This window comes from Stegodyphus dumicola, chromosome 3 (assembly GCF_044657685.1).
Source record: "Stegodyphus dumicola isolate Sdum_Otavi_A_Nest chromosome 3, ASM4465768v1".
In the NCBI taxonomy this organism is placed as follows: domain Eukaryota; kingdom Metazoa; phylum Arthropoda; class Arachnida; order Araneae; family Eresidae; genus Stegodyphus; species Stegodyphus dumicola.
The window spans coordinates 3,228,577-3,300,665 of record NC_140770.1 but is presented as its reverse complement, the minus strand read 5'-3'; the positions used below and the strand labels follow the sequence as shown (position 1 = coordinate 3,300,665).

At 34.1% G+C, this 72,089-nt stretch overlaps 2 protein-coding genes across 2 annotated transcripts; one reads left to right on the top strand and one right to left on the bottom strand.

Moving 5' to 3' along the window:
* Positions 1-30,676: 30,676 nt before the first annotated feature.
* LOC118204749 (uncharacterized) lies at positions 30,677-38,774 on the bottom strand. Its single transcript, XM_035377043.2, has 2 exons — positions 38,439-38,774; positions 30,677-37,739 (listed from the first exon to the last, which is right to left on the bottom strand). Exon 2 carries the CDS (start codon positions 36,799-36,801, stop codon positions 35,059-35,061), a length of 1,743 nt encoding a protein of 580 aa, XP_035232934.2. The 5' UTR covers positions 36,802-37,739; positions 38,439-38,774; the 3' UTR covers positions 30,677-35,058.
* A 6,452-nt stretch (positions 38,775-45,226) lies between these two features.
* Positions 45,227-47,098, top strand: LOC146997888 (zinc finger BED domain-containing protein 5-like). Its single transcript, XM_085812300.1, has 2 exons — positions 45,227-46,646; positions 46,710-47,098. The coding sequence occupies exons 1-2, from the start codon at positions 45,227-45,229 to the stop codon at positions 47,096-47,098; spliced, it is 1,809 nt and encodes a 602-aa protein (XP_085668426.1).
* Positions 47,099-72,089: the final 24,991 nt, after the last annotated feature.

The following is a 72,089-nucleotide window of genomic DNA, read 5'->3' as shown; positions in this document are numbered from 1 at the left end:
TGCTGTAGTCTTTTAAACATTTCTCGCCGAAGCGCAGCTCCAAAGCGCCGGATAGAGCTTCGAAATCTAGCCTTTGATTTTCGGGAAGCGTCTGCAGGATATCCGCTGCGTCTGCTCTCAGAGAAGCGGCGAGATGACAGGCCTTAGCTTGAGAATCCCATCCATTCGCATCCGCAACGATAGAAAATTGTGTCCTATACACCTGCCAGGAGGTCTTCCCATCATATGTAGATAGTTTCAGAACGGAACGAGCAGGCATCGATAAAAATTTAAAACCTTCAGAATTGTTTCCTACCGTCGCTATGCACTTCTTTAGGCTGTCAACTTCTTTGGTGACGGCAGCAGAAACCCTATCATCAATTTGTTGTTCGACGGCAGAAACTCTCTCTTCTATATGTTCTTTTACAGAAGAAATTCTTTCTTCTACTTGTTCTTTTACCGAAGAAACTCTTTCTTCTATTTGTCCAACTTTAGTTTCAACCGCGTCTATTCTGCCTTCCACAGCCTCAAATTTATTTTCTATTACGCAGGCATTTCTCTTTTCATTTCGTCCTGACCTGCTTTCATCTCGTCTTTAAGGGATTTCATCTCTTCCTTAACGCATTCCTGGCCCAATTTCATTTCTTCCTTAACGGATATTTGACCAGCATCCATTTTCTCTTGTACAGCTTTTATATCTTCCTTAACGGAGTTGACGGCTCCTTCCATCTTTTCTTGGAAAGCAGCAAATGCAGTCATCATTTGCCTGAATTGTTCTTCCATCGCTCTTGTTATTGGCATTCAAATCCCACTTCTGACACCAAAAATTGTTGCGTGCGTACGGGTTCGTTATGAAATGAATGCACAAGTCCGGTGAAAAATGAACAAAAATTTATTATTATCACAACAAAAATGCTTAAATTTTCTCAAATTATCATGCAGTATTACAATATCTCACAGTAGTTATCTTTTAACTACTCAAATGTACAATAGAACGTAATTCAAAACAGCTAAAGAACGCTAATCCGCGAATTCGCTATAATCAACAACGGCAGTTTTCTAAACAACAAACAAACTAAGCAACTGCTACAAACTGAGATGTTTTCCTCCTTTTATAAGATTTTAAAATCACGCGCTAGAATTTTCCAGCACTTTCTCGAAATCAAAAAGAGATATTTATTTAACGCACGCGCTCTTGTATTTTTAATTTTTTTCGGCTTAGCTTTCTTTTAATATTCGTCACGCGCTGCACTGCGCGAGAAATAAAACCATTTAATTTATAATTGAACTAACATTAGCTTTTTAAATACCAAATTCGTAACAATATTTTTGTTTTCCATTTCACTTTTTCGAGTTTTTCAAAGGGAAAACATAACTTGGATATTTTCTTAAAAAACGAAAAATGCCATGAATTTCAAAGTTCATGTTTTATATATATTATATTTGAGAGTTCATATATAAATATTCGAGATTAAAAACAATTACGCTTATAAATAAATTATTAAATTCCCAATTCTAGCGTAAATAAGAAAGTTTCGAATATTATATGTATTATAGTACATCTTGGATATATCAATTTTGTTAAGCACTGTGACGTTTTTTCTGGAACTGCGATATTTTCTTTACAAATGCGATATATTTATAGTTCAGTTTTGTGCAAGTTTATCAGTAGCGTCGCAACAGCGCATCAAAAGGCTAAGAATGAAAACGCGACTTTAATTTTCTTCTGCTTTATTGCATTTATGCATTAAGCACAACACAGAAACGGAGAGATGTTCCGTGGAAGAATTTTTAAAGGAAACTGGCTTATATCCACATCACACATGAGAAACAAAGACAAAGTCTTCAGGTGCGCATGCAAGCCAAACTCAAACCGTCGAAACTCAAACCCGGAACATGACTGACTACCAGCTCCCTTTTTTGTTTGTTTGTTTGTTGAAATGTGATTCATTATAGTTTTTGAAAACTGATATTGATCATTTCCGAAGATTAAAATATGGTTGTGCCAGCCCTTAAGACCTTCGTTCCAGGTGGAATCTGCAGCGAAAAGTAAAGCAAGGATTTTGGAAGCGATGGCTCGATGAATAACTTGTATACCTTGCAGTCTAGATCAAAACGGACAAACGATCAGCCAAATCTAAATTGGCGATATCATTCTATTGAAAGCTGACGCTTCCCCAACTGCATGGAAGAACAGTAAAGGTCTTTTCAAAACAAGATGGACTTATCCGTGTTGTTTAAGTTCAAAACACACAAAATTTATTAAAGCGCTCTGTAAAAATGTTAATTTCTGTAAAAATGTTATTTCTCATTAGGCTTTTTTACACTGTTGCTTCCTATGAATGCTACAACTTACTAATAATACATTCGCTTAAATTTGAATGCTTAAATATGAAAGAATTAATGCTTCCACAAACTTTCAGATGAATTAAATGAAAATGTGAATGTACAATACATTACATACAGGATGCATAGAACTTACAAAACAGGATACATAAAACATTTATCCTGATTTTTCCTTTCCCATTAATGAAATTTCTTCCCCAAAAAGTAGTATTTAATTTACCCATAACCCTCCTTTTGCACATTTCTTTTGAATGTAAAATACTTGTAAAAGGATTATCATAAATTAGATTAATATCAGGAATGCAGCGGGATAGAATCTACAAGATTAAAATCTTGCAATATTGGCGCTATTTTTTTTTTTTTTTTTTTTAAAGTTAATGCGTCATAAAACATTTTTAACGAAATCACACCTTTCCTTTTTTCGGTATACAATATTTGGTATTATCACCGTAAAATCGGATTACTTTCATTAATATATATTACTATCATATTTATAGAGTCATATAATTCAGAGAACATAAGAATTTCGGGTAGAACTTACTTGTGCATGTGCCAGGCACAAAAGAAACGCTATCAATTGCCATATTGCAAAGAGAATTGGCTCCAACGACGCCTTCAAAAAAGGTCGCCAAATTTCTCGCCAAAAATCTCCACGCTGCCATATTATTATCTAAATTTTGTATCTATGTTACCGTGAAAGACCGAAATTGGAGAATGTCGACTTTCACAGGAGAATGTCAACATTCACCAAATACGTGGGCGAAAGATCGAATATTGCATTACATTCTTGTACATTCGGACCCTTACCGGTGTATGTCGACAATCACAGATATGCTCTGGTGTAGGTCGAAAACAGAGGAGTATATGTACACGCTGTCATTGCAAAAGGAAGAGTTCCGCAAATAAATGCAATTGCAAAAGCAAGGGCCCCTTGTGCAATTCAAAGTGTCATAATAGTTTAAGTTATTGCAATAAATAACATTTGAATCACATAATTTAATAAGTTTTAAACTTCTATCATTCTCCTTTCTCATTTTGAATGTACTGTGTGTTTTAAGTTCTAATATTCTGAAGTTCTTATTTTAAGTCAAAAAAGTGCGTTTTTTCGCGATTAAATTACGGAGAAGAAAATATAACATTCTTATATGTTCAATATTCACCATTAGTACATGGTGAATGTCGACATTGACCGGTGTAAGTCAGAAATAAGAGTATTTGGAAAATATTTCGGACATACACCAAGTGACTATGTGAATGTTGACATTCACCGGTGAAAGTCGACATTCTCCAAATTTCGGTGTTTCACCGTAACATCTAGATTTCGAACTTTAAGCCTAAAATGTCTCCAAAAACGCGGTTTTCGCACATGCAAAAACCATGTTTTGAACACACAATTTAAGCTAAAAATTGGAAATAAAAACAAAAAATTTATATAGCAAAAACGTAAAGTTTCTAACCAAAAATATTTGACAAGAATCCATGTACACAGCGATATGATTTAAAAAAAATCTACGAATTGCACAATCTGGACAACGAAACAAAATAGCGAACTACGCACACCACTTTTTAATAAATTAGCATAACAACACTAAATTTCAAAGAATATCATGTACACAGCATCCTGTTATCTAGGTAACGAACGAATCTACGAACACCTCGCTTTAATAAATTAACATAATAATAAACTTCAAGAATACCGTGTACACAGCGTTCTGTTTAAACTTTAAAAAACATCTACGAATTGCACAATCTAGGCATTGCGCACTAATGAACAAAATAAACTAAAATAAATTTCAAACAATTAAAAAACCACAATAACGACAGAAATTCATACTAAAAAAACAATGAACATAACATTCTACTAAAGAAAAACAAGAATAAAACAAAACGCACTTACCATAAATAAATGCTTCTTCGAACAGCAGAAATACCAATTTCAAACATCACCAAAACAATTTCACCACAAGTTTGTTAAAAGCCTCTTCTCTCGTGTCAGAACAACGATGGAAAATACATATAAACCTCCAAATCGCATTTCCTATTTCCTGTCGACAACGTCGCTTTAACCCGCCGGCACGTAATCTATTATGACATCGTAATTTTAATTTATTATTTATATAACAGCCAGACTCACTATCCACAAAGTTCATACTATGTTTCACAAATTAATGTTCAAAACCTTCTTCTAAATACTTGTCGAATTTCCAGCCACCCGAAAAAATAGTTGTACTAAAATTTTGCTAACACATCATAAATCACTTAATTACCATACGAACCAACTACACTTCGCGACAAGCTAACCTGAGAACACATACAAAGCTAGAACGAACTTTTCACAGCTTTTCACCCTGTTCTAAGTTATCCATGCGCAGCAAACTGCCCGCGGATATTCAATTCCTCCAATTTGCTACACATTTGGCGACTTCTTGCCAAATCCAGCGTATTTAGATAATAATCTTTTTATGCAGTGAAGCTGCAGTTGAAATTGATAGTTCATCATAGTACGAAATGTAGGGCGTGTTATTCATTATCTTAATTTATGTGAAATATTTCACTATTATCTAAACGTGACGAATACTAATTTAATGATAATTAAAACTTGAAACCGGAAGAGCTAACAATGTATTCCTTGCAGTTTGGGTCAAATTCCGTCCCCCCAAGACCGTTTGCTTAGTTAAAAGTAAAATATATAAATTAAGAAAATCTGGTAGTAAGTTATTTTCTTTTAATTTTTAAGAGTTTATGCGGCTTTTGCTACCAAAACAGTGAACGAGGGTAAAATTTTTATTTTTATTTTTTAAAGACGTTAATTTGATTTTAATTTGCGATTGTTTAAAAAACTCTGACAATATTTTATAGCAGACATTATGAAAATTATATCCTGTATTAATTGTCTCCTAAGACACACGCATTTCCAGTCAGTCTCAGAAAATCACCTTTCTACAGTACGTTTTATCCTATCTTACTAATTACTGTTTAAAATCAAAATTAAATGAATAAAAAGACTGGAAATTGAGATTTTCAGATTGCTGTCTACTAAAGAGCTTACCGTTAAAAATTTCAAGGCATTAAAAAATTTAATAATTAAATTTTATATGCTTGAAAAATGTTCTGCGTTAATAGATTTACGGAGAAAGCGCATATGTCAAAACTGAAGTTATTTCGAGTTTAGTTTCTTCAATGCTAAATCCTATAAACATTCTTCTCCACGTCTTATAGTTTAAAAAGTTTAAAAGTAGAAAGAACATATTTTACTTCTAAAAATACGGTAGATGAGAATTCGCTAACATCTTTATACATCCGAGGGCACAACTATTAAAGAAAAATCATATTTTAAATGAGACGAGAATTTGCTTGAAATATCACGCATTATTACGAATATTACGAACATAAAACAACAACAACAACAACAAAAAAAAAAAAAAAAAAAAAAAAATGAGGACGCTCTTTTTAGCCCAAGGGAGAATTAGCTCAAAAGGGCTATTAATTTCGTTTTGGAACTTTGCGTTGATTCATTGTAAATGTCCGTATCACTTTTCAAACCGTTGCCACCAACATCCCGGCCGTCACATATTCGTGGCAGTGTCTTGGAACATTTTAAGAACTACACATTTTGCCACAAAATGGCATTGCATGTGCATAGGATTTGAGATACTACATGTAGATTTGACCTTCTACTAAAAATGAGAGAAACATGACTCAGGATGGGAAAGGAAAGCACAATCTAAACAAACACGGGACAGCCTTTCACGTGTCGTCAGAGGTTGAGCTCTCTGTGTTATCGCCCTGTATTATATTTAATCGCTTGCCTGACTATCCCGAGTTATCTCGGGTTCGTATATATTGCAGTTAATTATTATCCCGAGAAAACTCGGGCGAAGCAGAATTTGTTAGTACGATTTCTTTTATCACCGTTTTACTCGGTCTGGAGGAAATGATAGGAAATATTCAGCTTTGATTGGCAGTTTGACAAATTTTGTTGGTTGCGCGGTTCTTTTGGAGGGACTGATCGCGTGTTTCCCTATTGTATAGTATACGTTGGCTTGTGGATTAGTAATGTATAAGGAAGGATGCATGCGTTGGGAAAAAAATAAAATAATGTCGATGATGCAAGATAGCGAAAGCGATGATTTTTCAGATAGTGATTATGAAGAGGTGGGAAAAAAAATCAAATCCAACGAGATAGTGTACTCTGTGCTCCCGTGAAAGAGATTCCAGCGGTAAGCCAGTAAGAAAAGAGACTAGATACCAGTGTAGAAAGTCAGGTATCACTCTGTGTTGTCCCTTGTTTCAAAAACAATCATACAAAGATTAATATTTAATTATTTTCGTTTGACCGAGATAACTCGCGATAGTAAATTTAATAATTTAATTTTAATATTAATATTAAAAATAAATGCTTTTACACCTTCAAAAAATTAAAAATTCAACTTAAAACCTACATATTTTGATTTGTTTCGTTTTGTTGTATTTAATAATAAAATAAAAAAAATGTGATGATTTTTTGCAATTTTTTTCAAAAAAAATTGTAAGGGAAGCGGTTAAAGAAATTAAATAATGAAGAATCTGCATGACTATATGTATGTTTATCGCACTGTTATAAAACAACGATACCTAGAGCCATCCAATTTCGAATAACGTAATCCTCCACTCAATATGGGCATCTGGAAACCAAAATTCGGAATTTGTTTTACTATCGCTTTCATATTTTGTAACAATTTAACGAATTTTTAATTAACAAACTCAACGATTTCAAAGAGAACAATGGCAACACTACAAAAAAAAATTTTTTTTATTCCCAGCTTGCGACACTATGTTTTAGAGATTCTAAAAGATATGCCCATTTTAAAATTATTTTGCGATATTGCTGTTGAATTTAATTTTATGGCTTAAGTGCAAACAATGTGATATTTAATTAATAAAAGTAAGGCACCCCCCCTTTGTACGTAATATAAAATCTGGAAACTTTGAGGTCTTTTTTTTTTCTCTTGAGCATCTGAAAAGTATAATTTCATTTACATCATCCATCTCAGAACGTGTTTAATTTGTTGATCCAATGGATTTTCTTTATCCAACAAAGCGCATATGCATCTGCTGCGTTTTCACATTCGTATAGATTTCATTTTTATGTTACATTGCCATGATTTAGATTTCTTGGTCTGACGGTTTGCTTCATTCAGAACGTAACGTGCTTTGCTTCTAAATTAACGGAAGCATAAATGTATGCTTTCTAATACTACCCGGTAAGCTGTTCTCGACAAAATACTCGTTATCAAATGGATTTCGATTCTAATCGTCTGCGAGATTTTAAAAGCATGGGATGCTTAGCTCTCTGGCGCTGATTGTCACGCATACGTTCCAACAAGCAACGCATTCTTTTCCCGACAGGCACGCTGGCGTGCCAAAGCGTTTTCTTGTTGCCCCCCGTCACATATTCGTGTCATATTCGTCACATTTTCGTGTCATATTCGTCACATATTCGTTCCAGTGTCTTAGAACATTTCAAAAACTACAACTTTTGGCACAAAATGGCTTTGCATGTCCGTAGGGTTTGAGATACATGTAGATTTGACCTTCTTCTAAAAATGAGAGAAACATGACTCAGGATGGGAAAGGAAAGCAAGCAGGGCGTGTCACGTGTCGCCAGAGGTTGAGCTCTCTGAGTGCCTGCCTTCCACTTTCCGTGAAAGATTTTGTTACTTCTGGTAAATAATCTTTCTTATACTGTCTTTTAATTACTTTTTAAGCTTATCAATGTGTTTTGCCAATTAAAACTTTATTTAAATTTAAAATTTCTAAAGTAAGAATCGTTTAATATTTTTCATGTAAATTAAAAAAAAAAAAAAAATTATTAAATGTTAAAGTACATGATAGCCTAAGTAATAATGTAAAATGGTACCAAATATTATGACTTGAACTTTTTTAATTATTTTTTTTTTCCCTAAAGCTTAGCGCTGTAAAATCTCCAGTCCTGTGGAAGCATTCCTTTAGACTCTCGTCCGTCTGGAGAGAACGTCTTAAACACAGGCGCGCCGTCTCGAAAGGTTTAAGAAGTTTGGAGCCGAAATATTTGTGTGTGTGTGTTATCTCAAAATTATGATGGACTTAGACATTCCTAGCACACTTTTAATAAATTATATAAGAAAATTCACTACCTAATAAGCTGTAAGGGAGCTACCACAATGGCTAATCTGCATATTGATCGACAAATACGCAGGAACGGTATTGCAAAAGACTAGTAGTGTTCTTCTAAAAGATTATTTCTCGCTCTGTTCGATAGAACACCGAACGAAATTCTGCTAAACTGATGATTTTCAAAACGGATTATAAAATGGATTTAAAAAGAGATTCTGAAGACTTTTTCGTGACATCGGTACGTACAGAGGCTTCTCGTACATTTTTTACCGTAATTACAGAAATAGTTTACCTAAAATTGTTATGTTTTAAATGATCTATTTGATGTTTCTTTACTGTCTTTCTACACCGTAATTTCCACAACAATAAAGCGCTTACCATTATCGGAAGAACCTGAACATCTTTTCCAAAGTTTAATTAGGTTGTATGTCGACGTTAAGAAAGACCGCTTTTTAACCCCTTGGACTACACGATATCTGCCAATTGCGCGAGCTATAGTAAACAAGAAAATTGGTCGCGTGCCGTGCCATTCAATTGTTCAGCCGTGTACCCGAACTGGCGCAAAATGTATATTTTTCATGACATATACATTTCAGTGTAACGAAAGGAATGGTGAAATAATAAACAATGTTTAAGTACAAATAGTAATTTTAAAACATAATCAATTGTGTGTAATCGTAATCAATTGTACAGTTGAAAAACATAATTGCATGATGGATGTGATGGGTATAAGAGATTTTTAATTCTTTATACGAAATTATATATGAAATGTGTGAACGTAACGAAGCTTTACGGGAACTAAAGTAACAGATCATCCAGTTTCGTCAGAAATAACTGAAAAAAATACTGACGTTACAATCAAAGGGGAAATATTCGATGTAGAATAACTCCAGTCGCTTGTTGGGCCCACCAGCGGCCAAACGGTAAAGTCACTGAACTCTGGTAGTTCGGTCCGAGGTTCGAATCCCACGAACGGGTTGGCTGCATGGGCGTTTTCGTGGTTTTCCCCATGTGTAACGTGTATACGAGCCAATTCCCCTTAAAAAGTCCTCCACAAAGGCATCCTCCCTTAGGCAGATAGCCTTCGTGTGTTTTGCCATAATTAAATGCACCAACACCAACCGCTTGTTCTAATAATACGCGGCATTTTATGCACAAATTCCTCACCACGAGTCAGAACTTGGCTTTTGTTTATGACACAAATTCCTGACGACGAGTCAGACTCATGGCTTTTGTTTATGGCACAAATTCTTTACCACAAGTCCGGCTCGTGGTTATAGGCCAAAGGGTTAAAAGTCCAAAAGATCAAAAACACATTGGTGATAGAACAGGAAATTTAGTAGGGATATGTCCTTGATACTCGTTTTTTGTTCCATTTTTTCCAGGGAAGTAACACTTGATTGCATGGAAAAACGCATACGAAGCAGTTATTCACTTACACGATTTTGTTCCAAAATTCTTGTTAAATTAGAAAACATTCGCGTGCGTCCTGCAGAAGAAAAACAGTATATTTCCGTATATACGGTAAGAATTTTAGGAACTTTTTTTTATAAAGCTAAATTAAGCTGGTCGGCTTATATACCGATTCGCTTGTATCAGGAAGAAATAGATACTATTCTGTTAGCCGGTCACAATTGGTAAATTCTTAAATATAGCCCTTTTTTTTTATTTATCTAGTATGTTTGTTAAAAACTATTAACTCTAAATGAAATATATCATTAGATTTTGGAAAATGAATTATTTAATTTTCGAAAGGGTTTACATTTCTGGTTTGTGTAACTCCATTGTCAAAACAAAAAAATCTGACCTTGGCGAAATTTGTAAACGCCTGACTGAAAACTATCCACCATCCTTTCTGGAATTTGGCATACCCGCCATTTCGAAACATTTTTTCTACACTCTTGAACTTGTTTTTTAGTTAAAGAAACCACAGATCACACATAAGACAAAAAATGAACGGTAAGAATGAGTCAGCTTCATATAAGGTCACCACAATTAAAATTATCGTTTGGCGTTTTAATTTACAGCAAATGAAATCGATAATATTTCAGCCCTCTTTTCCTGGGTAGCAACATTTTTGCCGTTATTCCAACATGATTGAATATTAAATAATTTTTTTTCTTCGTCAAGTTACCACCAGTTCTGTAGATTGAATAATCTATTACAAACCTATATGCACGTAAGCACCGGACTTTACATCTCCCGCAGATTTTAAATCTGCCTAAGAATATTTTCAACGCGTTCCCTTTTATTATTTGCACTATCCTACACAAGCCACATGCCAATGAGCCTATTAATCGTAAACTCTTTCATATCCGCTTTTTGCTTTAGTGTTTGTATTGTGTTAAAAAATTTTAAAAAAACCAAAAAAAGTATAAAATATAAAAGTACAAAAAAAGTATTAAAACCTAAAAACTTATAAAAAAAATTATGATGTTTAAGTTTTTACTTTCGTATTCCTATCCCTAAACTTTCTCGAGCCTGTGGCTCCCTCTGTTGAGTATCAAGTCAATTACTTATGCAAAATTTTTCCTATTTCTGCTCACTTTTAGTAATTCTGATGTGGAGGTAAATGGTTTTGAACCATAGGCACTCCGAAACTTGAAAATCATTGGCATTGGCATCGGACTTTGGATTAAAGCTCACTTATTCTTCGTATTTTCAACTACCTCAGATGAACATTGCGACATCCTAATGGATAATGGCATTGCTCTTTGGTAGCTTTTTATATTTTTTATGTTCAATTTGTTTTCTACTACTTATGATTGACTTTGCGACACCCAAATGGGTAATGGCTTAGCTCATAGGTATCTGCTTTTGTGTACATATTGTGTATATAGAGAAATTCACCACTTCGCGTTTTGAGAATAACAGCTACAGAGTACAAGACTAAAACCACTATCTTATTGGTTCATCAAGTGTTCTCTTGCTGTTTCATTGTGTATACATTTAATTTACTATGCTTTACAAGTATTGTGTGTCTTCAAGTGTGAATTCTTCATTTTCACTTTATTATTTGACTGTGCTTACCTGCAAGTACTGTTTTCTTTTTCCACCGGAGTGTGAACTTTCAAGAAGCATTGGCCGAAGTCAGTTTACGGGAGGGTGACTCCTGTCGTAACTGCCGCCGACCTACGACGTTTCAAGCCACACCCACTGGGTAGAACTCATTGCAATTCAGCCTGGCAAGTGCCATTTGATTTAAATTATGAAATTCAAAGTATTAGTGATTTAATTATGATTGTTCATCACTAGTTTACTACATAACTTAATATATTTTCATATTTTGTTGCCAGCTCTAACAGTTTCCCAGATGCACTTCTAAATTCTAAATTTCATTGTGTACTCATGTACTATTCTAGCTTCGCCTATAGAGGCGCGGCGGTTACCGCCTTATTCTAATTTTTCCAAGCCTTAGGGCAATACCATGACACGCAGTTAAAGCAGTGGGCTGCTAAATGCTGTCTAAATCAGATAACTGAACTGAACTAATACTTTTTTCAAAACGATTTTCCGAGGCGTCCCTCAAGGTTCAATTTTAAGACCGAAATATTTTAATATTTTCATAAATGATATGCCTGTCCCACTACACTCAAGTATTTATAAATATGCTGACGATACAGTTACCTTAACCAGTTCTAGAAATCCACAAAATGCTCTTGACAAACTCCAAATGCAAGCTAATCTCAACAAATACTGTGAAGATTGGAAAATTAAACTTAACGCAGCTAAATGTTGTGTTGTTTTATACCGCAGATACAAGAAAAATTATCCTGTTAACTACAATATAAAAATAGATAATTCACCAGTTCCTGTAGCAAGCTCATATAAATACTTAGGAGTGTACGTTGTACGTCGACAAAGCTTTAAATTTCAAGCATCATATCCAGTATACCATCAATAAAGCTAATGCAACATTCATGTCTCTTTACTCTCTGCTTGGAAGGAAATCTAAATCTAAACATCAAGAGAAAACTTTACATCACCCTCATCAGACCAATTCTACTTTATGCAGTTCCTACATGGGCGACTGCTGGAAAAACTGAACGCCAGAAAATAAACGTCTTACAGAATAAGGTTTTCGAAGCATTACCAAAGCAGCTTGGTTTGTGCGTAACGCGCAAATTCATAAGGATTTAAAGATTCTGCCGATTCACGATCAAGTACTAACTACTGCACATAACTTCTTTGAAAAAATGAAAAACTCGCAATACCCGGCTATTAAAGAACTCACAAATTATGATGCCACAGAGGAACATCTTGTCTTAGGTCTTTAGTCCTCGCTTATTCAATAGGTATACGACCCTGAAGTCTTTACCTATCTATTAAAAGGATTAAAAAAAGGTCTTTAAAAGGATTCCTAAAAGTGAAAAAAAAATTCCAAGTATTGGAATAAACCTGTACACTTGAAGTGTTGAATGACATCCAATGTGGCAGTATGTAACAGTGGCATAACTTTGGTAAAATAGCGATTTAACATCTGAAGCATAACTTTCACATTGTAAAAGAAATTTAACACATCTGTAGCATAAAAACTTTGGCATAACTTTCTCCTCGTAGGTACTACGGCTGAGTGTCCTCCTTCCTCCGTGTCTTGAGCAACAGAATAGCGTGAGCATAATAGTTGAGGCATATAACAGTAGTGGGCGGAGCATAGTTGCTCTGACCAAACGTTGAAGTTTCGTACACTTAAGACAAATCAAAGTCCTGCCTCCGGGGCCGCAAAGTCCATATCGTTTTGCAATAATTAAGTAAATATAAATACGAGTAAACAATGAAAAGTAGAAAAAACATTAAATTCACTATGTACATCGATCACCATAACTCGTTATGGTGTATCGTTCTTGGTCTTTTGCAGCGTTGAATGACTGTATAGTCATAATCTCCTATGCTACGTACAGCTTCATTTTCGTGATTATCACAGTTGGTGTAGAAATTATGTGAAGCAATTAAGATCTCGCTATCTAATGGTTTAATTTTCATTCCACGATGTATTGCAGTGTTTCTTACAAACCACGGTAAGTCTGTGATAGTTCTAAGAAATTTATTTTGCAATCTTTGCAAAATCTGACGATTTGATCTGGCTGTAGCGGCCCATGCTGCTGCTGCGTACAATAAAATCGGTCTTATTGCTTGAAGATAGAGAATTCTCTTAGTACTTAGTTGTAATTTTGAATGTCTCCCTATTAAGGCATAAATAGACTTAAAAAGCTTTGTGAGCTTTTTCACAAGTATACATAATATGCGGCCTGAATGTAAGCTTATCGTCAAGAATTACACTCAAGTATTTAATATTTTTAACTGTAGGTACTGTGGCACCATCTAGTGTTATGTTGTTTACTCCTTTGAGGTTGTATCTAAAAAATACGACTTGAGACTTAGTTGCATTGATTTTATCTTCCAAGCGTAAAACCACTTGGTGAGGATATTAACGGCTTTTTGAAGCTTATCTCTTGCTTTGATGGGGCTAATAGAACTGCACATGATTGCAGTGTCATCCGCATAGCAAGAAAAAGTAGTATCTGGGATATTTGGCATATCGTTGATGTATAGACAAAATAATATTGGCGAAAGTAAACTTCCTTGCGGAAGACCGGCCTGAATAATTTTCTTGCTGGATAAAATATCTTTAATTTTAACCTGAAAAGTTCTATTGTCTAGGTAGCTGAATATTGTCGTAATAAGGTCCGGAGGAAATTGATAATTTATCATTTTGACAAGGAGGCCAGCATGCCAATCAATACCTTGTCAAAAGCCTTTTTGATGTCCAAAAATAGGGCAGCAACAGTCACTTTCTTATTCAGATGTTGTCCGATAATTTCTGTAATTCTTGTGATTTGGTGTACTGTAGAATGGCCTGGTCTGAAGCCAAACTGGTAATTCTTTAGCAAGTTGTGACTTTCAATGAAGTTATTAACTCGAATTACAACAATACGTTCAAATAATTTAGCAAGAGTAGGGAGCAAGCTGATTGGTCTATAACCGCTCGTAGTTGACCCGTCTTTTCCTGGTTTTCTTATGATGATAATGGTAGCGTGTTTCCACATACGAGGGAAATAGTTCAAATTTAAGCAGGCGTTAAAAATTTTTGTAATGAGGATTATCCCTTTCTTGTTCAGGTTCTTGACGGCTTTGTTACCAATCCCGTCATAACCGGATGCTTTCTTTGGGTTCAAAGTATCAAGACAATCTTTTACTTGTTGGGGGGTGATGAGATTTCCTACGCTGCGACTAGTAGCAGCAATGAGGAACATGTAGGAGAATGACCGCGAACTATCCATCATAATGCATTATGGTGGTAGTGTACAGTATATATATTTTATTCTACTTATTTCACGTATTTTAATACTCTTCATTGAATCAAGTTTTGCTTATGTTTTGGACTATGCTCTGACAAAGCTTATGGACTTTGATTTCAACTTAAGTTACTTACTTATTGTACTTATTATTTCTATTTAACCAAGAATTTATTTAGTACTGTGTAGTGTTTTATAGCAAAGACTTTGCTTACAGTGAAAAATTTTAGTTCGCGGTCTTATGACTCCTTCACTCGCTGCTGGCCATCTCGCAACACGTGGTGTTTACTCTGCAACTTTAAAGAAATAAATTTTCTTGCATGATTAATTAATTGTACTGTACCCGAATTGTGTTTCTGAAGAATAAGGACATTATTATCTCTTCAAATTCGCCTTTTTTGAACTTCTACAGTCTTATTTTACGTTTTATTCAGCAATTTTATGAAACTTAGGACTTATTTTGCACCGACCACTGCTAATGACATGCCATTTAATTGCATTTAAAAATTACTATTTACTGAGTTTATCTCATGACTTCGATCTCGCCTTCGGGTGTGGTGTATTTTTCAATACACCTCTTATTTTATTATGATTACTAAGGGTCTTTGGTAAAATCTTTAACTACTGGTTAGAACTCCTAGAAGTTGATGCCAGAAGAAAAGATACGATCCTAGATCCTAGAATACTTTTTTCAGTTTGAAGCAAAAATAACGTACAAGTATTTCCCGCAAAATTTACGAACAAACGAGTATTAAGAGGCTCGGATTCTGCATCCCTTTATATATAAAACATTTGAACATACTGCAAAAATTAAAACTGTTTTATAATTGATACTTATCTTTTCAGAAGGTAGTATCTTGACATCCAAACCGTGGTTAAAAGTCAGCTATCCCATTCTGCATACTTATGACCATCCAGTGTAAGTTTTTTTTTTTTTTTTTTTTGAATAATTCTGTATGCTTACCTGAATGTATTCCTATCCTCAACTATGTTGTCTGGTTCGGTTTATGACATATCTTGAATGTTTTCACAGCTTCTAGTAGATCCAGAGCCATGCTCGAAATTTCTCTCGTATGCTGCTCGCCGTTTCTAATTGGTATTTGTCTTGTCTTTTGAATGGTTAGGAGACAATTAGCAGCCTCTGCTGCTTTAACCACCGCTTTTGAAAAAAAATGCCCTTAGGCGTTGGTATATATAATTGAAAAAATGGGCGTGTAACGCCACGCCTACTAGGCAAAGCTGAAGCAAGTACAAAGGTATGTAGAGTGAAAAAGCATCTCGGAGCTGTTCGAGCTGTAACAAAAGATATAACTAACTGAAAAGTTTGCTTAAAGCATTTGAAAAAATAAACATTAAGTAATTTAAATTAAGTATGGTTTTGAAACAGGTGCAGAATGAAATGGATCGTAAATATCTAATTGGTAGTTCAACTGACGACCCTATAAACGTCACCAATGGTTTCTACTTTTTACATATCATAGTTACCTATAACGGAATCGAAGACAGTGTACAGGTCATTTAGGAACGCACAACCTAAAATAATTCAAAAGGAATTTCATTACCATACAAGATATTCTCAAAAGCATTATGTCTTACAAAAGCAATTTGATATTAATGTTATGGTCCCTACAAAATACGCATGATAAGAAAAATAGCTACTTTGGGATAAAAATTAATATTATGCCAGAAATTGCTGTCCCACATAAATCTTGAGCGTAAATATGCCCTTAAATAGTAATGGCTAATCTAATGATACATTCAGTATCCATCGCTGATCGAAAATGTCACCGTACAAAAGTATTTTAAAAAAAATACAAAGTTTCTGAATTTGTTGGGTCTGGCGGTAATCTTTTACACTTTTATCTTTACTTAGTATGCTTTTACTTAGTTGAGTTGCTGTTATTGTGCACAATTAACAGTAGCGCATTTACGAAGTAAAAAATATGAAATTTTACCATTCGTTTTCAATCTTACTAAGCTGGTGCATCATCGTACTTCCAGCTGTTGATATTGGACGCTGATAACTATTCTATATTCTTAAATGTTATATTGTAGGTACTACATGTTGATAAAAAATGTGACGTGGACACCATATAACCTCCTTGCACTGAATTATGCCCATTTTTTACCGCATTTCATTGCATCGAATTATTCTAACTTAATTAACCGATACTTCAAAAACAAGTTGAAAATGACACCAAAAATTTCAAATTTGGGCTTCCACATGCCCATATTCGCAGTAGGATTACGTCATTCAAAATTCGATGGCTGTATGTACGGTTGTTTTATCACAATGTGAGAAATATACATACATTTATGCAGATTTTTCATTATTTAATTTCTTAAAATATAATGAAGGACTCTAACATTGGGTGGCAACAGTTTGAAAAGTGAAACACACATTTATAATGATTCAACGCAAAATCGCAAAACGAAAACAGTCATTCAGGGACAAAGCCCCTTAACTAAAAGCGACCCCTTAGACCTTAAAAAGATCTCCTTTTAGTTTAAATCATATATAATTTGAAATTTAAAAGACAAAATAAACGATATTAATACCGTTTGAAAGTCATAGTTTTTATTAAAAACAATTGCTTGTCATCTTAAGTACCAGTCAGAGTCTGCCTAAATTTTGTTTGTAGATATGGGAGTATTTTCATCACAGAATTTTAACATACGCATTTTCGTGTTAAGAATAAGAACTTTTAACGTTTAAGAACGTTACAAAACTTAATAAAAACGTTTCGTTGTTAAGAATAAGAACTGCTTTCATAAACTGATTAGTTTAGATTGCTAATACTCAGCGTAACACAGCTGCATGATATTAAACCGGCTCTGTCAAATCATTCTCTGACTGGTTGTTGGACAACATCAAAAGACGTACACTGCGAAAAATAGGATAGTTCTATATATCTCCTGCTCTACTGGGCCGATTCACGAAATTCAACTTGCGTTTTTCATGTCTCAAAAGCGCGACTTAGGATATATATGACTTATATATAGCATTGTTCTAACATAGGTATTTCGGCACAAAATTGGACCTTTTTCTGAAATGACATGCCAGTTTTTTTCCATATTTCGATTCTACGACTCAAATTATGTGAAATTGCCAAATTTTCTGAAAATCGCAGGATTACTTTTTAAAAAATTAAAATTATCTCTCAAAATTTTAGCTCTCCAATGTTAATTGAATTTAGTGTATATTTATTAATATCTCTTTTTTTATTAAACTTACTTGATTCCTTCTTCAAAATTCGAAATTTTGGGCTTAATCCAAATATAATTCGCCCATTTTTTATGATTTATTTAAAAATTTGTATTTTAAAATTTTTTTTATAAATTTTTTGAAAAATTTTTTGTATTTTATGTAACCTGTAAAATTTTTAACATCCTCTTAAAGTAATTGTATTTCTAGGCCCACCTGCAAAAAATTAGATTTTCTTATTCAAAATTTTCGAGGATATACATGAAATTAAAATTACATATTAACGCGTTTTGAAATTTGACATCTTTTTTCTTGAGCGATAATAACGACAAATGTGGTTTGAGCCCTTTGTTAAAATTATTTGAAAGTATGAAAGAGGACTTTTTTCCCGCTCGTCTGCAATGCAAAACAGGAAAGGAAAATTAGGTTTACACATAAAAAATATTAAAAAAATGTTAGTTCTAAGAATTCTTTTTTTGAAGGCATAAACATTTTAATATCGCTTAAAATTTTATAAAAAGCCAATAAATAAAGACAATAAATTTGTAAAAAGACATTAATTGAAGAATTTACTATGCTTTCATGGTTCAACATCCTGATTCGCCGGTTTATATCACGTGACCCCAAGCGATCTCATCTCACGTAAACTACTCTACAAAAATCTAATGCTCTCAGTAATTATCTACATTAATTTCAAGTTAAATCTTAATTTGGAACACAAGTTTAAATGCAAGAAATATTTAAATTCGTACGAATAGCTTACTCAGAAATCTTGTAAAACTGCAGTGCTTTATTTCGCTAATGCATTCTCGTTAGAATTCATGAATTTAACCCTTGACTTTACCTTTTCTATATTTTCGGCTTCGGGTAAGCGCTGTGATTGCATCTTAATTGACTTAATTACCGAAAATGGCCTCAGACATAAAACTGAACTATCTGATAAAAATTCTATGTAATTATATGCCAGTATTGAAAGATCAATCTGATAAGAAAAAGCTGCGTCATGTTTTGGAAATGAGGCTTAAAAGGTTACCAGAGAGAATATTCCGTTTGGCATCGGTTGTACCATTATTGGCGACTTTATCGCTTGCGCCGGCAAAACGGAAAAGTACCGTTCTTTGTTCATAAATGTTGCCAGCTAAGCAAAAAAACTACGGCTTGTTATTGTGCAATGAAATAAGTTGTTGGTCACAAAACAATCAGCTGACATAACATTTTCTTAGTACCAACCATTGCGAAATCAATGCTGTCTGTATGCCCTCGTTATCTTCCAATCTGAAGAGAAGAATGCGAACTTTGCTTGCATTTAGAAGTCCAAATTAATTAAATAACATATGAACAGGATGTAATCTATGTAACGCGCAGTGGACCTGGTTGTTGGGGGGGATAATAATTTTAAAATTTTGCTCTTTTACCAAAATTCAAGGCTAATTTTTGGAATATTGTAATAGGTAGTTTGGCGACATTTTGGTAAGGCGATAAAGGTTACTAGCTAGGACTTTAGCAGTGTACATGGATAAAGTCAAGAATGTGCGCAATGCCATTTTTCTGCAATTTTGGGATGTTTTTTTAAGTGAAAATAAGTCGACGTGTACATGGATACCGTGTACGTGCAATTCTTAAAAACGCTGCAAGCAGTTTGCGATTCTGCACTTTCTCCCAATTTCGCACCTAATCTTCGTCATGATTAAGCACTTTTGTTCCATAAAAGTTCTAGCATAAGCGTAATTCGGCTAGCAGGTTGTTGGAAAAAAATGTTGAGTTAAAAAAAAATGCCTTTACTTCGTGAAAACAAAATGGCGTCCAAAAGAAAAACTAGCAGGTTGCTGTAGCAGGGTTGGTCGCCAAATGTTCGCCAAAAAATCGCCAAGTTACCACAATCCGAAGATTAACCAAATTCAATAATACTGTTTCTTTTTAAAATAAAGTGCACTATAAAAGTTAATTTGAGGAAGACTAAGGAAAATTATATAGATCCCACTTTTGGCGAAACTCGTGTAATTTCTTTTATGCTTATAATGAAGGCAAAGTTTTATTCGATTGATGAAATTCAGGCTTCGTCACGAAAACGCTTCTTTTGTTTAGTTTAGCCTTTTCAATCGCTCGAAATACTCGAGAAACGTAATCCTAAAATCAAATCGTATTCCGTATATCTCGTAGACCTACAAAATCTTGTGACTTCAGCGGTATCTGAATGAAATACATTTAAATTAACAGCACGCATCTACTATTAATAACAATTTTAGTAACGTGAAACTTTAGTTAGAAATCAAGGCATATGATGAATTTCTTTTTGTTCTTTTATAAAAGTTAGAATTTTCTTTGCTGAAACGTACGACATATAGAATACGGGAATTTATTTAATTTTTAATCTAAATTAGCACTTTTCTCAAACTCGAGGGCTATCTGTCTAAGGGGAGGGATATCTTCGTTGAGGACTTTCTAAGGGAACAAGGGGGGTCTCATGTACAAGGGGAGATCGTGTACAAGTTACACATCGGGAAAACCACGTAAACGCCCATGCATCCAGTCCGTTCGCGGGATTCGAACGTCGGTTTAGTTTATTTAATTAGTTTTGGTTTATTTAATTACGGCAAAGCACATTAGGGCTATCTGCGTAAGAAGGGGAAGCCTTTCGTGGAGGACTTTTTAACCCCTTCGAGCCGGGTAGCGAAAACGCGCGCTTATCGCTGAGGCCGGCAGTGTCTTACGCGAGCGTCTCTCCAAGGCCGGGGGCTTTTTTGCTACTAAGCCTAAATCCATGAAATTTCCGAAGTATCAACGCATTGTTTAATAATGCTCTATAGAGTATTTAAACGGCTTATGCTTTATAGATATTTATATATATATATACTTTAATTACCTTATTTCTTGTTTAAATGCATATTTTACACATTTTATTTTAATTACTCACCATTTTATGAATTTTAACATTATACCTCTGAAAACTAAATGTATTACTTAAAATTCTCTTTTCGTATGAAAAATTTGAAAACAGGGATCTACACACAGTCCTACGTTACATTCCTTGCCGTTGCAATAACTCATTTGCCGTTTTCGAGGATTTTTCCGGGAATGTGAACAAACGAAGCATCGTCGTCTCATTTTCTTATCAGTCTCTTCTGAACAAAGTTTTGGAAAATGTCTTTCAGTTAATCTTTCAGAATCAATATCAGAATTTCAGAATCATTATCTGAAATATTTTGCATCATTTCTGCTATTTCATTCTCTGTTAAACATTTTCGACGCTTCGACATTGCAACGGTAAAAACAAAGAATTCACGTCTAACAAGATCTAATTATTTTCTAAAAACTGAACTGCAAGCCGAAATACCCAACGCTTTAGAGCAAATAAAACTTCTCTACTTACAGTAAACAACTACCACGTGCGAATAAAGTGCGATTTAAAGAGACGTCATAAATCACCACGCCATTCGGAAACATTTACTTCCCCGTTTGTTTATATAATCAAAAACACGTGTATGTGAGTCATGCTTCTCTCATTTCAAGTATAAGGTCTAATGTACATGTATCTGAAACCATATGGACATACAGTGCCATCTTGTGGCAGAAATTATAGTTTGGAAAACGTTCCAAAGTACTGGCACAAATACGTGACAGTCGGTAGAGAACGAAACAATCCTCTGGCACGCCTGCGTGTCGGCCGGTAGATAAGTGTGTTCGTTGCTGGCACGTATACGTGACAGTCGGCGCGAAGGGGTTAAGGGAAACTGGCTCGTATACACGTTACACACAGGGAAAACCACGAAAACGCCCAAGCAGCCAGCCCGTTCGCGGGATTTGAACCTCGGACCGAACTACCACTGTTCAGCGACTATACCGCTCGGCCACTGGTGGGCTCGAACGTCGGACCAAACTACCAGTGTTCGCCGATTTTACCGCTCGGTCGCTGGTGAGCCTCGTCTATATAAATGCAACGGACAGCGATTTGATACAAGCCGACAGAAATTACAGCGCTTCTAATTATCATCGATAGAGGGAGTACCTATTTATCTTCTCATGAATACCTATATAGCAAGGCAGGTGACAGGTGAGAGCAGGTCCGGACACCCGGACGGCTTACATAGACAAATCGGGTATCGTCCGGATCCCGCAACTATCTGAAGCTACACTCAGAAAACAATACAAGGGCGAAGTACATAAGCAAAATATAGATTTTTCTGCCATGCGGAAGTAAACATTTTCCTGGCTACATCGCATGTAACACATTGCTACACATACTCGCTACACTATACATTTCATAATATGCAATGCGTTGATCATTGCACTGTACTTAAGACACATTTAAAACTCAATGCTACACTTAATACACTGTATATTCTTTGCAACATATTACGCTGAACATTATTCTTGAATATTCAACATAGATTCTGAACAACGTAATTGATTAAGTAAGACATAACTTGATTGTATAGTACATAACTTAATTATATAAGACAGACTTAAATAAATAACTTGATACAACAGATAAATAAATTAAGAGCTCTTACATTTGCACACAGAAACACACGTTGTTTACTTTGTGCTGTACTTATAATATACAAAATACAGATTTAAGGACACAGTACAGCCCATATTGCTTTTGATTAAATAACATGTTAAAAGTTAACTGTGGCATAGCTCTCGAGTATTTAGTTATATCCAGTAATTTTGAAGCTACTCTACCTCTACTCAGTAGAAAATTGCCTACAAGCGGCCGAGCGGTTAAATCGCTGAATACTGGTAGTTCGATCCGAGGTTCGAATACCGCGAACGGATGCATGGTTGTTTTCGCGGTTATACCCATGTGTAACGTGTATACAAGCGAGTTGCCTTAGAAAGTCCTCCCCGAAGGCATACCTCTCCTTAGGCAGATAGCTCTCGAGGCTTTGTCCTAATCATACAAACCAAATTCGTAGAAAGTTATTAAAAACAAATAATTTCAAATGCTTACTCTACTTGGAGATGAAACAAAACCATTCGAACCATATCGCTATATATCCTGCAATGCAGTTTTCCATAGGAGACCAGCTATTTCTTGTTCATACTTCCACTTTCTGAAAGCAAATGCGCATACATCTTATTTATTTACTCACAAATAACCGAAAACTTTCATAAAACAAATATTAAACAAATATTAATTACCTCATATTCGGAATGTGAAATGAATTGCTGCGAATGACGACCCAATTCACGCAATTGAAGTAAAAGAAACTGCACGTGCGGATTTTTGTTTTTTGTCAATTAACATTTGCTTAAACGCATATTGAGCCTATAAATAAAAGGGGTTAGATAAAATGTTTTTACTGTACAACGTTGCCATGGGTCGCTTTGAAATCCTTGAGTTTGTTAATCAAAAATTCGTTTTACAAAATATGAAAGTTTTACAAAATATGAAATCAATAATAAAATAAATTCTAAATTTAAAATTTTGTCCATATTCGCAGTAGGATTACGTCTTTCAAAACTGGATGGCCCTAGGTACCGTTGTTTTATCACAATGCGAGAAACATACATACATTTATGCAGATTCTTCATAATTTAATTTTTTCAAATATAATACAGGGCGATAATATTTGGTGGCAACAGTTTGAAAAGTGAAATGGACGTTGAGAGTGATTCAAATATGAAAGGTTTAGGCTTTTTAATCTGAAAGGCTTTTTTTTAATTATTATTTTAGGATTAATTAATAAATCAGTTGTTAGTTATTATTTTAATTGAAAAGTTTAAAACTGCTATCACAGTTCTGCAGTTCTTTCCCTTTGGACTAAATATTAATGCTAAAATTAAATTATTTAAGCAACTCTCATTCATTTCAAATTTTATTATAAAAATTTTTTTCTAATTACGTTCTCGATGAAATTTTACAATCAACCGTTTGGAAGCGGTTTGGAGGCGTTTGCGTTATTTGAATTTGCTTGATTATTGTTCAAGAACCCATTTTCAAACGCATAAACTACTGTTTTGAACAGCGCAAATTAATTCAAAAATTTTGCTTAGAATTTACAGTGCTTTTCTAGATTCGATGGATGGTTGGATTGCCTCACTTTTGCTGTCAATTTCTGCACACAATTCTTTAAACACAATCATAATTAGTTTTTATACAGGTTGTCTGAATAACTTTGGGAAATGACACATATTCTGAAAATGAAAGCACACAACTTCTTTGACGGATATTTGAAACATTAGATATAGCCTGCAGTTTCTCCGAAGCTTCTTCTACACAAATGCCACATTTTCGGGAACAGTTTTTAAAGGATTTAGATGGGAGCTATTTTATTTCATAGCTCCCATCATTCATAGCTCCTCGCATTTTCTGTTATATGTACAGCCTTCTAACAGAGATACTTACTTATTCCCAGTGTTTGCATTTTCCCAAAATTCAATTATTTGTTCATTATTTGCTGAATATTTCCTGTGATGTCATTTGAAAGCTTTTCTAATACCCTAAAATTAAAATCTGAATGTTGGAATTTGTGGCTTAAATCTTTTCGCTTGGCATTTCCACAGGGTACATGGTTAAGCACACAGGCAAATTTTAAAAAATGCTCCTACCAATGGTTCATTCAAATTTCAAAATTTACGTTTCTAACCTACAGAAAGATTGTCTTCCGTCTGTTTATTAACATAAAAATTGCTTATTAGCATGAAAATTATGCTTGTAGCATGCATGAAGGTTATTAGCATGAAAATTACTTTTCTTGCTTTCTCTTCAGTCTGGAAAAAGTTTTCAATTCTTTTCCATTCGAAGACTTTTAAGATATGATAATAAGAAAACGCACTTCATGAACTCCTTTTATAACTCGCTGGTAACATTACCTTTCCCAAAATGGAAGGTTTTGAATGAGACCTTAAAAAATGGCACATCAGTTGTACTTCCACCTCTGATCAACTAGAATTCGGGAAGAAATTCTCGTTCATTTACAGTGTGTCTACAGGATTTTGTTTTTCCAAACTGCGTTAGCCCAGAAGGCCCTTTGTTGCATACAAATAATCTAGAGAAATTAAACGAAAATGTTTGTATTTTTTCTACTTAAAGAACCTTAGTAATAATAAAAAAAAATAATTTTATTCAAATTTCGTTTTAAATAATTGTTACAGTTTGTTCACTACAGTGGACAGCATGCATATACGCACATGCATACAAATCTCTTCCCAACGATTTGCCTTGTTTGCAGCGATCATTACCATCATCTAAATGGTAAATCTACAACTGACATGTACATACAAATTCCCCAAAATACCTTCATTTCGTCGATTGTGATTGAATTCATTTTGCTACAATTTTGTAACCTGTACCTATTGGATTCAAATGTCAAATGTTCTAGAAATTCCGTGTCAAACATAAACATTTCCAGTTGTGTTTTGGCTTGATAAGCAGTCCATTTGGGTTTCAATTCACTCTTTTCGGTAGATCTCCACAATTTTCTCAAACTGACATTTAAAATAAAATGTCTAAAATTACTAATTATGAATAAAAAAATGGCAGTATAAGAAAAAGTAAGCAATATTACATAATGTTTACTATGAGAAATTGTACTAACTTGCAAACAGAAGTAGCAGCCATTTTCCAAATAGCAATGCTTTACTTAGTGATGTTATACAGCCATCTATGCACGACAGTTGAAAGTTCTAATGATATAGAATGAATAAGCACAGGAATGGAATCTGTTAAGGCATTTACAGAAGAATAAACAAATTTAAACTTTTGTCTAATAGAGTGGACATGATGCAACAAAGGGTTAATTTCGTTTTGGCATTTCGCGTTGGTTCACTTTTCAAATTGTTGCCACCAAACATTAGAGCCCTGTACAATATCTAAAGAAATTAAATAACGAAGAATCTTCATCAATGTTTGTACATGTTTCTCCCATTGGGATAAAAAAACGGTTCCTAGAGCCATCCAGTTTTGAACAACGTACGTTTCCACCCGAATATGGAATTTGTTTTATTATCTATTTCACATTTTGTGAAACTTAAACGAATTTTTTATTTGCAAACTGAAAGATTTCCAAGCGAGCAATGGCAACACTGCACGGAGGGGGGGGATATTTTTATCTCCAGCGCGCGCGACTATGTATCGGAAATTCTAAAGATATGCTCATTTAAAAATAATTTTGCGATATTGATGTTGAACTGAATTTTATGGTTTATGCGCGAAGAACATGATATTTAATAATAAAAAAATAAATAAATAAATAAATAAAAGGTAACGCTTTGGGCTTGACTCTGTATCTGAAATTCTAAATATGCTCATTTTAAAATTATTTTGAAATATTGCTGTTGAACTGAATTTTATAGTTTGAGTACGTAGAACATGATATTTAATAAATAAAGGTAACATACAAAACGTTAAAAAAACGCCTCTTTGGGCTTAATGTAAAATCAAAAAGCATTCAGAATTTTTATTTATTTATTTATTTATTGGTTAACATTATATGGATGAACTAGGGAAAGCTTTGATGTGTACAAGCAGCATATTCTGTCACTCAAGAGTTAGTCTTTTGGCAGTCGGATTTAATACGCATCGCAAATGAATTTACTAAACGGTTTTTCTATTGGTTGGCATGCATTCATTTTGGTTCCAAGAAAATTAACCGTAATAAGCTGCTGAGTATACTAGCCTATGAGTTTAAACAGCGGCGGATACTGTTGCTGCTAAAAATGACGGATACACGTAGTCGGAGCGGTTGATGCGAAAACTAAGTTGAATTAATAATGAAGCTATAATACTACCAAATGTAGTCATTCAAATAAGTAACAATTATGCGCAAACTCAGCAATAATTAAAGGGTAAATTATTTATTAGTCTTTCGTCCGTTAAAAATTTTAAGCTTTTAAGTTAAAAAAAAGCACAAGTTACAAAGTAAAAGCAATGCCAAATGATCTGCAAAAAAGTAAAAAATAGAAAATATATATAAAAATTAAATGGGAAACAGTCGGTAACCGAAAACAACAAAAGCTAATAAACCAAAATATTTGAACAGTAGTTTTTAGCCTAATTTTGTTTTTATGAAAATTTGGAGAATATTAGATTAATTTACATCGTTTCAGTGCCGGTGAAATTCAAGACAACGGTATTGAAAGCCATGATATCTCCAAATTTAAAACTGGAATTTTTTTAACTTGAAATAATAAACATGTTATAGCTCCCATCCCAGGCGTTCCTTTCATTTCAAAGAAAATAAACTGTTAAATGTAAATTAAATCATTTTTCTATAATTTTAGAGTAAGTTAATTGAACATTTTCCAGATTCCATTCGTCTTGGTGGATTTGGGCTTAGAGAAAACTCACTTTGGGAGACCAACATTTTTTTTTCGCTGTACTTCTCAGTTTTAATTTCCCATTGTAAGAAAGTGCGGGAAAAATATATTTCAGAGTTCCCTTTGGCGAAAATTGGCGATTTTTTCTGCGCCATTCTTGTTTACGTGCAACGCCCTCCCGAGTGAATAAAACATAATGCAAATGCTTGTTAATATGTTTTGCATCCCGTTTAAAACATAATGCAATAAAACATAATTAAAACAAAAAGAATATAATTTCAATAAACTGCATTTAAAATCAAAATGAAACAAGGGAATAGCATATAAAAATAGAAATACATATTATCTAATTTGCGCAGTACAAAAAGGAAATATCGACTTGCCTTATTTCGAAATTTCTGTGTCTTCGATGTGTGGCATACAAAATTCCTTAACAGCATTCAAAAACTGTTTAAAATTATCTGAACTAGAATCTGTATTTTTGTGTTACCTCTATTTATTAAATATCATGTTCTTCACACTTAAACCATAAAATTAAGTTCAACAGCAATATCGGAAAATAATTTTAAAATGAGTCTATCTTTAGAATTTCCGATACACAGTTCTGCACGCTGGAGATAAAAAGGTCCCGCCCCCCGTTTTGCCACTGCTCGCTTTGAAATCGTGGAGTTTGTTAATCAAAAATTCATTAAAGATTTACAAAATATGAAATAGATAATAAAACAAATTCCAAATTTGGGCTTCCAGATGCCCATATTCGGGTGGAAACGGACGTTATTCAAAATTGGATGGCTCTAGATACCCTTGTTTTATCACAATCCGAGAAACTTAATACATTTATGCAGATTATTCATTATTTAATTTCTTTAAATATAATACAGAGCGATAATATTGGCTGGCAACAATTTGAAAAGTGAATTGGACATTTATAGTGACCAACGCAAAATGCCAAAACGAAAATAATAGTCCTTCAGGGCAGATTGTCCTTTGGACTTAAAATATGCATCTCTAAATAAGACTTTTTTATCAACATTGCAAAGTAATTAACTCCATTTATAGGTATTCTGACGCGTTACTCATGCTTGTTTTTAAATATAAACTCGAACTTCGAATAACTAAAATCTTAAAATTTTTGCAATATTGAAAAAAAAAATGCACAATTGAAATGTCTTGGCAGGCTGCATGAAACCGCTTCGGGGGCCGCATACCCCCTTCAGTGTCAGGCCACTGCTACAAGTGTTTCATTTCTCACATACTTTAATTTTCATCCATGCTGATTAAGAGTCAACTGCAAAATAGAAAATGGCTCAAGAATTCGTCTTTAATAGCTTCGCTAACATCTACGAGAATACTGAATCAATTCCATACCTTTCAGAGTATACTTTGAAAAATCTAACAGCATAGAAAGATGAGCTCGACCCACTCATTTGTTTCAGATTCTATTGAAAGTAATAAATCAGTCTATTTTCTTAAATACATGGTCCCCGTCTAACAAAACAAAGTTGTGTAAAATAATATATGCATTATATAAATAAGGTGACGTTCGGTATTCCTATTTATTCATTTTACAGCTGCACACATTTAAGGCATAAAATTAAGCTCCGCCTACTCGTTAATTTCTGATTCTATGGGAAGTAATAGTGCGTAGTTAGTAGAAAAATTCGTAACTCGCGTTCCGTGACAGCAACAATTATCCTTCTTGGTTAAGTCTGGGAATAATGGTTGATCAAAGTAAAACTACGTTACCATTGGGAGCGAAATACCTTGAGCAAATAAATTTAAAATTCACGGAAATTAACCCGCAACGGTAAAATCTAGAGGTATACGCCCAAGGGGCGGCATACAATCAGAAGTCCGTTAGAGAAGAAATTACGTTTAAGGGCTTGTTTCTGTCATTTTTAGCGGTTATTTGATGGTGCAAGGCGACATCCTGTTTTCCTATTTATTTATTTTACAGTACCACACATTTCAGAGTATATTTAGAGAAATTTAAAAGCCTAGAATTATAAGCTCCGCCCACTTGGAAGTTTCTGTGAATAATATACTAATCCATTTTAAATTTATACTCCCTGTCAAACAAAATAAGTTGTTATCACGTACAAAATTTTCTTTTTTTTTTAATCTGTTCCAAAGGAAATAACCGTAACTCCCGTTCCGTGAAAGCAACAATTATCCTTCTTGATTAAGTTTAGGTATTATGGTTGATCAAAGTGAATCCACGTTACCATTGTATAGCGAAATATCTTGTGCAAGTAAAATGAAAAGCCACTGAAATTAACTCGCAACGATAAAATCTAACAGGTATACGTCCAAAGGGTGGCACTCACTCAGACGTCCGTCAGAGAGATTATTGCATTTACCGGCAGCATTATGTTATTTTTTAGCGGAATTTGATGGTGCAAGGTGACGTTCTGTACTCTTATTTATTCATTTTACAGTTCCACACATCAAAGAGCATAAAAAATAAGCTCCGCCCACTCGTTAGTTTCGGTTTCTAAGAAGAGGAAAATACTCTATTTTTTTACGTATATAGTTCCTGTCAAATAATCTCTTTTTTGTATAATATATGCCCGTATATAAATTCTTTTTAAAAATGAGAGTTCCGATAAAGTACAAATTTTGTTTTTTGATTTTTAATACTTTGCAGTAGATAAATCACGTTCCATGACATGTACAAATAAAACGAAAATCCTCGGAATTTTTTTTAAAAAGCATAGTGGATTTTTCTAGGAACCTGGTGGCCCAAACCAACACCTCCTTATAGAAGGAAGCCGGGACACTGGATTGTGACATCACGCGTAGTCGTCTATGTCGAAACCCCGAGAGAGCAACGAAACAAAACAGGCTGCGCGCTAGTGCCGTACTTAACGTTGATTTCACTATTTGATATAGATACTTGGGTGGGATTTTATTCAGAGATTCAATTATATATAATGAATAATTTAATTACTTCAAAATTTAACACAATAAAATTTGACATAAATTTAAGAATTTTTTGTTTCTTATTTCTTGACTTTAATGAATTATACTTCCTTGTAGGTTTCACAGCAGCATTTAAAAAGTTAAAAATCAGCCATACTAACTCAAAAAAGGAATTTCTGACTTTTCCCTCATAATTTAATATTGCTTTATATTTTTCTAATATTTATGAAAAAAACCCAAATTATCTGCATACAAACTATTACTTATCATTTCATTTTTCTTCCAATCAGTAATTTGTCTTTAAAAGAAAATGGTATAAAAATGCACTAAATTTTGTCTATAATATGCTATGTGTCTTGCAAGTTTCAAATAAATTAGTATATCAGAGGTTTGCTTAGCAAATAATTCAATGTGCAATTTAAAATTATTGCTTAAATCTGTAGAACCAATAATATTAGTTGTATATGTACTTAACTGTATTGTGTTAGTTATATAGCTGAACTTGAAAATAAAGATTCACAAGTGAAAAATAAAAAAAAATTTATTTACAATTTTATGCAAGCAGTCAGCATAACAACACAACACCTAAGTTATAACATACAAATAAGTTAAAACCAGCTGATCTCTTTTTATCAATAAATTATTCAAACTTTCTTGTAAAAATTGAAGCAGAAATCTCATTAAGCATATTGCCATACTAAGAAATCTCATCAATTCTTATTTATTAACAGGTGTGAAAATTTCAAAACTGCTTCTATATTAATTGGGTCTCATCAGAAACAATAAGATGAGACTATGTGACCTTAATATTTAAATTTTGATACTGCAAGTTCAAGTTTCTATTCGTTAAATTTCAACCCATTTTGTCTGGCAATTACAAACACCGTTATTAACTTTTTACAACAGCCAATTAATAGTTTCAAAATGTATTACGATACTGCCATAATATGGATAAATATCGGGCAAACACTTGAGAAGACCGTCCATTACCATTTAAAACACTTCAGGTGCACAAATGATATTAAATTTTATACGATGGCTATTATTATTTATGAAGCATATAAAGATACATTCAACAGCAAATGGATGTCAGCATCACCAGTATATGTAAAAACATTTATTGATGTTGTGTAAAGGAAGTGATTATCAGTTAATGTTTCAAATATAGAAAATAATAAAAATGTTTTACCTATGCACCAGTATCCAATTTGAAAGTATCTGGTCACTACATGCAACACAATTTTGTTGTAATTTTTCCAAGCTAAAATCGTGATCTTCTAAGTTACTCGCTATCAGGCTTGTTTAATTTAAGCAAAGAATATATCAAAATGATTTGTCCAGAAAGCCACCAGTCTTAATTATGGGACACCGGTAATTTCAAAATGCACATGAAAATCACAGGTTTGTGAAATGAGTGCTCCTAATCAGAGAGACCCTTTATTCAGCCAATTCCCAGAATAATAGTAGGAGTTATTACAAACCTGTTATTTTGTCGCCATGCTGAAACACATAACTGTTATCTTGATAAAGTAATTTATCATATGGTAACATGAAAATTATACTCAAATGATATAAGTAATGGCCACTTAAAGACACAACATAGACCCTTTTTTACACAACAACAAATTAAAGACAAGGAAATGAATTTTTCAATATTTTTAAGTGTAAAACAGTCAGTACATGCCCATATAAAAAATATAAATTATAATGACCCATTCTCAGTATAAAAGCAGCAGTTACCATAAACTTGTCATCTTGTAAGCATGCTGAAACACAACTTTTATCATGAGAAAGCATTTTACAGTATGTTAACACCAAATGATAACCACTTACTAAACATTAAGTGGTAGCCATTTAAATACAACCCAGATACCATTTTATGCAGCAAACACTCAACAGCACGAAAATGAATTTTTCAATATTATCATCTTTCAAGTGCTCTGAATATAAAACAGTCAGTGCATGTCCATATGAACAAAATTATAATGACCCATTCCCAGTATAATAGCAGCAGCTATTATAAACATACAATTTTCTAATCATGCTGGAAACATATAACTGTTACCTCGATAAAACATTTTACCATATGTTAACACAAAAATTATATCAAAATGATAAGAGTAGTGGCCACTTAAAACATAACCCACACACATTTTTATGCGATGACAAATTAAAGGCAAGGAAATTCCTTCTTCAATATTTCAAGTCATAGAGTGGATATATATATAAATATATTTATATACGTTTGGTGTGGCCGATTGCAACCAAAATACGAGGTGCACATATACATGTTATAGCAGTCCTATATACAAAATTTCAATGTTCTGAGGCTACTCGTTTTTGAGTTATGTGAGATATGTACGTACGCACGAACGTACGTACATACGTTCGTACAGAAGCCACGAAAAAGCAGTTTTATAATTTTTTTGAAGGAAAAGAGTATTTTATTCTGTCCTTACGTACAGATATGGTGCAAAAACATCGTTAAATTGCATTCGATAGCGGTCAAAATGGATATTTTCGGTGAAATATGCTGCCTGAAACTTTTCGCGATTACAATACTTCCTTTTTACTTCGTACAAGGAAGTAAAAAGGACATGCCTTCTTCAATATTTCAAGTCATCTAAATATAAAACAGTCAGTATATGTTCATATCAACAAAATTATAATGACCCATTACCAGTATAACAGTGGCAGTTATTATATACATATCATTCGGTAAGCATGCTGAAACATCACTTTTATCAGGAGAAAGCATTTTACCATATGTCAACACCAAACTTATACCCAAATGATAAAAGTAGTGGCCGCACTAAAACACAAACCGAGATACTTTTTTACGCGATGACAAATTAAAAAAAGGACATGCCTTCTTCAATATTTCAAGTCATCTAAATATAAAACAGTCAGTATATGTTCATATCAACAAAATTATAATGACCCATTACCAGTATAACAGTGGCAGTTATTATATACATATCATTCGGTAAGCATGCTGAAACATAACTTTTATCAGGAGAAAGCATTTTACCATATGTCAACACAAACTTATACCCAAATGATAAAAGTAGTGGCTGCGCTAAAACACAAACCGAGACACCTTTTTACGCAATGACAATTTAAAGGCAAGGAAATGCCTTCTTCAATATTTCAAGTCATCTGAATGTTAAACAGTCAGTATCTGTCCATATCAACAAAAGTATAATGACCCATTACCAGTATAACAGTGGCAGTTATTATATACATATCATTTTGTACCCATGCTGAAACATATCACTTTTATCAGGAGAAAGCATTTTACCATATGTCAACACCAAACTTATACCCAAATGATAAAAGTAGTGGCCACACTAAAACACAAACCGAGATATTTTTTTACGCGATGACAAATTAAAAAAAGGACATGCCTTCTTCAATATTTCAAGTCATCTAAATATAAAACAGTCAGTATATGTTCATATCAACAAAATTATAATGACCCATTACCAGTATAACAGTGGCAGTTATTATATACATATCATTCGGTAAGCATGCTGAAACATAACTTTTATCAGGAGAAAGCATTTTACCATATGTCAACACCAAACTTATACCCAAATGATAAAAGTAGTGGCTGCGCTAAAACACAAACCGAGACACCTTTTTACGCAATGACAATTTAAAGGCAAGGAAATGCCTTCTTCAATATTTCAAGTCATCTGAATGTTAAACAGTCAGTATCTGTCCATATCAGCAAAAGTATAATGACCCATTACCAGTATAACAGTGGCAGTTATTATATACATATCATTTTGTACCCATGCTGAAACATATCACTTTTATCAGGAGAAAGCATTTTACCATATGTCAACACCAAACTTATACCCAAATGATAAAAGTAGTGGCCACACTAAAACACAAACCGAGACACCTTTTTACGCAATGACAATTTAAAGGCAAGGAAATGCCTTCTTCAATATTTCAAGTCATCTGAATGTTAAACAGTCAGTATATGTTCATATCAACAAAATTATAATGACCCATTACCAGTATAACAGTGGCAGTTATTATATACATATCATTCGGTAAGCATGCTGAAACATAACTTTTATCAGGAGAAAGCATTTTACCATATGTCAACACCAAACTTATACCCAAATGATAAAAGTAGTGGCTGCGCTAAAACACAAACCGAGACACCTTTTTACGCAATGACAATTTAAAGGCAAGGAAATGCCTTCTTCAATATTTCAAGTCATCTGAATGTTAAACAGTCAGTATCTGTCCATATCAACAAAAGTATAATGACCCATTACCAGTATAACAGTGGCAGTTATTATATACATAACATTTTGTAAGCATTTTGAAACATATAACTGTTACTTTGATAAAGTATTTTATCATGTTAACACCAAAATTATACCCAAATGATAAAAGTAGTGGCCACATAAAAACATAACGCAGACACTTTTTTACACAACAAATTAAGGGCAAGGAAATGAATTTTTCAATATTTCAAGTCAATTATAATGATAAAGAATCTTACCATATGTTAATACTAATTTGATATCCACATTAATAATAAGGACCACTTAAAATACAACCCAGACACTTATTTACATAGATGCATAGAAATGAATTTTTCGTTACTATTACTTTTCAAGTGATCTCAAGGTTAAACAGACAGCATACATGAGTAGAAAAAAAATAATAAGGAATTCACAATAATGTGTAACAGTAACTGTTAGATGCAAAAATATTTTTTCAACAGAAATAAATCTGAACTAACATCACTAGGCTTTGCTCAATTAATTTTTTGTGTCTTGTTACATGCATTAAAGTTACTAAACTTACTAGTCTATGAAATACAGCATCATTTGAATTAAAACCTACATTTTTTAAATGTTTAATTGCTAAACACCCATTATATTTTTATTTATGCTTTAAAGTTTTCAATTTGCGCTCTTTTGCAATGCTTTTCTGGTTTAGTGTATCATTCTTTAATTTGCAATAATTATTTAAAAATGTGTTCGTTGATGACCAAAGAATCTGCTTTAACACTTTCTGTGACTCATGAGCTTTAGGGCAATCATCTAGATTTAAAAAAATGTCATTTTCTATCAGTATGTCTAGAGTTAAGTTACATGCTATATCCCTCTGATTTGCAGAAAATAAAAATTCATTCTCAAATTCTTCAGATACAAGTTTTTGAATAACAACATAATTATATATTACTGAATTTAGTACATTAGGATGAGGATATAGAAGTCCTCTATCAAATCTTTTTATCCAAGACTGTCCTTCATTTTCTACAATTAATTCTTTATCAATAGTTAGATTGCCTTTACAAATATCACAGCTTAATAGTTTCACAACTTTATAACTACAGTAACCAGCTATATACATTAAAATTGGTATGTCATTTTGAACATTTTGTATATCTTCATTTGTAATAGTTATTCTTCCTGAGAAAGTGCATCCAATATTTTCTTGCTCCAGAGATTCAATACACAGGTTTTTACAATTTAGATAAATAGGAATTCCTCCATACTTTGATGATTTAATAACAGTTGGCAGAAGACTTTGTAATCTTAATTTTGCTTCAGTTTCATATACTTGCCTTATAGAAATATTATGTTGTGAACCAGCCAGCTGTCTATATTTTCCGAATCTATTCTCTAGGAGATCTGTCTGAACTTTTCCTGGTAAAAAGTAAGTAAATTTTAGCTCCTCAATGCAATACCTTGCCATTTCGAGCAACAAATAGCTAGTATGTGTTAATGCAAAATGTGTTTCCTTAGTTAGTCCACCACTAGAACAGCCTAAAAGTTTCCACTGATCTAACCACTCAAGTAACTTATTTAAATAAATATATCTAACATCATCATTTTGCACAGTTAACGGCTTTTGATACTCATTCATCTTATGGTGTCCTTTAAAGATACTTTTGACATTGACTATTGACCACCATGTAGATATAATTTTAATAAATTCAGCTGTTGTTTCGTAATTTAAAATACTATTTTCTTTACCAATAACCATTATTGCCTCTGCAAGACGACTGTCAAATATTTGTAATGCTAGCTTGACATTTTGTCTTTCCAAATTGGTTGGATACAGAGCTTTCAGAGTCAAACCATAACTATATTTTACAATTCTGCCTGCCTCTAATGAATGGAGACTTTTTATGCATGCAAATGCCGCTGTTTCGACCTTGGAAAATTTTTCAAAATTTGGATAAAATAAACATTGCCCAGAAGTTTTTTGATTTATCCAGTTGTTCCTGACACACTTCAAGATGTGCACTGAGTCAATAACAAAAAATAGTGGCCGAGATAAGTCTGCAGGGTTTTTATACACAATACTAATTTTTGGAGGCATACAAAATAATGACATGGCTTTTTTATTTATTGAATTATTGTCAGAGACAACTGCCACAATTCTATAACCTATATTTTCTAAACCAATTATAATTTTCTTAAGATATTGATACAGATCCTCAGCATTTAATGATTTAACTGGTAATATATGTGCCACATCCTTGAAAGGTGATAATAAGCTACGTATCATAAAAACATAAGCACTTGTAGCAGCTTTTTCACAGTTATAGGCCATGCCACACAAATTTCCTCCTTTAAAATCAAAACATGAATTTAAATGCACTTCATCCATCATAATAATTACAGTTTTATCATTTTCTTCTAAATCCTTGCATCTTTGTTTAACATATCCTAAAAAGTCATCATTAAATTGCTCAGTAATAGGATTAAGAGAAACATTGAACAAATTCTACGAATAGTACGTGGATGGGGAATAGAAATGTAACCTGAATGTCGTAAAAACTTGTATGCATGCGGTGAGATCGAGTTTAACAAACTGCAAAAAATAAGTAAATCTGGAGTATATCGATACTTCTCTTTCTTTACATTTAGTTTATTTACTTGCTCTGAAAGGAAGTTCAGTTCAGTTTCTTTTTCAGGTAACACTCTTTTCAATTCTGAAAGCATATCATCCACAATTTGTATAGAATTCTTAATATATTCTTCATTTTGTAAGTTATGAGACAGACTTTCAACTTCCTTTAGTACTTCTAGAAACATATTTACATTACTAATTTTTAGAGGGAAAACAAATTTACCAATAGATTTTATAGCGATGTTTTTAATATAAATACATACTGTTAAATCCTCATTTATTACTACCGATTTCTGAATTTCTGGAGCTGGGTCACTTAAAATATCAAGTAACATAGTTGAATTTTCAGTATGTACAGTTGTCCAAAATGTTTCTAAAATCTGATGTTCTAGGCAATTATTGAATTCAATTAAACTTTCAAATGATCGTTCATTATCATACCGTTCTTTCATTTTCAAACTTTCTTCTATCGCTTTCTCCAGGTATTTCTCTTCTAAACGAGCTTTCTTCTTTTCTGGTGACATTCTCGATACAGAATTTGATGACATGTAGGATGGGCCATCAGGGAACTGAGAAGGTATGCATCCTTTTTTCAAACGTGGCCTAGAAATTGGGGCTTTAATTAACTTCGCTGATTTCTCATCATACATTTCGATTTCTCGTATTATTTCATCTGATCGAAAATGTAATTCACATACCTATAAAAGAAAATATTCAAAAATCAACTTGTTGTGAGTACAAAAGTTAGATGCATGTTAATATTTAGTAACAGAAGTCAATAAGCCCTATGATTTAAATAAATAATTTGATACATAAATACGAATTAAAAAACCAGTAATATCATTTCAATTACGTGTATAATTTAAGTAATTTGTAAAATCTGGAATGCTCATCATAATGATTACAGCTTTATTTACATTTAAAGAAAATTATATATTTGAGATAATTGTTTACAACAAACACTGGTTACCAAATACAAATAATTACCTTGAATACATCATACCAAACTTTCATATATCATTACAAAAATTTTAAAATGAAACCTATTATGATTACTTAGTAGTTCCTTGTCATATAAATTATGATAAATTTGGAATAACTACAGAATCTGCCTGCACAGTATACTAGAAAGCATTTACAAATTATTGGCATTTATGTAACTACTAAATTTAGAATTATTCCTGTTATATGGAACTTTATTTCATTCATAAAACTTTGAAGGAAAATATTTTTTTGAAATGATTAAAACAGGCAAGATTAAAATATTTCAAACATAAAACTTCTTACCCACAGATCAAAATCTAAAATCGTAAGCATAAACATCACATACCTATCAATAAAAGTAATAAAAAATGTAAAGATACAAAACATAAAAAATGCAGTAAAATTGAACTTACTCTGGTATGTTTAGTAGGTTGAAAGCCATCTTTTCTTCGTAGACTCCTTATCCATTTCATCCGGAGTTCAGTCTCATTTGGAAACTTGAATACAGCCACTTTTGGTCCGTTTTTATAATTACCACGACATGTGGCTACAGCACATTTATGAGGCATCGTATGAAATTATAAAAGCACGAGACAATATATAAAAAAAGCACGAGACAATATAAAAACTCTGTCGCTAACGCAAATAACCGCTCCACGTTCGTCGCTCTTGGCTCAACTACGGGGCTTTGATTTTGTTTGAAGGAGCGAGGTGAGTCAGAGACGACTACCTGTGACGTCAGAGCTTCCCCTCGCTTCAGTGTCCCGGCTTCCTTCTATAAGGAGGTGTTGCCCAAAACGCTTTTCTGAAAGATTCTTTAATCTGCAACGGTAAAAATGTAAGAACTGTACGCCCAAAGGGAAGGCACCCACTCCGAACTTAGTGATACCAGTACATTTACGGACAGGTTTCTGTTATTTTTTAGCGGTTATTTGATGGTGCAAGGTGACATGCTGTATTTCTTTTTATTCATTTTACAATTCCACACATTTAAGCGTATACTTTGAGAAATGTAACAGCATAGAAAGATAAGCTCCACGCACTTATTAGTTTCGTTTTCTATGGGAAGTAATAGACGAATCTATGTTTTTAAATTTATGGTCCCTGTCAACCTCGTTTGGAATAGTATATGCCATTTTATAAAAGTCTATTTTAAAAACGGGAGTTCTGGTCAAGTACAAAATTTTGTTTTTTTTTAATACGTTGCAGTAGAAAAAATCGTAACTCACGTTCCGTGAAAGCAACAATTGTCCACTCAGTTGTCCGTCATAGAGATCATAACACTTACCGGCAGCATTCTTTTATTTTTTTAGCGGAATTTGATATTGCAAGGTGACGTTCTGTTTACAGTTCCACACATAAAATTAAGCTCCGCCCACTCGTTAGTTTCGGTTTCTATAGGTAGTGAATTACCGGTGAATTAAGGTGGTGTCACGTCTTCGATCCAAAGGCTTTAACTCCACAATTATAACCCCTACTGGGAAAGTCTTAGTAGAAAAAATGAAGTTCATTTTATAAAAAATAAAGTGAAAACCTATTGAGTCCTAGTTGCTTGCTAGACGAGAAATTAGCTGTTAAAAGTATTTGAGAATAATTTTCTTGAGTTTTAGTTGAAAGCGTTGTCTTCTGTCATCAGATAAGCTCTGCAGTGGATTCGATATCTATCGTTGGTCTTGAGAGATACTGCGGAAAATGAAAGTTAAGGTAAGCTCTTAGGAAACTGTATCGCCATCTGATGTAAGTTCTGGGAACCTGTTTAATAAATTTATCTTCAAGTTAATTTTCCTCTTCTGCGAAATTTAAAGCAATTCTTACTGCTTCAAAGGCTATTGAGAGTTTTTCAGTACTGGATTTAGATCGTTTTATTCTATCTGCGATGTCGTTCATTTTTTGAATAAAGTTAAAGACTTTTTGATCTTGGAAAATTTGGAAGATGTCAGCGAATTCTTTTTCAGGGATCTCCTGCGAGTTGTTGCTCGGATTGAATAGAGGATTTTTAGCTACTTGAATTTCTTCTAAAGTTTTCGTTTTCAGTGCTGAAAAATCTGCTTTTGTGGGAATGGGTTGTTTTACTTCTTGGGTTTTAGGAGCTTGAAATCTTATTTGGTAGACAGGGCACCCACGATAAGAACTAACGTGATTTCCACGGCAAAAATGGCAGATGGGTTTGTCTTCTTGTTTAAGTGTATAAGTATTTGAACGGCGATTTTGGGAGCATTTACAGCCTATTTCTTTTTTATAGCAGTTTATTTGTGAATGTCCATAGGTCTGATCCTTATAGCATTGAATTGGTCTTTTAGTTTTAGGGGAATACTTCTCAACTGTTGACATTGTGGATTGTTTCTCCTGATTTGTTTCTTTCGAGTTCTGTGAAGTAGATCGGTAATTATTAAATCTTTAACGGTAACGTTTACAGTTGATTGAGAGAAAAGCGGTGCGGAATTCGATAGTAGCTTTTTTGAAATATTCTTTTGCGTTATCGAAATCTTCAGTATTGGATGTGTACATGTAAACTTTGCATGCTTTCATTTGAATTTCAAATTCCTTCTTTAAGTCTTTTGGTTTTGTTGTTTTTATCAGTATTATTAAGTGGTTCGAAAAGATTATTTTGTCCACTTTCTATAGTTTCATCTGATTTGGGTTGCGAGCAAGTCTTTTTAGGGGTTTGCCATTCTGCATTTTTTTCCTCAGAATTTACATCGGAATTTGGATTTGCAAGTGCATCATCTATTTTTCTAGAGTGCTCCAGCATATTATTTACATTCCCGTATTTTGAGATAATTCCTGTTACTTGTAAGTCCAATGATTGGCTACATCGAGCCTGTGATTTTTCTTTAATTTCCGTAAGTATTTGAATTTTTAATTCTTTATCTTCCAGTTGTCCTGATATTAATTGTGGGAATATATCTTTATATTTTTCCATAACTCGTTTAAATTCTTGGGGTTTTGGGGAAGTTTTTTCATCTCTTTTAATTTGTTTAGTTTTCTTCGAAATTAGTTCATTTTAAAGAGTGTCCTTGATCCGTAGATCACAGACTTATCCGTAGATCACAGATCTACGGATAAGTCTATGCTCTATCCGTTCGGTACTCTATTGATGCTCGATGCTTGTGAAAATATGAAATGACTAAGAAGCAGATCAGGAACTTATGTAGAGAAAGCGTCCAAAGTCCAACGTGGGATGAGATAGTTTTAGCTGTTTTGACTTAACATATTATAAATATCCCAGAATGGGCACATGACGTACAACAGTCTGGACCATGGACCTTATAAGAGATAAGACTAACTCAGTGGGCGGGGCGCGCGTCACCGATACGTCGGCAAGAAATAGTAGGGACGATCTGGTTTACTTTAACACTGAAACCTATGGCGTTTGTATCACATAACTCTTTTTAATTATTAAATGTTATATATACCTTGTACAGTGATGAGATTATGAAAGCCACAGTTTTTCCCAAATAGGATTTAATATATCTCATTAAAGCACTTTTTACTGCATTTCGCGCGTTTTTTTCACGCGTAAGTCTTGTACAAACAAGTATTTGTACATTCTTTACTTTGGTAAACTCTAAACACAAAATTTATGAACTTAATTTTGCGAACAAATAACGTAAAATTAAATAAGATTGATGGTACGTGATGCTTTGAAATAAATAAGGTAAAATTAAATAAGATCTGATATATTTTTTTTAATTTAATGACCATTTTCAAAACTATAATAACATTACAAAACAATCATTTATTTTATTATATCATCATTAACTTATTAACATTAAAGTGGAATATTTATTTTAGTAATTTATAAAATTCGGAGCATAAAATATTCTGATGTAATGAAGGGGGGAAAAAAGGTAAAATAAAATCTAGAAGCACTCAGATTTTATTTTACGCCCAAAAGTAAGCTTTTTTTAACGTTTTGGGTGTTACCTATATTTATTGAATATCATGTTCTTCGCCCGTAAACCACATACATTTGAATACAGCATATCTTTCGAATTTCCGCACTGGAAAACTGCTATTTTCCGTACAGTGCTCGCTCTGAACTCGTTGAGTTTGTTAATCAAAAATGCGTTAAAGTTTTACAAAATAGGTTAAAACAAATTCGAAATTCGGCCGTCCAAATGCCCATGTTCGGGTGGAGGATTACATTATTCAAAATTTGATGGCTCTAGATACTGTCGTTTTTGTCACAGTGCGAGAAACATACATGTATTTATGCAGATTCTTCATTATTTAATTTCTTTAAATATAATGCAGGGCGATAATATTTGGTACAACAATTTGCAAGGAGACACGGACATTTAAAGTAAAACAGCGCAAAATCCCGCTTCGAAACCAACAGCCTTTCTAGGCTACCGCTCCTTTGGGCTTATAAATTAAATTAACAGTAAATAAAAAAAATTATGCAAAACTAAAAATTAATTAAAAAAATAATCACTATAAAATACAAGCAAAACGTATTATTACGGCTATATGCAATTTTTAATATTAGAATTAAATGTATAAAAATTTTTGAGGAGTCAAAAGTGTTTATCACTATGATTTATTCTTATATATAATTGAAATAAAATTCCTTTATAGAAATTGTGCTCCAATAATATTGGTCTATAATTTAAAAAAAAGAAGCACAGTTTAGAATTTTAAACACAACTTTCAAAAATTCGTTTTTAAATATTTTAGTATTTTTTACTTATTTACACCAATAAAAAGCATAAAAATTGCAAGAGAAAATTGCTTGTTTGAAATTTTCTATTAGTTCAGATTTAAAATATTATTTTCTAAAAGTAGTAGTTACAAATTTCCTTACAGCATAGGAAAAGCGAAAAAATATCCAGCCCTGAAAGCATGCAATAGCTTTATAATTATTTGGAACGTTAATTATGCTTGATAAATATGGTAAATTTTTAAAAATCAATCTCAATTTCAAAAATAAAAATATGGAGAAATTCTAATTTGGGAAATGAGCGCTACAACCAGCTTTTTCTTTGTCAATTATACACGCTGCAATAGGCAACCACAGTTAAACTTCTGCAAGTCGTCCCTACTCCTTCGGATGCGATCAAAGTGACAGCCGGGAACGCCTCAGACAAAGAATCTCTAAAAAAGAATCTTAAATCATTTGGGTTAGTCTATTTCTTATAAGGTCCATAGCCAGTGCAAGTTGACGTTTTGTATTCCTATTTATTCATTTTACAGTTCCACACATCTAACAGCATAAAATTAAGCTCCGCCCACTCGTTAGTTTCGGTTTCTATGGAAAGTAGTAAACTAAAGTATTTTTTTAAATTTATAGTCCCTCTCAAGCAAAACATCTTCCTAAGAGATTGCAATAGAAAAATTCGTAACTCACGTTCCATGATAGCAAAAAGGATCCTTCTTGATTAAGTCTAGGAATAATACTTGATCAAAGTGGTTCTACGGTACACTGGGAGCGATTCTGCAAATAAAACGAAAATCCAGGGATTTTTTTTAAGAAAGCATAGTAATTTGTTTCTAGGAAATTAATGGCCCAAATCGCTTTTGTGAAAATTCTTTAATCTTCAACGGTAAAAATGTAAGAAGTGTACGCCCAAAGGAAGGCACCCACTCGGAATTCCCTGAGTTAGACCAGTACTTTTGCAGACAGGTTTCTGTTATTTTTTAGCGGTTATTTGATGGTGCAAGGCGACAATCATGTATTCCTATTTATTTTACAGTTCCACACATTCCAGAGTATATTTTGAGAGATCTAAAAGCATAGAATTATAAGCTCCGCCCAATTGGTAGTTTCGTCACTATGGGAAGTAATAGAGCGATCTATTTTTTTTTTTTTTTTTTAAATTTATACTTCCTCTCAATGAAATAAATTCTCTATAAATAATTTATGCCTTTATATAAATCTTTTTTTAAAACGGGAGTTGTAATCAAGTACACAATTTTCTCTTTTTTAATACGTTGCAATAGAAAAAATTCTTAAATTACGTTTCGTGACAGCAACAATAATCACACTTGTTTAAATCTAGGAATAATGCTTTATCGAAATGGATTTACGTTACCAATGGGAGCGAAATATGTTGTGCAAATAAACTGAATGTTAATTTTTTTAGCGGAATTTGATGGTGCAAGACAAAGTTCTGTATTAATATTTATTCATTTTACAGTTCCACACATTTCAGAGTATATTCTAACAGCAAAGAAAGATAAGCTCTGCCCACCCCTTAGTTTCAGTTTCTATAGGAAGTAATAGACCAATCTATTTTTTTAAATTTATAATCCTTGTCAAAAAAATATTGTACATTTAGGTCTTAGGTCCTCGCTTGTTCAATAGGTATACGACCCTGAAGTCTTTACCTATCTATAACTGTCTTTAATAGGAATCCTAAAAGTGAAAAAAAAAAAAAAAAAAAAAAAAAAAAATTCCAAGTATTGGAATAAACCTGTACACTTGAAGTGTTGAATGACATCCAATGTGGCAGTATGTAACAGTGGCATAACTTTGGTAAAATTGCGATTTAACATCTGAAGCATAACTTTCACATCGTAAAAGAAATTTAACACATCTGTAGCATAAAAACTTTGGCATAACTTTCTCCTCGTAGGTACTACGGCTGAGTGTCCTCCTTCCTCCGTGTCTTGGAGCAACAGAATAGCGTGAGCATAATAGTTGAGGCATATAACAGTAGTGGGCGGAGCACAGTTGCACTGACCAAACGTTGAAGTTTCATACACTTAAGACAAATCAAAGTCCTGCCTCCGGGGCCGCAAAGTCCATATCGTTTTGCAATAATTAAGTAAATATAAATACGAGTAAACAATGAAAAGTAGAAAAAACATTAAATTCACTATGTACATCGATCACCATAACTCGTTATCGTGTATCGTTCTTGGTCTTTTGCAGCGTTGAATGACTGTATAGTCATAATCTCCTATGCCAGCGGTTCCCAACCGCTGTTCCGCGGCACACCAGTGTGCCGTCTGAAGCACCGTGGTGTGCCGCCGGGTCTGGGTGTCACGGTGCTGTTCGCCCGCTATAACTCCTTCCGGCACTCCCCCCGCCAGTGTCATAGGTGGTCACGGCGCTGTGCAGTGCTATAACTCCTCCCCCTGCCAATCTTGACAAGTGTCCGCCGTGTCCCCGCCCCCATGAGACGCAGGCAGACGCCTCACACAGTGTCAGAGAGACAACGGCTGCTGTGAGGAGAGAGACACAGATACTGCAGTGATGGACAAGTTTTTGAAAAGGAAAGAACTGGACTCTGAACAAAATCTGGAGCCAGATGAGAGCCCGAGTATGAGTGGGGGTCAAAAGAAAGCAAAGATGGTTAAATTCTCTGGCGCAAGGCAATATAGCGAAAGCTATATTTCAGTTGGATTTACTTTCACTGGAGATGAACACAAACCAACTCCACTGTGCGTGGTGTGTGGTGAAAAGCTAGCTAACAGTGCTATGGTCCCAAGCAAACTTAAACGCCATCTCCAAACGAAACACCCTTTGCTTCAAAACAAGAATGTGGACTATTTTGTTCGCCTGCGTGACAACATGGAGAAACAGGCAACTTTTATGAGAAAAACAACAAAGGTAAATGAAAGAGCTCTTAAAGCTAGCTATCAAGTTGCTGAACTTATAGCCAAGACAAAAAAGTCGCACACTGTGGCAGAGACATTAATACTTCCTGCCTGCAAAGCTATTGTAGAGGAGATGCTCGGACCTGAAGCAGCAAAGGAAATAGCCAAAGTCCCTCTCTCAAACAACACAATTTCCAGACGTATTAATGACATGTCTGCAGACATCGAAAGTGTGGTTTTGGAAAAGATCCGTATCAGTGAGAAATTTGCATTGCAACTTGACGAGTCTACTGATATCAGTGGACATGCTCAACTCTTAGCTAATGTGCGTTTTGTTGATGGTGATGCAATTAGAGAAAACTTCTTTTTTTTCAAGGTATTGCCAGAAAAAACAACAGGAGAAGAAATTTTTCGGGTCACATCAGAATACCTTGAACAAGGAGGACTTAAGTGGGAAAACTGCACAAGTGTCTGCACCGATGGAACTGCAGCCATGGTCGGGCGCACCAAAGGCTTTGTAAGCAGAGTGAAGGAAAGAAATCCAGATGTAATTATTACGCATTGTTTTTTACACCGCGAGGCTCTCGTAGCCAAGACTTTACCATCAGCCTTAGTTCATGTGTTGGATGATGTTGTGCGCATGATAAACATTGTAAAGTCACGACCCATGAAAAGTCGCATATTTGCAGCTTTGTGTGAGGAGATGGGAGCAAAGCATAAAACCTTGCTGTTTCATACGGAGGTCCGGTGGTTGTCGCGTGGCAAGGTCTTGGTTCGTGTGTATGAGCTGCGGGAGGAACTTAAAGTGTTTCTGACAAATGAGGGATCAGATTACGCAAAGCAGCTTGCAAGTGATGAGTGGTGTGCAAGGCTGGCATACCTGGCAGATATATTTCATCATCTGAATGAATTGAACACCCGAATGCAAGGCCGAAATGAAAACCTGCTTACAAGTACAGATAAAATAAATGCATTCCGTTCAAAGGTGCAACTCTGGCATCAACACGTGGAAAGTGGCAATCTTGAAATGTTCACACTCACCATGCAATCGCAAGGTGTTCACACTACTGCACTGTGTGAGATAATAGTTAAGCATTTAAAAACTCTTGAGGAGAAGTTGTCATTTTATTTCTCTTCAGTCTCCACTGAATGCCTTGACTGGGTTAGGGACCCTTATAGCTCAGCATCAGTTGTTGAAAAGGAAATGACTTTACAGGAGCAGGAGGAACTAATTGAACTGAGACAAAATCGTGGTTGCAAGCTAAGATTTGCTGATCTACCTTTGGACAGTTTTTGGTTGGATACTGCCAAGGAGTTCCCCCTTCTGGCAAACAAAGCTATTTTGACATTGCTCCCTTTTTCCACTACATATCTGTGTGAGATTAGCTTTTCAAGCATGATTGCTATGAAAACCAAATACAGAGAGAGACTGAGAACTGTTGACGAAGAGCTACGTGTGTGTCTTTCTTCGATTCCAGCCAGAATATCAGCTTTGTGTTCAGCCAAACAGGCCCAGGTTTCGCACTGAAAGTATTTTATAATTTTTCACTATTCTGTTTACTTAATATTTCATAATAAAGTAATTATAAAATACTTTCTTTGTGCTTATTTGATTCCTATTGAAGAGAATTACTTTATTATAGTCAATATAGGCACAGAGTTAATTTTTTAACATTTTCTAATGGTGGTGTACCTTGTGATTTTTTTCCCCGCGACAAGTGTGCCTTGGCCAAAAAAGGTTGGGAAACGCTGTCCTATGCTACGTACAGCTTCATTTTCGTGATTATCACAGTTGGTGTAGAAATTATGTGAAGCAATTAAGATCTCGCTATCTAACGGTTTGATTTTCATTCCACGATGTATTGCAGTGTTTCTTACAAACCACGGTGAGTCTGTGATAGTTCTAAGAAATTTATTTTGCAATCTTTGCAAAATCTGACGATTTGATCTGGCTGTAGCGGCCCATGCTGCTGCTGCGTACAATAAAATCGGTCTTATTGCTTGAATAAATCGGTCTTATTGCTTGCTACATAATACTAGGGGGAGGAAAAAAATCATAAGCTCATTAATAAACTGCCTTTTAAATCAAAACGAAACGGAGAAATAACATAAAAATGAAAATACATTTTATTTAATCAGAGCACTACCAAAAGGAAATACAGACTTACCTTACTTAGAAATTTCTGCATTTCCCCATGTGTGGCAAACAGAATTCTTTAACAGTATCCAAAAGAAGTTTCGGTGGCGTTTCCTTCGAAAATCTTTTTTTTTTAAACCCCTCATACCTTCGATAATGTTAATATAAGCTCCGGTTTCGAAATCCTTAAATTTCACTGCGTAATTTACCGTGAGGTGAACAAGGCCCTTTAAATGTTCATTTACACACCAGTCAGTCATTGTTTTCTTTCCAAATTGTTCTAAAGTATACTGAAACTTCAGGTTATCTTACCACCGACGGTGTAAAGCACAAAATAAACGACGTACTTCCTAGCTGGCATCCAACGCAGAAACAAGCCCTGAGAAATATTCACCCAAATCCAAAATCAGCGCGATTACGCATTGCAACCAATTACGTTATTATAGGGTTTCAAAAAACATTCAGTGTAAAATACTCAGGTTACCACCAATGAAACAACTTGGCGATATATGAAATAACAGATTAACGATCATCGAAAAGATTCCCTAAAATATAGACTACGTGAAAAATTTTGTAGTTTCTCAATTTTAAGTTTAAAAAAAACATCTTTCGATAAGCACAAAATGTATTTATGTCTATACCTTCAACTGTAAAATCAGTTTTCTATTTAAATAAAATTATACTCAAAATTACATAGTAAGAGGAATTATTTATTAATTTTTAAAGAACAAATGACTCTTTTTTTCTCTAATACACGTACACGTAATTGTCCGAACATAATCCAAGACATAATTATATCTTGAGATAAAGTTGTAGCCTGACATAATTCACCAAGACATAATTGTATTGGAGCATGTACTATAGCACATGCTCCAAACGTTTTAACAAAGACCATGGTACAACACTGCAGTGTTATACATTAAAATGTACATAAGAACACAGGTGAAACACGCACGTCACGTAGAATGCACTTGATAGCATGCTGTGAGTGATTCGAAAATTACCAGTGGGTGCTCTAAAGGGAACATCCATGGTGTAATTAGCTTTAGCACAGCCTGTATATGTAATTTATATCAGTTTTTTTTTTTTTTTTTTCCATTTACGTGCTCCGCTCTTAGGCACTACTTGGAAGGGGGATGCCTTCGTAGAAGTCTCTCTAAGGGAAACTGTCTCGTATACATGCTACACATGGGGAAAACTACAAAAATACACATGCAGCCAGCTCGTAAGCGGGCTGTTCAGACCAACCGAACTTCAGCGACTTTACCGCTCAGCCGCTGGGGAGCCCTATAGCATATATTGAGAACGTTTTGAAAAATACCAGTATTGTATGTTGAAATTTACGTTATAAGAATACAGTTGTAACACACACCTCTTTAGCACGTCATGTAGAACGTACTTTATAACACATTCGGGAACGTTTCGAAAAGTACCAGTGTTGTATTTTAAAATGTACGTCCTAAGAACACCGTTATAATATGCACCGTTTTAGCACGTCGTTTAAAACGTCTTACATAGAACATATTGAGAACGTTTTGAATTACACCAGGATATTACTTTGAAATGTACATTTTAAGAATATGGTTATAATACGCACCGCTTTAGCACGTCGTTTAGAAATGTTAAAATTTTATAGCACATGTTGAGAACGTTTCGGAAAATACCAGTATTGTATGTTGAAATTTACGTCCTAAGAACATGGTTCTAACACGCACTACTAACACGCACGTTATGTCTAACGCATTTTATAACACATTCTGAGAACGTTTCAAGAAAACACCAGTGTTGTACGTTGAAATGTATGTACTAAAAAACACGGTTGTTACATGCACCACTTTAGCACATTACGTAGAACGTTCTAAATAACCTAAAGCAGTTATATAGAATGGTACGACATGGTGTTTGAACGTTTTCCGAATGTTCCGGTGCTGCTTGGGAAAGATTGAAGCAATACATCATCAGAATGTTAAATTATGGAATCGCTGGACATATGAGAAACAAAACGTGCAGGATATCCCTAACATTGCAATTTAAATAAGACGTCCTGAGAATAATCTTATTTCCTTTTGCTTTAACATACAGTATAACCTTGATCAATGAAAGTAACAAGAGCTGTAATCTCATCGAAAATTGAAAACCAGGTTGACAAAAATTAACTCTGGAATCATAACTATTTTTCCTGATATTGTTTACTTGAATTTCTAAAAATAAGTGTATAGGTACAATTACAAATATTTTAACAAATTCTTTTATTACTTGACCATTTTTCTCCTTGCACATACACAAATTTGTTTTTGACATAAAACAAAAGATTCAATAAAATTACATAAACGAATACAAAAACTGCCAATATGTAAAGAAAGAAAGCAATTCCATCTAAATTTCTTCTAATTGTAAAATTTTAATGAATTTCTTCTATGCGTCGGCAATTTCAACAGAATCATGCAGGAATAATAAAATTTTATGCCAAGTATTCTTCTGAAATCAATGCACGTGCATATGAAGAAAATGATTCACTTTTCACTATTTTTATGGTTATACATACAGTTACACAAATATAGTCAGAACACTCTTTTTTATTCAGCAGAAGAATAAATTTATATTATTGACCAACATTATGTTGAATCGTTGAAACACTTTACAAAAATTTCTATTATTTTCTTGCATGCATCCTACCTGAACCTCCTACTTGCATGCTAAAACTTGATTTTTCTTTTGAGGAAAATTCATACGGATTCTTAACAGGATGCTACCATTCTTAACTTAGTCTCTAACCATTACCGTACTGAAACTTATCAGCCTTGACTTTCTTCACAAGCTACATGGAAACTGATTTAGAGTGTGGGTAACAATATCCACACTCTAACGTATTATTTAAATTCGAAATATGGCCAGATCTGTAATGGAGAACTCAGAAAAGAAGTGTCTAATACGTATAGAATTAATATTCACACAGGAATTGAAAGCTTCAGTCCTTCCTTCCGGGGCCCACCAGCGGCCGAGCGGTGTCGCTGAACACTGGTAGTTCGGTCCGAGGTTCGAATCCCGGGAACGTGCTGGCTGCATGGGTGTTTTCGTGGTTTTCCCCATGTGTAACATTTATACGAGCCAGTTTCCCTTAGAAAGTCCTCCACGAAGGCATCCCTCCCCTTAGGCAGATAGCTCTCGAGGCTTTGCCATAATCACCCACACAGGCCTTCCTTCCGACGCGGAACAGTTTTGTTTAAAGAGTAGCATCATTATTTTTCATGAGTCTAAAACCTAACACTTTGAATTTAAGCTAAATGCGCACGATTTTTATTTAATACTGCACTTGTATTATGTCTTTTTGAGAATGTTATTTAATTTATTAAATAACATTATCACAATAATATCGACATGAATTCCAAATATTGATCGAATTTAAACTCATTCTAACTTGAAAAGTGCATTTCAAATTCACATTACTAAGATTTAACTTTGAACTTCTGCAGCTCTTTAGAATAACCCGCATTTAATTTGTTATGAGTAGGAAATACAATCATACATTAATAATAATATTAAACTGCACTCCATATAGCGATCCATTGGGTTTGCTCTACAACCTACACCTTGCTGGACTGCCCCTCAACTTAATCAAAATTCTAAAGAGCTATTTAAAAAATCGCACATTTGAAGTAAAAATTAATGACAATTAACCCTCAAGAAAGTACATCAGAAGCGGAGTAGCTCAAGGACCTGTTCTAGGTCCCTCTCTTTTCGACATTTATACTAACAACATGCGGGTGCCTCTTAATACCAAAATTGTAAAGAATGCATGTCTTTGTCTTTTATAATGATCAGAAGACAATTAGTAGCCTCTGCTGCTTTAACCACCGCTTTTGAAAGAATGCCTTTAGGAGTTGGTTTATATAATTGAAAAATGGGCGTGTAACGCCGCGCCTACTAGGCGAATCTGAAGCAAATACAAAGGTATGTAGATTGAAAAAGCATCTGGGAGCTGTGACGAAAGATATAATTAACTGAAAAGTTTGCTTAATAAAGCATTTGAAAAAATAAACATTAAGTAATTTAAATCAAGTATGGTTTTGAAACAGGTTCAGAATGAAATGGATCGTAATTATACTGGTGGGCGTGGCTTAAATGAGGAATAAGTCAACTGTAATATATTTTTGGTGAATTTCAAGAGTTCTTGTATGAGAAATGTTAAAGTCATATAAATTAACAGTATTCACAAACAGTTCACACTGTACAAAGTTCTGAAAAAAAACACACTTTTTAAGAAACACTTGTAATTTTAAAAGACACAATATTTCAGCATAAGTCACACGGGATGGTGAAACACACATAATTAATTCAGTTTGTGTGTCCTGAAAGAGTTTATAACTTCAAAGTTCAATAGTTCTAACAAAGCCTCTTTATAGGAACACTAATAAAATAAAAAATTCTTGATAATAATGATATAAAGTAGTAATCCACTGAGCTTTTTTAAGTCCTAAATAAGTTGAAAAAAGCACAAAAGTCTCTAGTGGGGAAAAATATTTACAGTATGTAGAGCTATTTACAAGTTTCACCACCTTGGATTATGAAAAATGCTCCTAGGACGCAAATAATGCTTAGACTTAGACTTGGAGTCTATAATTGACCGAGCTATTGCGAAGAGCAATGTTGCCGGTTCCAGAATTAAGCCCAAGGGCACTTGACATAAATAAATCCGGACGTGGAGAAAATCTCAGATGAGAAAACGGAGATAAGGGGAAGAAGAGAAGTACCAAAAGGAGCAAGATAATCCAATCGGACAAGTTCGCAAAATGTGACGAGCGATCATAGCTTTCAAGGAGGCCCCAAGACAATGGAAATCAATGACAACAATACGAGAAGATACACTACAGCAATAGTTCCAATGACAATTCAAATACAATTAAATAACATCAATCAGTAGCGCTAAATACAACACAATACAAAACAACTATGCAACACAATTTAAATACAATTATTCAACGAAGCTACAGAAGAACTACAATCAAAATCAGATGCATTGGAAGTATAAATAGCTAACAATTGAGGATCTAAGTGAAAAAGTTGTCATCTCCTCCCATGAAGGTGTGAGCTGAAAGTGGTCTGACGCTTCTATCTTCAAAGAGAATTTCACAATTAAAGACTTGGGAGTAATTAACAAAGTCACATTGCACAGCTTTGTTGAAGAATTTTTCATTAGATCTTCTGATGTAATCTGGAATCGTCTCAAGTTTTAAGTCTCTGTGTAAAAGTTTATTGCGGATAAGATAGTGTGAATCAGTAATAATGCGCAGAAATTTGTTTTGCACTACTTGTAATTGATGCAGTTGAGTTTGAGTGACCGTGTTCCAAGCAGGAGCAGCATAACAAAGTATCGGTCGAATGCAAGTGGTATATATATGTTTTTTGGTACGCAAGCTAAGATTTGAATATTTTCCAATGACCGGGAGAAATCTGCATATTATGCCCATGGCTTTGCTCTTGACACTATTAATGTGATTAGACCGTGTGAGCCTTTGGTTCAAAATAATTCCTAAATATTTGGCCTTTGTGACCAGAGGAACAGCTTCCTGAAAAAGGTAGAGGTCTTTAACGGGAATGTTTTTCTTAGTTTTGATAAGAATTAAAAGTTGTGACTTGCTAGCATTGATTTTTACTCGCCAATTTGTGCACCAGTCTTCTACGGCATAGAGGTAATTTTGCATTTTGTCCATTGCATGATTAGCTTGAATGGATTTACAATTGACTGCAATTTTTACAAAATCTCTCAAGCTTCAACTTAGCGGTGGACAAGTTGGAAATCGCAGTCAGTCATATCATGCACAATTTTAAATTGTTGGAAAAAAAGTCAAATCCTACATTTTCAAAGATATAGAAAACACACCCCAGTCGAAATCAATATGAAAATCAATAATCATGCAGTTCGAATAGTAAATAGCACAAAATATTTGGGCGTAAATCTAGATAGTCAACTGTTATTTAAAGAACAAACAGAATACTCACTAAGAAAAGCTACAGCTTCCAAAATCGCACTTCTTCCACTTATAAGCAGGAAATCAAAACTTAATGTCAGGGTCAAGAAAAGCAGTGTCGTAACTAGAACTCTTGGGCCCCTATGCAAAAAATTTTCATGGGCCCCTTTCCCAATAAATTTAATGAGCTTAAAAAAATAAATAAATAAATAAATAAATAAAAAATAAATAAATAAATAAATAAAATAAAATAAAATAAAATAAAAAAAAATAAAGGATTCCAGGTGCCAATGTTTGCATGAGGATTTTTATCACATCTGGATTAATTGTTGAAAAATAAAAGCAAGTTCTCAGGGAACCAGTTGATAGGTATGTAACATGAAGAAAGAATAAAAAGGAAAATAATATCCCTTGACCAACTGGTGAAATGAAAATTTGCTTTAGTCTGGGTATTTGAACTCAGATGATTTTAATTCAGTTACTTAAGACTTTTTGTGTGAGTGCCAGAGACAGACTTTTCTCTCCTTTCACTGAGATGCATACTGGTAATAAATGAAAAAGTCTATATAAAAAAAGGGAACATGTCAACGTATAGCATTAAGAAAAGGTAGAAAGCCTAGATTTGCGGAGATTTTTATAAAAAATCCAAGTTTTACATACTAATGTTTTAAATTTTTATATAAAATCTGCGCCTAAGTTTTTTCGCTTAAGTTAGCAATCTTAAGACAAAACTTAAGTAATAAATAAGAACTTTTATAATGTAAATGATACATTTGTTAAATATAAAACATATTTATCATAAACTTCATAAAGAAAACTATTTGAACATACAATTTTTGTAGAAAATATGTATGGTAAAGCTTTTTTATGTCTTTTTAAAAAACCTTTTGATACACTAAACTACTTGAATACATGATTTTTATAAAAAAATGCTAAAGAAAAATAAAGTTTTTAACTGTTTCCTTTTTATTTTCCTCAGTCCGTACTGCTCTTCTCTAATTTTTTCCTTCCTCAATAAGTCTAATGATAACATTGGTGGCCAAAATTCATCATAAAGAAAAAAATCCTTCTTTTAAAATTTGCGTCTCCTAACCTTCATTTCTGCAAAATTATTTATCAATAATTGGACGCCCATTTTCTCAGCCATCTCAGCTTCTACGCTCAATAGTGAAAAGTTTGACAACGGATCTTGTGTCATGCTGTTTCATATGTATATGTTTTTTAAATATGTTTTTTAAATATGTTTTTATTAGTTTCAGTAGTGAAAATGACCTCTCACTCGTGGTTGTGGTTACAGGTAATGATAAATACAATATAAGTAAATTGCACACTCCCGAATAACTGCCTGTCATGTCATAAAATTTTACCATTGCTAATTTAGCTAAATCCTTAAAGGATTTCAAATTTTGGATTTCTGTTCTGAAAGCATTTATAAATAATAAAAGTTGTACTTCCAGTGCAAGTCTTCTTTATATATTTTCTGTATTTTTGAAACAGTATTAAAAATTTCCGTATTTGTTAACAATGACAGTGTTTTAGGTTCCTTATTTCTCTTTTATTTTTCAAATTTAATTTCTATGCTCCATTTATTTGCAATAAACTTAGCTTCTTTCATAATGTGTTCAAACTTGTTTCTCATATCTTGCATATTAATGGAAATGCTTTTTAGATGTTGATGAGCTCCATTCAAGTCGATTGATTTTCGATTGTCAAGCCGATTAATAGGTTGATCGATCCTGCACTATAGCGCAGGGCATGTTTAAAAAATTTTGTTTTAATTTTGGCCTGTTATGATGTTTCTTAATGTATGGAAACATAGATTATATTTATATTTCATATTTATCATAAAAATATTTCATGTTAATATAACAATACGTTATTAATATTAGTAGACATTTGCATTGTTAATGGTGATAATTTTGGATTTTTCAGATAAATGGATTAAAAGTTTAGCTGAATTGAAGTTTTAGCAAGTTTTAAATTATAAGAATTTAGTTTATGATTAATTTAGATATTACAAATCAATAACTTACCTTTATAATGAAGAATTATATTTGAGATCACTTTGAAATTTAATTTTAAAGAAAAACTTCTGTTTGTTCTCGCCATAGACTAGAGAAGTGGCATTAGAATAAGAGCAAGTTTAAGTTCAGTTTACTGTTCTGAGTCATCAGCCAATTTACAAGTATACTTGAGGGGGTAGCGTTTCACACTTCAATGCAGCTGTTTAACGAAGAAAGGGACCCCGCCTTCCCTATAAATTTCCAGTGTCTCCCCAAGTTGAGTCACAGTAAAACTTTCATCCAAGACTTTACTGTAAAGATGTCCATTGTCCATTTCCCTTTTAAAACGCTGAAACATCTGTTTTATCTGTTTTTTTTTTCCTTTTTCCCTTCAGCCAAATTGTACTATTATTATTGTCATAGTCCAATGATACATAATACATCACCTGCAATATCTTTCTACATTTCCACTGTACTATAAATGCATTTCAGTTAATGTATAATTATTAAATATTTAACAGTAAAAATTATGGATATTCGAATATTTTTAGGAAATTCTTCGCAAGTTTACGATGAAATCATAAACAGGTAGAAACAAATTTTATTGATATGTATCCAAAGAGCTTTGAAAATGATTGTGTAATACGAAATGGAAATTTTAAAATTAATCTAAATTTAAATACCCACTGTAGCAAAATATGACGATTCCCTTCCAAGTTTCAAGGTCCCGGAAATGTTTAATAATTTAGAGTTAAGCTTATTGATACTAACGTATATTTGAAGATAAGTACTCACACTCTGTCGCATGGATTCTAAAAGTAGTACGCATAAATAGGAAAACATAAATAGGAATAGGAATTTGTTTAGGAAACAAGTAGAAAGTTTCTTCATAATTAGTAAAAATAAAATTGTATGAAACAAGTTTTGCGTACTTCGTAGAGAAATGCGCAAAACTTCATTTTCATTTATGAAAATAGGTTTTTTGTACCCCAGGTGGATCAGAAAGCAAAAATCAGTTAAGAAAAGCGGATTTATTTTAGGAGCATTAATATTTATGATTATTGTTATGTTTTATTTGCGTCTTAGAAAGCTATTTATGTCTCAGAAATTAACGACCTCAGATTTCCAGTCCTTACATTGCTTATAAATTAAGCAGTATCAATTTTTTATATTAATCATTAATTTATTAATGACAAAAATATAAAAAATAAATATAATGTTATGGGAACATATATTAACGGAAGCTATTTATGTCTTAGAAAAGTTATGCAGTGATGCCGAAATGAAGGAGAATAATGTACAAAGGGATTTTATGAGTGAAAATCGCATCATTTACTATTAAAAAGTGTTAATAAAATTTTTTAATTTGCAAAAATTATTGAAATATTGCAATAACGGGAGAGCATTCATCTCTGAAATATTCCATTCTTTTGTGTAGTGAAAATAGCAATGTAATTCGCGTTCTTTCAGATGTTGAAATTCAACTTAAAACTAGGGCAACGCTGCCATTGAAATGTTTAATATTTTCAGTAATTAATTTATCGAAATTTACGTAGTAGTATATACTTTTAGTTGTGTGATGCCATTTTTATTTTCATTATTATATTATTATTGATGATTTCACGTACTGAAAGCTGTGGAAAGTAAATTAAAAGCAAAAGTAAAGTAAATTATAAAATTTCATTTCTAATAACGATTAGAAACTACTCTATGAAGGCGTTCTTCCCCTTAGGCAAATAGTCCTCGAGTGCTTTATTATTATATAATAATTCATTTCAATTCCGTTTAAATAACGTACAAATTATTGCGCATTACTCAATTATACGCTTAAATGTTTCACGTTGTTAAAAAAAATTGTAATTTATGATATTTTTTCAAACGAAGAGAGATTAATATATTACTTTCAAAACAAATTTAATGTCTTCAGAATTATCTTTTACGGATAAGTGTGAATTTTTGGTAGAGATGGGTAATTTACAGGTTAAGAAACACTACAGCTCTTCTCTTTTCTGAAGCAAATCAAATAAATCCTCAAACGAGTTCTGTGCTTTCAGATTTAATTCTCGATTAGGGATTTGAAAGAATTCCTAACCTGCATTTTCTCTGCAATGTGGGAATATTTTGGAAATTTTGGTAAATATTTATTTACTCATTATTTCAAGTAAAAATATTCATCCATTTCCATTTCCTACCCCCACGTAAGGAATTTTGATAAATTTAATGAAAACAATTTCATTAAATTTACGCCGGAAATTAAATGAAATATTTGCCGCTTAATGTTTGAGCATCTGTGTGTTCATAGCCTGTCGTAAAACTTCCCCCCTTTTTTTCGGACCTTGAATTCATTCAAAGATCCCTATGCCGGACGGGAAATCTCTCCTTTCCAAATGTGGTGTCATAAATTCTTAGCGATTCCTTAGAACGGCATTTCGACATGGGGGTGGGGCAAAGTCTTTTCATGCCACAACTGCTCAACTTACGGTAATGAGTTTATGTCCTTAAGAAAGAAAAGCATGTATTCTGGAGTTATCAATTGATACTTACGAATGATTCTCCCCTCCAGCTCATTAATGTGAAAAACAGAGGTAAACAATCGATCCGCCTTTAACTTTGCCATTTTGTAATGTCAATCGGGCTTCTAAATCCAAAATGTTTCTGTCCCTTACCTTGCTCCTTGGTGCGACTGCACAGGCTGCAAGTACCATCGTTTTTTACATTGTGAGAACTATACATTCAAACATGCAGATTTTTCCTTATTTAATTTCTTTAAAAATAATACAGGGTGAAGTTATTTTGTGGCAACAATTTGAAAAGTTATACGCCGTTTATAGCGAACCAACGAAATACATGTTATATTAAATTCTAAGAACCATTCACATTAATAAATTCAATTTCAAATTGAATAAATATTAGGACTGAATTTTGGACTTGCGTTTAATGGAAAAGCTAGTAAGAGATTCAATATATGAACAAAATTCAACGCTACCGGAATGACTGTATTATGAAAATTACGAACTGTAAATAATATACCACGATTTCTCTTAACTTGCAAAGTTCATTCCAAAGTACCAGAATCCTGCCTAGTTACTTCTTTGATTTATACTTAGAAAATATGTCTACTGATTATTCGATCATAACGCGAATTATACAGAAACAAATTATTATATAAAATAAGTACTTTATAATAAATAGTTACAATTAATTTCCACTTCCACCGCTTTTTGATTTGGGATTGCAAAAGGAGAAACCTTTCCTTTAGGGGGCCGTCTTTAATAATTTTCAGGTTTGAGACTAAGGAATACAAAGGAACTTTTCCTATTTTCCGCTCACTGCTACCCTAAACTGGGGTAGATCATGAAGTTATCATTTCATAGTCGAATGCTGGAATTTTAACTTTTGCAAACACTTGAATTTAGCTGTTTCAGGTGCTTCCAAGGGCCTCCTATCTGCGTCATACAGAGAATTGTGTCACTACACCATATAGGTAGAAGGGCCATTAAAATTACGATTAATTATTACTCTTCCAACAATCCTCTAATTTTTACGATAAAATATACTATACTTTCTCGCGTAATTCCCCCCCCCAGCTTTTTAGCACCAGGTTCTAAAAATTTTTTAAATATTCGCGTAAATTTCTCATTCATGAATTCGTTTACAGAACGAGCTTCCTTAAATTTTAAAATGAATTCTTCCACGTAGTGATTGTTTTCGCCTTACTAATAAAGACAGTTCCTTGAAATTACAGACGAAAGTCACATTTTCTTTCTTACTATTGACCTTTATATCAGCCTAACTCAAGATTCAATCCATTACTTTGAAGCAAACACGAATTGACATTCTGTCTGCAATTTCCCCGAGTGAGCTGTACATTCACCTTCTCTACTTATGAATTGATTTGAGGCCTAAGCAAGTAGCAGGGACAACAATACAAATGTCAAGATTCATTTGCAGAGAAATGAAGACATAACAAACATGCGTGGTTTATGCATTTCTATGTTTAAACTTTGGAATAAAATATGTTTATCTCCAGCCCTGGAAACTCTATATAGGGAATTCTAAAGATGTGCTATTTCTAACAGATTTGCCATTCTGCTGTTGAATTGAGTTTTACGTTAAATTCGTTAATAATCGTAAAATTTGCTCTGAAATGTGTAAAACTGTAAAAGGAATAAATATGAATAAAGAAGTTCGCTGCGGAGCAGAATATTCGGCTAAAAATAACAGAATGCTAATGAACTGATCTCTCTGACGGACTTCTTAGTGGGTTTGGGCGTATATCTCTTACATGCTGAGGTTAGGAAATCTTTCAGAGAAACCGTTTGATCTAGTCAATTCATACAAAAATGCACTATGTTATTTTTTATTTTATTTCCTGAATTCATTTCGCTCGTAATGGTAGCATAAATCCACGTAGATCAAGCATTATTCCTAGAATTAATCAGCAAGGATAATTGTGGCTGTCCAAGGACGTGAGTTACGACTTTTCTCCTTCAACATGTTAGAAAAAGAATAAATAGTTCTTGACCAGAACTGCCGTTTTCCAAAAAAAAAATTTATATAAGTGGAAAAATTATTTCAATCGAAAATTTTGTTTATCTAGGACTATAAGTTTAAAAAAATGTATAGGTCTATTAATTCTCATAGAAACCGAACCATAAATACCCCTCAGACGCTAGTTTCCTCCTGATTCCTCCCTGAACATCTGCGCAGGTTACTGCGCAAGTCGTTATTTTCCTGAAGGCGCCTCGTATTTACTATTATTTACTCTGCTCTTTAACTGCTGTGGTAGTGTGTAATCGCTGATACAGTTCTCTTTTTTTTATTTTGCTTCGATTATTATATCTTCTGCACAAAATCAAGAAAAACTGCCCATTTCAGGGCCAAATACTTCTGTTTCCTCAGAAGGTGTTTTTGATTCTAAATCGAATCAAAATCAGGAAGGAATAACCGTGTGCGATAATACCAATTGTGGTATGTCTGATAATTCTGATTGTGTTGCGAGTGATATGGTTCATTGTGCAAATGATTTTAGTATAGCTGAGAGTAATTTTGTTTGCTGTGATAGCTTAAAACTTTCAACTATAGATACAATTTGAAACACCATGCATATAAATTTCATTACAATAATACTACATTAATTGAGTCTCTGAAAACTAAGTTCTAATAGTATGGTTGATTATGCAAATAATTTTAGTGTGGCTGAGAATAATTTTGTATGCTCTGATTGCTTAAAAACGTACCAAAATAAATGCAGTTTGAAACGCCATACCAACACATTACACTCTAATAATACTACATTATTTATTCTTTAAAAAGTGGTCGATCACCAAGCTACAAATGTGAGGACTGCTATCTGAAATTTAATGATCTAAAAAATTGGAAATATCATCAAAATAAAATTCATACTTCTAACAGGTAATTATGTGTGTCCTGTATGTTATGCTAATTTTGAAAAGCGAGAAATAATATTTCATTTCAATAATGTTCATGATGTTGATTTGAATCATACTGAGCTGGAATTTAATTCATTTGATGATTTTTTGGCATAGAAGGCAGAAATTGAAAATAATACGAAGTCAAAATTTCTTATGGAGTAAGCATATTTAATATACATGGTGTAATGCCACTGTTCAGCAAATTTTATATCAGAAAGTAAAGGTTTGCGTCACTTAAAAATCCTTGATAGCAATAAAATAAATGCATATTGCCCAGCTGAATTAAAAGTAACAGAAAATACGGATGGCAAATGTGTAGTGTCATATCAGAAAAATAGGGCACACCAGCGGCCGAGCGGTAAAGTCGCTGAACACTGGTAGTTCGGTCCGAGGTTCGAATCCCGCGAATGGACTGGCTGCATGGGCGTTTTTATGGTTTTCCCCACGTGTAACGTGTATACGAACCAGTTTCCCTTAGAAAGTGCGGTAAAATCCTAGTATACGGTGCAGCTTTGGCGCGACTTTGAAAATTATCGCCAACACCAAAAATGATCCAAAGAACGTCTATATATATACTATACACACATACTATATATACTATATAAATAGTATATACTATGTTTAACTGTATATTTTCTTTGAATGACCCGTTAACTACTCATCGTATATGTCCCGTTTTTACTGCTCATCATAAAGTCACCAAAAGTAGCCAAATCCCGTGTGCACCGGATACTAGGATTAAACCGAAAGTGCTTCACGAAGGCATCCCTACCCTTAGGCAGATAGCCCTCAAGGCTTTGCCATAATCTCACACACACACACATATCAGAAAATACATATTGGGCATCGGAATGATTTAGGTCACTTATTTTTAACAACAGACGAAATAAAAAATATTGCATCAAAGATAGCAGCAAAAATTCCTCTGGATAATATTTTAGATGAAATTAGAAATTCTCTATGAGATGCTGGGCTTGAGAAGGTTCATTTACTTACAAAACAAGATTTACATAACATCAAAAAATCTTTCAATTTGTCTTCTAATTCTGTTAAACATGAAAATGATTAGGTTTGTGTAGATATGTGGGTACCTGAAATGCAAAATTCTGAACATCCATGCATTTCATTTTATAAAACCCAGGGATCAACGTAGCATGAGTGAATATTGTACACAATATTCATTTCTAAAAGGAAATGATTTTGTTTTGATAATGATGACAGAAGCACAAAGAGAGATACTGAAAAAATTTAGTTCTAACTTGTATATGTATTGATGGTACACATGGGGTGAATGCATACAGATTTGAACTCGTAACTTTACTTACAATAGATGATTTGTGCCAAGGATTCCCGTGGGCATTTTTAATTTCTAATCCATGTGATCAGCCAGTGCTATCATTTTTTTTTTTTTTTCATGTATTAAAGAAAATGTTGGGCAAATACAACCACAAATATTTATGTCTGAAATGGGTTTACTACAGAAACGTCTTTTTTGTGCATGGCATATTGATAGAGCCTGGACAAACAATTTTTAAAAAAAAGAAAATCAATGGTGTTGAAAAACAGGCAAAAACATATAAAATTATTAGATCTCTCTTAGAAGAACAAGACATTCATACTTTTCATACACTGACAGAAGCAGCAATAAAATTACTTAAAGAAGATCCTGACACTATTGAATTTGTAAATTACTTTGAAACATATTATTTATAAAATACATCTAGCTGGGCATACTGTTATAGACTTCACAGTGGTGTTAACATAAACATGCACATCGAATGAATTCACCGAACATTAAAATATATTTATCTTCATGGAAAAATTGTTAAGAGATTGGATAACACCATACATGGTATTATGAGATTTGTAAGAGATAAAATGATTAACTGCTTAATTACAGCAAATAAAGTTAAATTAACAAGTAAGATTTGGGTTTTAAGAATCAGACATAAAACAAATGAAACACTATGTTTATAAGTAATAGAGAATGAGAATGGGTGGTCTGTTTCATCAACACATACAGAAATATACACTATACATAAAAGTAACAAAACTTGTACATGTCACATACAGTGCACTGTGTGTAATCTATGCATTCAATGATATATATGCAGCTGTATTGATTCATCAGTTTGTAGAGACATTAGGCATTTTTTTGAAAGCAGGCAAGATGAAAAATATGCAACGCCTTCACCGGGAATCAAACTGCGGACCTCTGGATACATATCACACCATGAAGGCATGCCAAGAAGGTAAGAGAAATACTTTACCTAATCGCCAAATCCTTGGTGTGGAGAACAATCATCTAACACCCTTTTAGTTCGGGCACCACTGTACAGACATTAGAATTTTACATTGGAAGCAAGAGGGATTGAAAAATTAGCAATGCCTTCGCCGGGAATCAAACCACGGACCTCTGGAATATGCGCCCAGTGTGCAGACCACCACACCAAGTAGGCGGGAGAAATACCTTATAAGTTAGGTGGAGTATGTGCAAACACACTAGAAATACTGCTACTTATTAAATACATTACTTACATCAGCACACTAGAAATACTGCTACTTATACTACAACTACAATACATAATGAATTATCCACTTATTATAGATGATGAAAATGAATTTTGAATTAAGTAGCCGAAAAAAAAAATCACAGACCCTCTCACTGGAACACACAGAGTCGTAGCTAGGGTTTTCAGCGCCCAGAGACAACTGAAGATTTCGTACCCCCTACTGCTCGCCAAGGATGGAAAAGATTTAATTCTAAAATGTTGTAACATCAGTTTGGCGCCCCTTGGATTCTGCGCCCGGGAACAGATGCCCCCCTCTAGCTATGCCCCTGGGAACACAGAAAGAATGAACTAAAACAAACATGTTTAGAATTAGTAGATTCATTAAAATCTGACAAACAATGTGATGTGTTAAACAAGATTAAGTTAGCACCACTACAACTAGAAGCGGCTGATATGTTAAATGCACAAGAAATACATTTCCCAAGTGCTAATAAAGATATTCCACCTAATAAAAATATAATACCCAAAAGATTCTCAAATACAAAACGAAAAGGGAACTGACAAAATAGTAACTTCACAGAATGAAGATAATAATACAATTCTAAAAATTATTTTGGATCACAAAAATTTTACACATAATAGCACAGAAGAAACTTAACATATCTAGTGAAAAATATATATTTTAACAATAGTCATTAGTACCTATTCACAATTCCTTTTGTCCATTTTTATCATCTAAAACATCTTCTTTCAACTGCCTGAAGTGTTTTATATGTGTCAGATGATATTTTGTTTTCTTATTTATATGATATCTCTTTCATTCTTCAGAACTTCTCTTTATTAATAAGATAATTCCCACTCTGATCCTTAAAATGATCAGAAACAGATGTAGTAGTTCAGAACAGGATTTTTAACCTTTATCTCAGGTCCTCGTGGTAGGCTGATGTATTCTGTGATTAATGAGTAAGTCTATTTTTGTTCATCCTCCTTGCATTACTGTCTTCCTTCCTCCCCCCCAAGTCCAACAGTACCAAATATTGTCCATACAATCAATCATTCATTGACTTTTATACTGTTCAGTCAATAGATTATTACCAAACGTTTTAATGTTAATAAATATATTTTGGTGAAACTGAGTCAATCCCAAATTTGAACAGTAAGCAATATTTTCTACTATTTAATATTTGTCAAGTTTTTTATTTTCTAATTATTCAACCCCATGTACATTCACATGTTGTGCACTGGCCATTTTATTATGTGTAGAATTGTTTAAAACTAACTGAACATTGTAACAATCTCATCACAGTTTTGTAAATTGCCACATGCTGCTGCATTTTTATTTTGGGGTTTTAATTATTAATAACATTAAATGGTAGAAACCTTAATTTTTTTAAATGCTAACTAGCTTTACATACCTGGTAAAGGTACCTGGTATTCCTGTACCTTGAATAAGGCTTACTTGTACATTATGTAAACTTGTATTTTATGCCAATCAGTCCCCCTCCCCACTTATGTTGATGCATTTATTCGTATTCCTTACATTTTACAGCAATAATTCATAAGTTTGTCTTATAGATATCTGAGATATGAAGGAATATGTAAAGAATACGTTCCCCCCCTTTGGGGCCGAATTTTGAAAACATTTGAAATTGGTTTTTAGGTATTCATATTCCATACATTTTAACTCTTTCGCATCGAAGTCGCCCCAAGCGCCCGAGCATTCAGACATCGGCTGGACGCCCAAATAATTTCCTACCCAGTGCTTATCCCTCATCACATTACTGCATTACTCATTGCTTTCAGGTGTTGTTAAATCACATGTCAATCATTCTTTTGAAGCTACTAAAAGTAGCTTCCTTGTTTCCTTTGTTCCTTCCTTTCCTTTGTTTACTGTCAGTGTTTAGCTTTCGATGCCCGAAGTTGCAATCCCATCCCAAGGGGGAACTTCACGCAGTGTCAAAGCGTCGAAGAAAGAAGTTCTCGCTTTACTTAAGTAAGGCTATTGTTAGCACTGTAGTATTCAACTTGTCATGGGGGGAAGGAAAAGCATTCCAGGAAAAATTCTTAGATACGGGCGTTTTCGATGTTTGGGGAATTGAGATTTTGCCCTCTCTCGATGTGAAAGAATTAAAGCAAGAATTTTATGTACATCTGTTTCTTCCTTATATGAAAAAACATAGAAACACGTTTTGCTCGCCGAATCTTAAAAATTGCTTCTTAAATAACATCTTCGGTACAAAAGGAATAAGCTCCTAAGTTTTGATATCTCTAATAGCTTTGGGCGATGATCTGTAGGTGAATAAATCAGGAATTCTTCCTTTATGTATAGATTTATAATAAAACATCTGAACAAATAAACATGTATACCAATTAAAAAGAAAACTATTTCAGATAAACTAATAAAAGAGATTAATTTACACTCAGTAATGCGCACCAAGTTTGCAACGTTTTAAACGAGTGTCGTTTTAAAAAAACGGCTTTGACCACTCCAAGCTTTTTGGAGTTAACACGCTGCGCGTGAATCTGCACAAATGATCAGGGAGGAATCAGGAGGAAACTAGCATCTGAGGGGCTAGACACTTGTGCCTCGTGCCAGTAGCATGGTTGCAGTGGTCCGAGATGGAAGATCTTATTCCTTCTCCTGCTGCCTGCGAGGTTGGGTCAGTGATAAAGTTCTTGAATGCAAGTACTGCGCCAATTGAAATTAATTGTCAGGTCTATGGGACAAACATCATGAGTAAAGCAGATGATGCATCGTTGGTGTAGGCAGTTTTCAGAAGGTCATCAAAGTGCTCATAATGAAGAGTGCAGTGGCAGACAGTCCCTCATCAATGATGATCTTGTTGAGCTTGTGCGGCAGCTCGTGATGGAGAACCGTCGCTTCACGATTACGAAGCTGAGCAGCCATTTTCTGCAGACATCACAATCCTTGTTGCAAGAGATTGTCACTAAGCACCTGCTATTCAAAAAATTGTGTGCCAGGTGGGTGCCGATAAACCCGACATCTGAACACAAAATTGAACGCTTAGGAGCAGCACTGACATTTCTGTAACGGTATCACGATGACGGCGACAAGTTCCTCAATGGGATCATCACAGGCAATCAGACTTGGATTCTGCACTTCGCCGCTGAAACCAAGCAGCAGTCAATGCATTGGCAGCATAGTGGATCTCCAGTCGGGACGAAATTCAAACAGACGCTATCGGCACACAAAGTGATGTGCACAGTGTTCTGGGACAAGAAGGGCATTCTGCTCATTGAGTTCCTTCCACGTGGTGAAACAGTAAACGCTGACCATTACTGTGAAACACTGTGGAAATTGTGACGCGCCATTTGAAAAAGATAAATGGCTTCGAAACGTTTTGGGGATCGAGAAGTGATATGTCTTCATACAACTTCCTATGCCCTTTAAACCTACTATTCATCGATTAAATGGCATTATCCAATATAAAAGTAAAGACAATAACTTGTTTGATAGAGCAATTTAAATTATAGTCGGCCGATTCTTCATCGTCTAATTGTTTCACTTTTGGTATCTTCTAACAGGTAGCTCTTCTTTTATATCACAACCCAGCCTTTCTAGTTTATTATTGTAATCCGTTGCAAACAATTTTGATGCATTAAATGTTAATTTGAAGTTTCTAGAGATGGCTTTTAAAGAGCTTGCAGCTTCCCTAACTATATTATATGCTAGCATGTAATCTAATCCTTTAGTCTGCAAATATTTCATTACTGGCTCAGTATACTGAAATATTTTCAAATATAAACGAGCAGACAAAATTATTCTAAAAGTTGATATTTTATCCAGAATAGATTTTGCCATTTGTCATATCTGTGCATTTTGTATACCATTGGAAGATATACTTTTCAGAGAAAGTATTAATTCTACGCACATACCCTCCCTCGCAGGGCTGTCTCGCCGAGTCATCTGTGTCAATTCGATTGTTCGAATTTCTTGATCAGCCCATAACCGCACCAGCCTTATCCACCACTGAATCTTACGGATATCTAAAGTGTGAAGAAATATGTGAAAACATGTTTTGCCCCTGTGGCGACTTGCCTATTACATGCTGCCAGTCTGGTAACCCATAACAATGAAAGACAAAATAATATTTATTCTATTCTATTTTTATGATTATTACGATCTGTCTCAATTATTGTACTACCTTAATAAAAATTTTATTACCACAGCCCCTACCCCCTTGGGGGCCGAATTCTCAAGGGTAGGGGTCCTTGGGGGGGATCGAAATTCTGAAACTGGTTTTTAAGTATTCATGTTCCATACATTTTAAAGCAAGATTCTTGTGTACATCTGTTTCTTCCTTATATGAAAAAACGTAAAAACATTTTTTGCCTTCGCCCCCCATTGGGTGCCGAATTTTTAAAAATCTCTTCTTAAATGACGCCTTCAGTAGACAAGAAATGAGCTCGTAGCTTTTGATATCTGCATCTGTAATAGCTTTGGGCGATGATGTATAGATGAATGAATGAATAAATATCAGGAATTCTTTTATACACAAATCAAAATAATATATTATTTGGTAGAAAATGAGAAACAACCAAAAATCAATATCAACATGTAAATATGTATCCGACTTAAAAAGAAAAATACTGTAGAAAAACTAATAAAAGAAATTAATTTGCACTGAGTAATGCGCAGCCCTTTCGTAACTTGACAGCACGGCGTCGGTGCCAGCTGATTCCTTTCTGCATGCCGAGCTCCCTGACATAAACACGCTGCGCGTGAATCTGCGCAAATGATCAGGGAGGAATCAGGAGGAAACTAGCATCTGAGGGGCTAGACGCTTGTACCATAAATTACCTTGGCGTTATTATTAATGATAAATTTTCCTGGAAGGATCACCTGAAAAACGCTAGGAGTCATACAGAGTATCAACTCACTTATTTAACGAGCACTCTAAACTGGACTTGAGAAAAAAACGGCACTTATACATTTCTGTTATACGGCCAATCTTCACGGATGCATCCCCTGCGTGGCCATCAATTAAGAGACAGGGACATATCTAAATTACAAATTACACAGAAGAAGTTGCTGCGCACCTTCACGAATGCGCATTATTTTATATCTAATAGGACTTTACACAAGGATTTGAAAATTGAAACTGTCATAGAGCTTAAACTCCAGCTTTTTCCAGAAAGCACTTACACGCCCTCACATGACAAAATTAAATGTATTTGACTGACTGATTGACTGTTTGAATATCGCCAGAATGCAGCTCATGGCCGCTTGTCCGGCTCCATAAATTATGCCATGATGGCACATCGTAGTAGTTCTATCTTCACATAAGAAAAGATAGGAGGTGGTAAAAAGGGGGCCAACATCGCAAGCCGAGCAAGGAGACGATCATGGACAGAGACGGGTGGTGACAGAGACAGAGCCATCATCAGTGTGAAATAAGAACAAAACACAAAAAGCAAAGTACAAAAAATTTATTAACTAAAGATACAAACAGAATGCATAATCACTATGTACATAGAAATATACAATTATTTACAAGTCATGAATTATGTAGGGAAATTTGAGTCGTGGGTGAGGTGAGCCGCGAGAGGTCTCAATTCATCATCATCAGGAAGAATAACATAATTGAGTGTGTCGAAAATTGCAAGATGGTCACAGTTCAGTGCTTTATTGAAAAATTGCGAATTCAGCTTATGCAGGTGCTCCTTTATTGAGTGAAGTTGAAAATCATGATGTAAGGTGATATTACTCACATACATATTTGCGTTGGTCATCTGCCTAAGCACTTTATTTTGTATAATTTGCAGTTGTTTGATGTCTTTTTCTTTCGCAGTGGCCCATGCAGGCGACGCGTAAGTCAGGATGGGCCTGATCATGGTAATATACAGAAGTCTTTTTCTGCGTAGGTCAAGGCTTGAATATTTGCCAAGTAAAGGCCTAAGGCAGTTAATAATGGTGTACGCTTTCCTTTTAAGATTTCTGACATGGTTCGTCCAGGTGAGTTGTTTGTTGAAAACTACTCCTAAATAGGTAGCCTGGTCAACATGTGGGACAGTTTGCCCAAATAGTTTGATATTTTCGTTGATCTGTGAGAGTTTACGTTTCTTTCTAATCATTAAAAAATTAGATTTCTGTGCATTAATTGAGATGCGCCATCTTTGGCACCATTCTTCAATATCTGGCATTCGTTGCTGTAGTTTGATAATAGCATGTTTTGCGCTAGCGGACTTAAGGGCTAAAGCCGTGTCATCCGCATAGCAACCAAGAAAATAGTTAGGATCATTATTAACATTTGGGAAGTCTGCCACGTACAGGAGATATAAAATGGGCCCCAAAATGGACCCTTACGGGACCCCTGCATTTATAGACTTAACACAGGAGGAATCATTTCCAATTGGAGACTGAGAATGTCCTGTTTGAGATGAACGAGACTATGAGTAAGATAATCTCTCTGTCAAGTTTGTGATGGATAAGTTTGTAGATAAGTCTCTCATGCCAGACGCGGTCGAATGCTTTCGCCACGTCCAGCATGAGGAGAGCCAGATTCTGACTTTTGTGTAGAGTATCACCACAAAACTCTACCAGTCTGATCAATTGCTTGGTGGTGGATAATTGGCTGCGGAAACCAAACTGCTCCAGTGGAAGTACTGATAAGTAGGGCCTTAGTCTAGTAAGAATAATTCTTTCAAAAATTTTCGCAAAACCGGTAAGCAGACTTATAGGTCGGTAACCATCCGTCTTTGTGGTGTCTTTTCCGGGTTTTGGAATTAAAATCATCTTTGCATGTTTCCATGCGGTGGGAAAATAACTCATGTTCAAACATACGTTAAGAATGCTTGTATATCTCGTGACACAGCTATCTGGCAAGTTTTTGATAGCATTGTTGCTAATTGTGTCGTAACCAGGAGCCTTCTTAGCTTTGAATCTTTTAATAACTATTTTTACTTCAGCAGGCGAAGTGAATTTAACAAGATTTCTAGCAGTCGGTGCGTTTAGCCAGTCCCTAATAAAATAGCAAACTTCGTATGTAAAATTTATATTCCTAGGCTCGCGGTTCGGCATAAACTGCTGTTCAAAGTGGTTAGCAAAAATCTGTGCTTTGTCACTATTGGTGGTGGCAATGTGGTTGTCCGTATAAATAGGCCTGTTGCTGCATGGCTTTCGTTTTAAATTTTTAGCGAATTTCCAAATGGAACCATCTGCTGGGTTAAGATTGAGAACTTCCTCTTCCCATACTTCGTTACGATACTCGACAATTTTCTGTTTAATTTCTCGATTTAATTTATTCCATTCTCTTTTGACATGGGGACTCCAGGTCAAATGCCATCTCTTGCGTAACTTATTCCGTTCAGAAATAAGAACCTTAATGTTGCGGGGAAGAAAACTAGCGAATTGTTCTCTACTAATTTCTGTAGAGGCATTATTAATGGCAGTTTTGACGCCATTGGTCAAATTCTCTATTGCAACATCTATATCCTTTCTAGACTTAAGCGTACCAATATTTGGGGGATTGATCTGTAGAATATCTTTGTAGAGATTCCAATTTGTAAGTTTAATTTTATCAGTATTCTTGTCCCTAGCCACTCCGAGTGTGACAACCACTGGAAGGTGATCCGATGTGAGTTCATGTAGTACCTCAATAGTCATAGGAAAGGAAGTATTAATTAGAAGGAGATCCAATAACTCCGCTCTTCGAGGATCATTTGGCCGGTAAGTGTACTCAGCAGGCGCTTCAAGTGCAATGGGGTGATTTGTAATAAATTCATGTAGAATTTTACCATTTTTATTTGTTTGTCTGCATCCCCAATCTTTATTTTTTGAATTAAAGTCCCCAACCACTATAAACTGCTGATTTTCAGGACAAATACTTTTCAGGATTTCTTCATTAAGCTGAACATAGGGGGGATTATAAAAAGCACTAAAATAAACAGTCCCTATGTAAGGCAGTAAAACTGAAACTGTGACCATTTCATTAGTGTTATTCCTTTTATCGGATATAAAACATGATTGCAGGGAGTTTTGTACATAAATTGCGACTCCCCCATCTCTGTGACTCAAGCGATCGCATCTATATGTGCGATAATTAGTAATATTTATGTTCTTACACGGAGTCGCGTCTCAGAAATTAGAGCGATGTCAATCTCATGAGTAGTGAGGAAATTGTGTAGTTCCGTGATTTTATTGAGAATGCTGTGAGCATTCCAAAAAACTGCTCTAATAGGGGCCTTGTTAATGTTGTGATTGGCCATTATGGTCTCCGGATTGTTGGGTTTTTTTAATTACTTCTTTAGTCTGTTGAATTTGCTGTGAAAGCAAAAAGGCCTGAGCTTTTAATTACATTAACTTGTTCGGCCAAGTCGGCGAACACCTTTTTCGCTTCACTAATCGTGTCGGAATATATTCCAGTGGACAGAGCTTGCGCATAACTTTTGCTTTCCACTACCCTACTTGTGTAAGCTTTTACTTTCTCCTGTTTTTTCTT

What these genes read in the sequence shown, in the direction of transcription:
- LOC118204749 (XM_035377043.2), bottom strand. Translation starts at nt 36,801, where the DNA reads ATGATGGATGAAGTGCATTTAAATTCATGTTTTGATTTTAAAGGAGGA.
- LOC146997888 (XM_085812300.1), top strand. Translation starts at nt 45,227, where the DNA reads ATGGACAAGTTTTTGAAAAGGAAAGAACTGGACTCTGAACAAAATCTG. An exon ending in TGTTCACACTACTGCACTGT is followed by an intron (nt 46,647 to 46,709) that starts GTGAGATAATAG and finishes ATTTCTCTTCAG; the next exon opens with TCTCCACTGAATGCCTTGAC.